The 60,581-nt window shown below is 44.0% G+C and overlaps 2 protein-coding genes across 3 annotated transcripts; both read right to left on the reverse strand.

Annotated features, from left to right (window-relative positions):
* Positions 1 to 9,692: 9,692 nt before the first annotated feature.
* Positions 9,693 to 14,623, reverse strand: c1qtnf5 (C1q and TNF related 5). 2 transcript variants are annotated; one of them, XM_070829213.1, is made up of 4 exons: positions 14,411 to 14,623; positions 11,884 to 11,954; positions 11,202 to 11,446; positions 9,693 to 11,109 (listed from the first exon to the last, which is right to left on the reverse strand). In XM_070829213.1, the coding sequence occupies exons 2-4, from the start codon at positions 11,928 to 11,930 to the stop codon at positions 10,589 to 10,591; spliced, it is 813 nt and encodes a 270-aa protein (XP_070685314.1). In that variant the 5' UTR covers positions 11,931 to 11,954; positions 14,411 to 14,623; the 3' UTR covers positions 9,693 to 10,588. The 2 variants fall into 2 exon arrangements, with proteins under 2 accessions (XP_070685314.1, XP_070685315.1); XM_070829214.1 differs by lacking the exon at positions 11,884 to 11,954.
* A 2,731-nt stretch (positions 14,624 to 17,354) lies between these two features.
* Positions 17,355 to 56,935, reverse strand: kmt2a (lysine (K)-specific methyltransferase 2A). Its single transcript, XM_070828596.1, has 34 exons — positions 56,690 to 56,935; positions 46,432 to 46,504; positions 42,912 to 46,285; positions 42,273 to 42,450; positions 41,092 to 41,320; positions 40,246 to 40,946; positions 40,076 to 40,149; positions 39,715 to 39,951; positions 39,427 to 39,573; positions 37,761 to 37,859; positions 37,343 to 37,463; positions 37,017 to 37,130; positions 36,575 to 36,759; positions 36,093 to 36,269; positions 35,487 to 35,597; positions 35,052 to 35,125; positions 33,076 to 33,287; positions 32,883 to 32,977; positions 32,663 to 32,800; positions 32,402 to 32,560; positions 32,087 to 32,198; positions 31,910 to 31,988; positions 31,582 to 31,742; positions 31,319 to 31,465; positions 28,501 to 31,162; positions 25,773 to 28,394; positions 25,251 to 25,316; positions 24,943 to 25,169; positions 24,469 to 24,543; positions 24,145 to 24,319; positions 23,598 to 23,705; positions 22,714 to 22,794; positions 22,302 to 22,431; positions 17,355 to 22,197 (listed from the first exon to the last, which is right to left on the reverse strand). Exons 1-34 carry the CDS (start codon positions 56,933 to 56,935, stop codon positions 21,922 to 21,924), a joined length of 13,665 nt encoding a protein of 4,554 aa, XP_070684697.1. The 3' UTR covers positions 17,355 to 21,921.
* Positions 56,936 to 60,581: the final 3,646 nt, after the last annotated feature.

The raw sequence follows: 60,581 nt of genomic DNA on the forward strand, positions 1-60,581 counted from the left end.
CCCATCAACAGTACAAAATACAAAGTGTACCATCATACATGAGGAAGAAAACATATATATATGTATATATATATGTATAGGCTATACATAGTGTGCTTGTGCTGAGTATATGCTGCCTGTTACGATTGCTCCTGCTAGTTTTCTTATTTTTTCTTACTTTTAACTATATTTTTAAAATATTTGTTTTACTTTTTGTTGGTAATATTTTTTTAAGACGTTCTCTCTCCAATACATGCTGGTTGGAGAGTGATCTTGTCATCTTTTTGCTGTAAAAGAACTACTTTAACTCTGCAGTAAACATATGGCCGTTGGTAGCCGTTGGTAGCCGTTTTGGCTACACGAGTGATCAGCTGATCGCTCTGAAACCTGCTGGCATCCTGACCACAAGATCTTCACAAATTCCAGAAGAATTGAGGAGGAAAACACACCGAGGTTGCAGAGGAAAGAAGAACCAGCGGAGGAGAGAAACCAGAAGGAGACGACGGAGGCGTATGGAGGAAAAGAAACACAAACCCTGTCTCCTCATCGTTACTATGGGCAACGTGAGATCGCTGGTAAACAAGATGGAGGAGCTAACAGCGTTAGCCAGGAGTCAGATGGAGCACCGGGAGTGTAGTCTAATGTGCTTTACGGAGACATGGCTGCATCAGGACATTCCCGACGACAATGTTTCCATTGACGGCTTCCAAACTGTTCGGGCCGACAGGGACTGCACCAGGAGCGTTAAGCGGGAAGGGGGGGGGGGCGTTCTGGTGAACAACAGGTGGTGCAGTCCTGCTCACATTACTATCAAGGAGCGCATCTGCAGCCCGGACATTGAACTGTTTGCTGTTGGTCTTCGTCCATATTATCTGCCACGGGAGTTTTCAAATGTTGCCATGGTGACTGTTTACATTCCTCCTTCTGCCAACCCGACTTCGGCGTGTGACATCATCCACTCCGCCATAGCTCGGTTACAGACTCTACACCAGAGTGCAGTCCCATTCATTGCTATCTCGGGTGACTTCAACCATGTCACCATGTCAAAAGCACTGCCCACCTTCACACAGTACGTGAACTGTTTCACCAGAGAAGAGAGGATCCTGGACTTAATGTATGCTAATGTGAAGGGTGCATACAGCTCCTCCCCCCTCTGGGCAGGTCTGACCACAATCTCATACACCTCAGTCCCACTTATTTGCCTCTGGTTAAAAGACAGCCTGTGACCATAAAGACAGTGAGGAGATGGTCGGAAGAGGTGTATGTGGAACTGCAGGGATGTTTTGAGGTCACAGACTGGCAGGCACTCTGTGAGCCAAAAGGAGAAGACATCGACGGGCTCACAGAGTGCATCACGGACTATATCAACTTCTGTGTAGACTCCATTGTTCCAGTAGAGACTGTTCACTGTTACCCAAACAACAAGCCGTGGGTAACAAAGGACATTAAGGCCCTCCTGAATGATAAGAAGAGGGCTTTCAGGGCTGGCAACAAGGAAGAGATGAGAAACACAGAGACACCTGAAGCACAAGATCAGAGAGGCTAAGGAGAAATATAGGAAGAAGTTGGAGCGGAAACTCCAGCAAAATAACAACAGAGAGGTCTGGAGAGGGATGAGAACAGGCTGGCAACAGTGGAGTTGAAGGCAGTGTGGAATGGGCCAATGAACTTAATCTGTTCTTCAACAGATTTGATGCCCAGGCCCCTGCACTCCCCACAGACACTACCATCAACACCTCGATTGTTCTGCCCCCAACAACACCTACTCCACTCTCTCCCCCTCACCCTCCTTGCAGCCTCTCATCTTCAAGGGAAGGCCACTCTCTCACCTCTATCCCCACCCCCTCACCCCCATCTTCAGTAACTATCACAGCTGAAGATGTTAGAAGACAGCTGGGGAAACTTCACTCTGGCAAGGCTGCAGGCCCTGATGGTGTCAGCCCCAGGGTGCTCAAAACCTGTGCCATCCAGCTCTGTGGAGTTCTTCAGCATGTCTTCAACATGAGCTTGAGTCTGCAGAGGGTCCCGGTGATGTGGAAGACGTCCTGCCTAGTTCCTGTGCCGAAGAAGCCGCACCCTGGTGACTCTGGGGACTACAGACCTGTGGCGCTGACCTCCCACATCATGAAGACCCTGGAGAGACTCATCTTGGAGCAGCTCCGGTCCATGGTCAAATCGTTTCTGGACCCCCTACAGTTCGCCTACCAGCCCCAACTTGGAGTTGAGGATGCCATCATCTACCTGCTTGACCGCATCTACACTCACCTGGACAAGACGGCGAGCACTGTGAGAGTCATGTGCTTTGACTTCTCCAGTGCTTTCAACAGCATCAGCCCAGGTCTACTGGGTGAGAAGATGTCAGCGATGCAGGTGGACCCCGCCATCGTGTCCTGGGTTGTGGACTATCTGACTGGCAGACCACAGTATGTGCGCCTGAAACACTGTGTGTCAGACAGAGTGGTCAGCAACACCGGGGCCCCACAGGGGACTGTCCTCTCTCCTTTCCTCTTCACCCTCTACACCACGGACTTCAATTACTGCACGGAGACCTGTCATCTCCAGAAGTTTTCTGATGACTCAGCGGTGGTTGGATGTATCAGCAAGGGAGATGAGGTCGAGTACAGGGCTGTTGTGGACAACTTTGTCACATGGTGTGAGCAGAACCATCTACAGCTCAATGTGACAAAGACAAAGGAACTGGTGGTGGATCTGAGGAGGACCAAGGTGCCGGTGTCCCCTGTTTTCATTCAGGGGGTCAGTGTGGACATTGTTGAGGATTGTAAGTACTTGGGAGTACACATTGATAACAAACTGGACTGGGGGAGGAACACTGATGCCCTTTATAGGAAGGGCCAGAGCCGCCTCTATTTTCTGAGGCGGTTGAGGTCCTTCAACATCTGCAGGACTATGCTGAGGATGTTCTATGAGTCTGTGGTAGCCAGTGTTATCTTCTATGCTGTGGTATGCTGGGGCAGTAGGCTGAGGGTAGAGGATGTCAATAGACTGAACAGACTGATCCGCAGGGCCAGTGACGTTGTAGGAGTGAAGCTCGACTCTCTGACGGTGGTGTCAGAGAGGAGAATGCTTCACAAAGTGGGAGCTATTTTGGACAATGTGTCCAACCCACTCCATGAAGTGCTGGTTAGATACAGGAGTTCTTTCAGTGCCAGACTAATTGTACCACGATGCACTACAGAGCGCCACAGGAAATCATTCCTGCCTGTGGCCATTAATCTATACAACTCCTCACTCTGAGTGTACATGTTGTTATATATTTTTATTAGTAGTATTATTATTAGTATTATTAGTAGTGGTATTATTGTTATTATTATTATTATTATAAGACTCTGGACTCACCTGGTGCAGTAATTTACCTCTGTGTCATAATTTGTAATAATAATTTTTAATATATCTTTTTTTATTCATACGTTTATATATTTATATTTTACTTTGTGTTTGAAGTTTATTCTTATTCTTATTCTTTTGGAGCTGTGTGTAACAAAAAGCAATTTCCCCCTGGGGATTATTAAAGTAATTCTGATTCTGATGTACTTCAAGCCCTGATAAAGAAAATGTACAATTTAGCTTTTAAATTAGACAAACAAGACAAATAACAGTACAGAATCACATCATCTTACAGTCCTGCCAACAACTCAAATATTTCAAGCTCTGGGTTCTGTGTCTTTTACTAAATTTGGTTTTAATGATTTTACCATCGGTTCGTGGCGTCCACACAGCCTGCAGTGTGCGTTTGAGGCCTTCATGTGTACGGAGAATACAGTGGAGAGTATTTCCACAGGGGGCCGAATACACAAGATTCACAGATTCCTTTTTTCGTGGCGGCACTTTATCTGAAGGCAGAGATACTGCAACAGTTGAGTGCAGAGATAGTTCATCTTTTATGTGCTGCATCTGTGAAGATGAAGGGAGTGTTTGTGGGCTGCAGAGGGGCTACAGGCTTCGAGGAGTGGGCCCCTAACGGTCATATGGGAATACTTCCGCCACCATTTAACAATTCACCAGAGCCTTGTGGTTTACATTTTCATCCCCATTCCCAGTGTTCTCTCTAAAAATATCTTCATCTCCTCAAGACATCTGCTAAGAAAAAAAAATGCACTCAGTGACATTTATGTGCAGTAATAGTGAAGTTTAAGTTCAATGCTATTGATGAATTTTGGCATCTTTGACTATAAATTGATCCTTTCTTTTAGTTACAGTCACCTGTGACTCAACATAGACATGAAGTCATTTTATCTTTATAACTGAGAGGTGTGTGCAGGTTTCTCCTGGATGACCACAAACTAAACACTCTGTTACAGATCAGAGGACAAATCCAGAGGTTGTTTATTGTCTCCTGACCTGCGAGCCCAGCCTCAGCGGTGTTTATGTGTTAGTTGTAAATGAGGATGGCGTTAACAGAGGAGAGGAAGTCTGATGTCAGGGGAGCAGCAGGGAGGAGTAAACCGAGGAGAGCTTTATACTCCGGGGATTCGACCTCTTCCTTTTGACCCCGGTGGTCCTGGCCTGGGAGCAGTGTGGGAAAATGTCAAGCTGTATATCGCGCTCTTCTCCGCCTCATTCAGGCCCTATTTTCATGTTTACGGTTACTGTCTGTGTCTCTTACTCCGCTGCTTCATTTCTCCTTCATCTATTAATTGCGTGTTTTAAATCTTGGTGTCTTAATGAGTGGGAAAACCTCTTCAAAACCAGAAGGGTTCAAGCCAGCTGAAAAACAGTACTGATCTGGAGTCGACCCTGACCTCTGGCCTCTGACTTCTGACCTCCCTATGGGGGCTTGAGAACAATGCAACAACGTCCCTGCATAAACGAGCTATAGGAGGTTGCTGTTTCTATTTCTGACATTTGCCCGCTTGACATGACACAGCCCTTAATGCAAAGACAAACACAACAGTTAAAAAGAGACCAGCATTTCACAGTTAAAGGCCAAATGTGGAAATGCACAAAAGGTAAGACAAGAGAGAGGGAAAACACTGAATCAAACTACAGTTTGACAGTAATGTGAGGAAATAACGAGGAGACAGGCAGCTCATTAGCCCTGGCCCTCACCCAACCCCGACTCAACTGTAATTAAGAGGTTTGTTGTAATGAATCCAGACAATACTGATAATCCTGATTAAACGCAGCGAGGAATGTGTAGGACCCGCAGAGATTAAAGGTGCTTCCTGAAGTAGGAAGCTGGATGATCTCCACAAAGTGATCTCAGTCAATTACAAATACAACACATCACAAAATATGTGTTTGCACAAGTACTCACCGCCTTTAATGTTACAAACTTAATGTCAACACTGGTGCAGCCAACTGGTTTTAGAAATCACGTCATTAGTTCAACAGGGATCACCTGTGTGTGCTGAAAGGGTTTAAGTTAACTGTGGTGTAAATACGTCCATATATGGAACTTTTGGTGAGTTGATAATGTGGAAAAACTTATACCATGAAATCAATACAGACAAGAAGAACAAAAAAGAAAGCTACAGAAATTACAAGCAGCTCTTCTGATAGCTGGTTTAAGTAAGTTTGAATTTGCTTAGTCACTATGTGCAGTAAAAAAAGAAAGGCAAAAATAGCATCCTGACCGTCACCATTTCATTATGGGAACACCCTGAATATCTGATTCAATAATACTGTCCAAAGACTGAATGGCACATCTTTTCTTTTTAGAAAGCTTCTCAGACACTACCATACAAGGGAAACAAGGCTTAAAGTAAACGTCAGAGGAATTTCCTCCTGATTGTGCCATAACAGCATAACTGGAGTTTACTCTTTGTTCAGTACAATATCTAATCAAATACAATCCCAAATATGACACACAAAAGTCCTCAGTCCTGGTAGAGGTTACATACATTACTTGATTCTTGTACTTTTTTTATTCAGTACATCCTGAGGAATGAGGGAAACTAGACTATAGAGGCCCATAAAGGGACAAAATGGGAATATGTTTAATTTTAAGTGCATATAAAATGGTCCTCGACTTGTAATCCAAAGTCGTAGTTGATATCAGTGGAGAATAAAAACCTCTCTCATTCCTCGGTGGCTATCTGAAGTTATTCATAAAACATGCTGCAGACAATTTAAAACTCCATTTATTATTCTAATGTTGCGTCTAAATGTTGCACCAGCTTTCATACATTAATAATGACCAGAGAAGGGCACAGGGTCTGTCTGTCTGCGGCACGTCTGAGGTGCTTCACTAAAGGTAAAAATCCCTACTTGTTAATAATCTCTTCAGTGTCCTTTCCTAGCTTTTGTATAATTGTACATTCTGTTAAGGGAAGGATGTGATCAATAAATATTGGTCATATTGTGACATAATGGGAAGTTGGAGCAGATGTTGGGCTGATAAAATCCTAACGTATCGCACATTGTTGCACACATCGTAAGGGCACCTCAGGACTCAGAGACTGTTGCTCCAGCTGGCTGAAATGATGATCAGGCCCACTCAGATAATGTGGAGCTCAAAGTGATGACACTTTCCTACATATGCAGATGTTCCCTCCCTGCAGACAGTGTTTTAGCTGCCGAACGGTGATACAACACTGCCCCCTGCTGGAAGAAGACGTACCCTCAACTACAGCTGAACCATCTCTGATGAAGGTGATGCCAAAAGACTGAAACTATTACAGCTGGTAAATTTCACATTTTCACTTGATTCTGGCCGTGTGAGAAGAAGTTCATCTTCTAGGATTTCACAATTGTTTTCATTCTGGATAACATCTTATATTTTTAGACTTTTTAGACTTATAAAAACATCATATATACATCATATATATATATATAAATATATGTATATGTATAAACACACACACACATTTATACCTTTTGCTGCTGTCATAACTCATCACCTCATATCCTGTTTTCTATACTTATTTGCTTATCTTATCATTTTACATATACATCATACAGAAGACTAATGACATTTAGTCATTCTAATTGGGAGGCATCTTTAAGACCATTTCCTCCCATAAGTCTAGCAAAAAACATGTAAAATCATGCATTCATTTTTCAAATGATCATTTCCAGGAAAGGTGGGGGGGTGATGTCCCAGAGTACTTCTTGCCTGGAGCTTAGATTAATTTATCCAATGAGAAAATGTTGAGTTTTACAGATATTTTTGGGGTCGAGTCAAACATAACTTACAGTTGTTAGGTTGAACTGGAGGAACTTAACCTCTAAAATCCTTCTCTTCTTTACAGTGTAGGCATATGTACACTTCTGCCTATCATATTGTCTCACTACCTTCACTACATCGTATCAGTATCAACTCTTTAGTCCATATGACAAACTCTTGCCCTCACTCTCCTTCGCCCAAACAGACATCCGTCCACCAATGAGAGCTCTGGATTTCAGGGTGATGTCACCGTCTGCTTGGCCATCGGCTTCGTTTACAGGCCGTGAACTAATGGAAATAACTGATTGGTGCCAGAGGAAGGTTGATTAATTCTCTGCTTCTCTCATTCTACCCTGGAGGGAGAAGTTATGAGGATATATTTAAAGCTTAATTATGTGTAGGAGTCTCAGGGAGTGAAGGGAAAATAGCATTTCCTCATGTGTGAGGCTGGTGTATTTGACAGGCACAGAAAGCCGTTCCTGGGTTCTGGTCTTGTCAGAGTTTCCTAAATAAACAACCCTGCCTCAAAAAATGTGAAGAGACAATGGGAGAGACTCAACCCAGCAAAGTGGGAAAAATAATACAAGTTGTTATTGTTTTAAACTCTCTTCAGTGAAGGTGAGAAGGTGATAACTTGCACCAACTGGTTCACAGTGATGAAATGTAGCTGGAGAGTCTGTCTGGGTACTTAAAACATTTGGTGAAATCATTAGGCAGACGTAAACAGAAAAAATCCAGTGGAAAATGAATATTTTCCAGCCTTTTTTCATGAAGGTGTTTACTTTGGTAGCGCTTTGCCTTTGAGGATGAAAACCAGAGACTTGGGTGTTGAATTTTATTGACAAAAATGCCAAGTTAATGGCAATTAATCATGCAGTGGTGGAGAGTAACCAGTTACATTTACTCAAGTACTGCACTTTGCGGCACTTATGCATTTCCATTTTATAATATGTTATATTGTTATGTTATAGTTCTACTCTACGACATAGAATTCAATCATTCATTCAACTCCAGGACGCCCACAATTTAAATAATTATACATTTTAAAATCTTACCATCCAGATATTCTGTTCTCGTCTAATGCAGCTGAGCTCTGCTGTCCCATTCACCAACCTACAACAACCACTACAAAGAAAAACTATAATGATATGAATGTACTTTGCAAACTGAACTTTTTTGCGTCCGTCTATTGTTTATATGAAGTCTTTCATCGTTTGCCACACAAACAAAAGCACATGTCTAATTATGCAGAATGACGCCATCTGACCTGTACCAAGGAGGAAGACGGGCTGTCAGACTTTGGGTCAGATATTTAATCTAAATATCCTTCCTCGCTGGTTGGAACAGTAGTTGGTTCATGTAGGAGTGGCATTAAGATGGCAGAGAGGGATTAACCCCTCAGGAAGAGAAAGCTACTTGTTTTCAAATCATACGTCCATAAGTGAGGCACTCTAGTCCTGAGACGTGCAGCAAAATTAGATAAGGTGTTTCTGGGTATTGTTGGTCCATCTACATTCACAATGTGCATTGTCGGTGTTGGTTTGTTATTTAAAATATCCAGTCATGATGATTATCACTAAATCCACAACCCCTCTTGCCAGTGTGTATGTGTGCTGATATTCCTAAAATGATCAGAAAAATAAGACCTAAGCTAGTAAGTTATTTTCTATATATGAGCACAAACGATGCTGTCCGTGGTGCTGAAAATGCGTGCGGTCATATGTCAAGATAGGTGGGTACGTGGCATCTTTCCCTGTCCCAAGCTAAATGAAAAAAATCCAGTGTGAATGCATTGCTGACCTGATCATTTCTTTTAAAATAGGTGGGACTACAATTTAAAGTCAGAGTTGATTTCCATTCTGTATGTACATTACGTCAGTGTGTGTGTGTGTGTGTGTGTGTGTGTGTGTGTGTGTTCTTGTATTACTTACTTGGTGGGGCCCATCCATTTTGCTGGACCCCACTAGGAGAACAACGTTTTCTAAACTATGTTGTTATCAACCTTTTGGATGAGTAGAAGAACTCAGAACATTAATTAATATTAGATGCTGTTGATCCTGTTGGCATGACTGAAGATTTAAATAATTGATCAAGTTACGCTGCCGTGCGTAGCATAAACACACCCTGCATCAAACCCATCAACCTTCCATAATTAATTAGAATGCTAACTTTTATGACCCAACCAGCCCGATTAGGTGCCCGCGGATATAACGACAATCTGCGTGTCAATAACGTTCACGTTCAGCTATGTCTCATGTTAACAGTTGTCAACACATTAGTCAACTATAACTGACCACAAACTCTAGACTTACTATAAAGTTTTAGTATAAAGAGAGTTTTATCATGTTGAGAATATTATGCAGCAGTCTGGCAAACATCTAGCCAAGTGGTATTAGGTTGTAATTAGCATGGCATTAAGTTATATAGGCATCTGAACACAAGAAGTTTCATTGACTTAATTAACTTGCTTGTTTTGTGCACTCAAAATATCAGCTCTGAGGAGAAGTTTTAGTGCTTGCAGAGGTCTTTATCAATGTTTCACCACATCAGCATAAACTTTTACATTTTCAACCGGTTCCAAAAGATAAAAGGATATTTTGCTGCCTTTCTCTTCTGTTCTTGCATGTTACTCAATGCAGGAATTGACGCCATGAATCAACACATCTTAAATGTCAATATTACAATTTTAACCAATCAGTTTGTTTTATTGACTCTCTTGTGTGACATACGCTTTGATAATGATTGGATCTTTTAAAAAGTACATGAATTTCAACCACATTATGCAAACTGCACATTTTCTATTCTGGGGAAAAAGAGGTGGACCATCTTTCTGGTGGCCACACTGACAGTGAGGTGAAATAAAAAGAAACCTTTCTGCCACATTAATCATCTCAGTCTCTGGTGACATACAGTATATCACTCAAAGAGGCAGTTTTTGTGCTGACCGAGTACTTGTTTTGCTGATAATTAGAAGTGAAGTTAAAAGTGTAGTACTGATCTCTTCACATTTGTTGAATAACTAAATAACTATTTATGGTCAAAAGTATGTCTGACATGTGTGTCTTACAAACTACAATGATTTATTGTGTGTGCGCTGTGTAGAAATTAGTGGGAAACAATAGTGCAATGATAGCATGAAAGCTGTCTAAGTTCGTGGCCTGGAGTTTCTTCGAGGCCATAGTCTCAACATCTGCAACAAGAATTGAGCGTCACAGCAGTTTGGAGGCTGCAAGTGAAGAACAGACACTGAATAAACATCACTGCTCGTGTGAATGTAACTCACACTTCACCAGTACGGTATGTGCCATTCAACTGATATTGTCTGGTGTGTTTTAACTTCTTACACAAATACAGATGTACCATGTCACAGCCTATTCACTTGTCTCTATCCTGAACTTCTCAATTGAAATAGGCCAAAAGTAGAACAGGTTGTGGTTCATTCCCCAGAGTGGAATATGACTTTGTTGTGTTCATGAGCACATGTCATGCAAACACTGCAGAGTTTTTCCAGTCTGAGTACACCAGGAAGCCGGTGAACGTGCTGTCTGTCTTGGTGCTGGAGTAAAATCCGTTATACTCTGACAGCGCCATCTGGACCCACACCTGGTCACCAGGGACGAGGTGGAGCAGGGAGCCACCTGACAGAGACGCCGGTTTGGGCCAGTTGCCATAAAATTGGAAATAAGAAGCCACCGTGTGTGCGTTTTTCATCAGGTCAAACTGGAGGCTGGCGCGGTAGACTGTGGCGTGGACGGCAAAGTAGTAAACTCCAGGGACTTTGCAGGTGAAGCGTCCCGTCTCTGCGTTGAAGTCGCCCTGCTCATTGAGCATGACCTTGTCGAAGCGGACTACGTCGCCGACCATGAGGGGTAAAGCATGGCCCTCCGATAGTTTGGCACTGAAGGCTGATTTGGGGGCCACTGCACACTCTCCTGCCTGCCCCCTCTCCCCCTTTTCTCCTCGGTCACCACTGTCCCCAGTCAGGCCTCGCAGGCCTGTCTCACCTGGAGAGGAAGAGGAGCACAGACATGAGCATCCACTGTTGGCATTCATCATATACTCACACATTAACAGATACATAAATAAAACAGAGCACCTGGGCTTCCCCTGTCCCCCTTCTCTCCCTTCTCCCCCGGAGCAGCATCTCTCCCGTCCCTCCCGTCTCTCCCCGGCTGACCAGGACTGCCATTAGCTCCAGGAGAGCCCGGGATACCAGGGTGACCCGTGCACAGACTTGGAGGGATCTTGTTGTCTTCTAACTGGTTGGAAAGATGGACTTGGAGGACGAGGAGGGAGTTTAACAAGGGTAAAAGCCTGAGCAAGGTCATTGCAGTGCCACGGCTGAGAGAGGAGAAATAAGAGAAAACATGAATTTTAAACATACAAAATACAAAATATGAAGGAAACATTATAGTTTACAAACATGCCTGTGTGGGAGTAACACCAGAGTTTGGACTGGACTGTATACAAAGGGATAACAGGGATCTGATTGAGCAAAGCAGCACCACAAATGCTGCTGTAAACATCGCTTCAAATCAAACATTATCAGATTACAGAAGTAGGGAGCAGAAAATGTAAACACACTGAAATAAATGTTTTACAACTTAATTTAAGGAATTACAGTATAATTTTCAGTTGACCGTCTCTTATCAAACATACCAGAGGGCAGGATTACAAAAGTTGCAGTTAAAGGGAACCTATCAAATGAATTTAAAGGTTATTGTGCTCTCAGGCAGACTTGTTACAACGTTAGGCCATAAATTAAAATAACATGACACCTGCAGGATGATGACCAGTTGGAACTGTTGCAACATTTCTGAGCCATGAGCCAAGCACGCCGACATTAAACCTGCCAGTAAAAATGGGCTGATTCACAATAAACACACAGTATTAAAAACATACCCAATCATGCACTTTAAGTCTTTTAACAGAGAAAATGTGAATTATATTATAAGAATTAGTCTTTTTTTTTTTCCAGCAAATTCCTCACTTGGTTTGAGTTGAAAGTAAAGCTAAAATAACAATATAACATTACCGAGTTGACATTATTCATTAGATGCCTGTGCTGCCAAAACTGTGAGGAAATAACCAGTAATTTAGAACAGATGTCATCTTCTCCGCTCACGTCTTTATAAACTCTAATAGTTTTAAAACATACTTAAAGGTGCTTAAGTGGAGATTTGACTGTAATAACACCCGGGTGTTTATTAACACAGGTGCAGTTTTTGATTCCAACCAATGATTCAGCTTCCTTAAATCATGGGTCGAGACTCATGGCGCTAAGAACAGCACGCTCCGTTTCATGGAGGGCACGTGGTGAGACGTGGTGGGGGGAAAAACAATGTCCAGAAATGAAAGACAATTCCATAATGTGAAGAACCTGAACAGGGGAAGAGTTTAGCTCATCGTCCATCATCCCGAACCCAACACCCTTTCTTTTAAATAACCTTCAGTTGTTTCACATTACTTAACTTACTTACTTTTTTTTATATGATGGAAGTTTCTGTGAGGGGAATGCAGACAAAATAATAACAGATTTCTGAGCTAATGATGAATCACATCTTCAGAACAAAACTTGGCACTCTTGGTTTCTAAACACACGTGTCTAATGATCGTTTTTTGAGATGCTGAATACCAGACGGCCTACTCAGAAACTATTCACAGTCACATCTAAAAGTTAGAAAGTTCATCCTTCATCCTTCTCTCTTCTTTCCGTCTGCCTCTGTTTCCTGTTTGTGTGTTAACGTCAATCCTCTGCTTGGAACATGGCAGAGATATCAAATTTACATTTCTGCTAACTGACCTGCGTAAAATCAAGTTCGTGTGTATTACAGCACCCCGGATCATGTTTTTTTTTCCTGCAGGGTTTTTGGCCAAGAGACACCAGCGCGTCTCCACTGCCGCCTTGTTTGGCCGTCTGTCTGAGAGCAGGACGGGCGTCACAGGACCATAAACTGAGCTGATGAGCTGAGCAGGAGGACTCACAGCTGTCTAACATCGAGTCCGGCTTCTTGTGGACTCCAGCTTGATGGTTTATTAATGAGAACTTGCTGTTTGTGGTGTGTAACAATGATGAGTTAAGAGAGTTTTTGTCATCTATCTGCAGGTCTCCTAATTGGAAGGGAGAGCTTACATCCACAGAAAAAGAGAGAGAGAGAGAGACGGAGGAGGAGAAAGAAAGAAATAGTGTGTCAGCATTCCTGGCAGAGGAGCAGAGCAGACGAGAGGACAAATATTGGAGAGTCTGAACAGCTGTCTGCCAGCACTCCTCAGTAGCCCTCAGATGATTAGAAACATGAGCGCTGTCAGCGACCGCGCAAAAGATCAATCAATCCACTGTTAGACCACTAAAATGTGAACTACAGTGTTTACTGTAAAACTACACACACTTCTGACTTTTGACATTTTAGTTCAGTCCTTCAGAACAGCTCACTGACTTGAATTTCCTTTTTGATTACTGTAATAAATCTCACGAGGCGGTGGCCATTGTTCACAGTTTCAAAGCAGAGAAAACTGAATCCAGTCACTGGACCGGAGGTTTGGATTCAGCTGGATGGTTGAGATGAACTTTCACAGGCAGTTCAAATATTTCTGATTTCTCTGTAAGATAGAAATCCTCCAGGAGCCACTTGGAAAAGTTTGGCATGTTGACCTAAAACCAGCTGGAGTGTGCTTATTATCCACATTCACTGTAACCCAACAGCAGGCTGTTAAAGGTGAAGCTGCCTCCTTATTTTAACTCAGTATTGCTGAGTAATGTCCTCACCTGGAGGTGGACGGTACTGTAGCGTAGTACATTACTCAAGTGATTTTAAGGTACATGCACTTTATTTACATATTCCTATGTACTTTATACTTTGACAACTCTGCATTTCAGAGATGGTTATTGTACTTTTTTTTTACTCCTCTCCAGCTTTAGTTACTACTTACTTCACAGATTAAGACTTTCTATGTAGAATATAAGAAGGGCTTCTGAATATACAGCTAGTTATAGTTCAAATCAGCTTCACTTTGACCAGCTACCACAAAACTATATACATAATGGATTCATCTAATATATAAAAAATGTAACATTGACACCAGTCATCCTGTTGCATAATTGTTACTTCTGATACTTTAAGTATATTTTGCTGATAGTATTTCTATGCTTAAATAAGATTTTGAATTCAGGACCTTTAGTTTTGTGGCATACCTCAGCCCTGTACCCTGAAATGTGCATATTTGTCACCTGTGTGCCTTCAAATTCAAACAATGAAGAGCAACTTTCCTTCAATTTAGGAAAAAAAAAATGAAAACCTAACTTACCAGATGATGTAGTGAAGTCTTTGAGAGTTGCTGCTGCTTCTGTTGATGTTCGTGAGTGTGGATGAGTCCAGTGAAAGCTGTCCCTCCCAACCACAGAGCCTGGCTGGGAAAAACTGAGAGGAAATGGTAATGAAATCCAATTAGAAACTGGGGTGGGTGGGAGAGGAGGAACTTTGGGTGGAGGAGAGAGAACAGGGAGGATACAGAGGAAAATATTTGATGTTAATCCAGCACAAACAAGACCAAAATGCCCAGAAACTATTAAACCAAACTCTGACAAAATCAAAATGAAAATGGGGATTTGGTGGGGATGAGAAACGGAGGAATGTTTGGGAGATTGCATAACAGTGTTTGGGAAACTCTCCAAGACACAACCACAGAGAGTTCAGAGGGCTGTGGTCAGAAAAAAGAAAAAAGCAAATGTCAGCACAATGAATTGCAGCTGAAGATGCATGCTTTATTACACGAAATCGCCTCTGCTTAAAAAGACAGATAAAGATTAAGAGAGACAGATAAGACATCAGCACACACATTCTTCTCTCTTCTCTGTGAGTTTCACTATCTGCCTCAAAGATGAGGCAATTTGCTCTATCCAGATAGCGGCGTCCTTCTAATATAATATCAATCTTCCACTTAAACAAGGCTCAGACAGAAATACTCTTTTCCCTGTAATCCCTCAGAGGCGGTGTTAAGTTGATAAAGAAAAAGGTCTTAATATCCTTCTGGCTAGGAAACTAAACTTAAGCTGGTTAAATTTCGCAGCTCCCTTGAATTCAGGCCAGTGAAAACATGCTTTCACTGTTATCAGGCAGCAGCAACCCCAAATGAGCCAGAGCCGTGCCAAAAGTGGAGATGGTGGAGGAGTGTGAGCTCACAGCCCACTGAGTCCAATCTGTGGGAAAAAAGAAAACAGAAAATAAGCAGGACGAAGCCTTGTAGCAGGACTGTGTTTAGTATCATGGGAGTCAGCTGTACCGCACAAACATGGGCCAGGTTGGTCAGTCTGTCGCCCCCCACTTTGGTCCAGACTGAAATATCTATATTGTGGAGATTCATGGTTCCCAGAGGATGAACCCTTCTGACTTTGGTGATCACCTGATTTTTCCACTAGCGCCATCATGGAGGTGACTCATGGTTTTGCCTGAAATATCTGAACAACTATTGGATGGATTTGGACATTCTTGTTCCCCTGAGGATGAATTATAGTGCTGATTGTGGTCCTCTAATTTATGTCTTTTAATTAGTGCTTTGTAGGAAACGTTAGCATGCTAACATACCACATTAGGATGGTGAGCATGGCAAACATTATCTCTATTAACACTAGCATCTTAGCAATGGCATTGTGAGCATGTTAACATGATGATGTTAGCATTTAGCTCAAAGCCTCTCAGAGATACAGTGAGCTCCTGTGTCCAGTAGGAAGCTGATCAAGTTGATTCTGTCTGTACTCATTTGGCCAAAAAATGACTTATATTATGCAAATATACAAGATCAGAGTTGTAACTGATCATTTAACCACTCATGAACAGTGGCCTGATTCACTTCTGGCTGAATAAAAGCGCTGCTGTTGTTGTCTCAAAAAGATGTCATCAGCATATACTATCAGTCAGACTGCCACCTATTTGTGCTTGTGGCTTGTGAGGCACAAATCTGTCAGAGTAAGTGGGCCAAAGCAATGAGATTACAACTGGGTTTTAATTTAAGGTATACACGTTCTGTTTTATTCTGTTTTCTTTACTAATCTGGTATGTTTTTTGTACATCGAATAGCTTGTTTCAGACCAGTAACACTACAGCACCATAGCCATGGTTCACGTCTCTCTATTCAACTCTTAGAGCGAAGAGTTAGACTGCTCTGACTGGACACATGGACCTGCTTAGTGTTTTAACACTAAAACACTGGTTTTATGGGGATATGATGACTGGGAGGGGAGGGGAGGGTGTCAGCAGCAGCTCTTTGAAACAAGAGCAGACTTTCCTTTGAATCCAAGTCATCAGGCTGTTATGAGGAGGGGCTTCAGCAGGCTCCCATGGAGGCAGTGAGCTATAACTGAAATGAGACGCAGCAAAGTTAAGACATGTTTTTAATTAGCAGCATTAGGATCAGCACATTCTGAGTCTGCAGCACCAATTTCCTGTAAGAATCCAGAGACTGCTGCTTAGAGGATTTACTGGTAATTTGGACCACTTGGCACACTAACAATTTGAATTCATTTCTAGTGGGAGGTGGAGGTGAAGTTGGAGCTTGAATATGATTGGATTAGTTGAACTTAGACTGTTTTTCACAGTGAAAAACTGGCTTGAACTCACAATGCTGTGCACACAGATGTTTTGCCTCCTAAAAAAAGACTGAAGGGCTATGATGCACTTATTTCCAAAAACATCTGTTCTTGGAGGGAAAAAAAGCTCAGCTTTAAACTCAGTATTGCACCAAGAGAAAACTGACAGAAATACATTTCTATGTACGTTCACTAAAAGTCTATACATAATATAAGATGCGACCAAAGGTGCATACAGTATATGACTAGATGTAAGTCTGTCATTATGAAGTTCCTCTCGTCTGCTGCTAAAACCATTCATCCACAAACTCACAGTGATAAACTGAAAACAGTCAAATAGACTAAACATAAGAGGGTTTATTCTTGACCTTAGAAAGAAAACTATGCCTCCACAAGGTCCATTAAGTGGCTGCTTTCAATCACATCTCATTATCTTCCTCAGTAGATACAGATGCATTTTTTTCTAAATAATCTTCTCGTCCATTTTAGCTTGAAAGGCTCCGCTGATGAAGATCATGTGATGCGAGTGAAACCTCCAGAGGAGCTATTCAATACATCTTGTAGTGAGATTGTTTAATTAACCATCGTGTTCCTTTAACTGACAATACGTTTACATGAATTCAGCAGCTGAACAACCAACAACAGTGAACGAGTCAAGAGACAGAAAAGAGTAAAGGAGACATGTTTATTATTTAAACTATCACTTAAATAAAAAAGTGCATAGAAAATAAACATGATTAGAAACTTTTCTTTTTACACTTATGTACAACTTTGTTTCCTAATTATACATTCAACCAAGTAGTTTGTGGTTCATTTTCACTGTGGTGGTTTTCCTTCATATCGTTGATGTGTATTGAAAGAACACTGTTACAAAGGGAGAAAATATGACTGTTGAACTCATGAATACCGTTATTACAGAGAGCAGGAGGAATATTGATAAGACAAAGGTATATTCAAGGCATAAGAAACAAGCCTGTTCATGATCCATGACCCCCCTTTTTGCACGTCCTACCGTCCGCTCCCTCTATAACACCACATCTCGTCCTAGGCTGATAACTTCTATACACAAGAAACAATTAGAAAATTACAAATACATGTTACGTACTCGTCCGACCTCTCCCAAACCTTGACTTGTAAAAGAACAATTCAGGGTGGATGTTGCACAAAATAAATAAATTAAATGTTTTCAACATCAGCATTATGACTTTCTATAAAAACAGTACATGATAAGTACAACCAAAGCTTCAGAGGAGAGAGAGGTGGTCATGGAGACAAAAGAGGTTTCCAAAATGAAAAAAAAAACAAACAAAAAAAAAAAAAAACGCCATTTTGGTGGGATCTTTGAAACTCCTGGTCAGTCTCCACAAACCAAACTCTTAATTTATACCACATCAAGTAAGCCGTCTAAAAAGTCCCTGTTAAAACGTACAAAGAAAAAACAGAAAGACATTCACTACAACAACCAGGGAAAAATAAAACAAAATGGCTGACCTCAAGAAGTTCACAACCACATTAATACAGTTACATTTCTCATCACATAAAAACCGTTCCTTTCCAGAAAGAAAATAAAAAGAAAAACTGCAATGCTCCTTGCTGATGAAGGAACACTCACAGGCACAGCAAAATTGGTACTGGATATCAATATACAAAAGAATGATGCACGTTAGTTTCATCTGATAGTACTGTAACACAAAACCATTATAGAGTACATTGAAACATTGCTATTAACCATTATAAATCTGCTGTTTTGCTACTGTAACTAAGTTTGTCTGTCCATTCCATATATTGTATAGATACTAAAGTACAAGAAATTACTATGCATGTTTCCGTATAATATTGTTATGTATTTATACTATAATTACAGATAATGACGGAGAAGGGCCACTGGTGTGGCGTGGTAAAATGAAGTCCAAAGAAACAACAGAGACCATTTCCTTATTGTATATATGCTGTTAAACAGTATTGTTCACTGAAAATTTCGATCTCGAGAAGTGAGAGTCGTAGACAGAGCCCTTGGCATCGGTAAACGTGTTATCACCAATGCTAGCGTGAAGTGTTGAGCTAACCCAGTAAGAACCTGTTGTCGCACAGACAGAAATGCCACTGCTGTTCACACTTCAGTATTATTCCCAGTGCTGAAACAAAACTGCTGCTGCTGCTGCCGCCCAGTTTGAGGTCACATCTACATGTCTTCCATATCTACCAGGGTGGTTGACACAAGAACTGAAAACAAATGTAGCTGACAAAGTATCAACATCACCACAAAGTCGGATGATGTGGAGGAGGAATATACATTCATTGTTGACCTTAGCAGCAGAACCCAGCGAGCCCAACGTAGGCACAGCTGTGCAGCCACGGGGCTGGCCTGTCAGTCTGGGGTTAACAAAGGGGGGTCCTCAAGATCCGATCTTGGGCCCCATATGGAAAAGCACAGCCAAGGTTTGCACACGCTGCACCTTCAGGAAGGAAAGGGCTGCTGGTGTGGTCCCTGCCTTCGCTTTGTTGCAGAAAAAGAGTCAAGTGCACTTTGCTAGAGCCTCAAACACACCTCTCAGGGGTCATCAACACCAATCCAAGATGACCAAACTCAAGTTTTTAAATCAGGGCCTGAAGCAAAAACTCACAGAATTGTTCTCAGTGACTGTGTGTGCTTGTGGTTTCAGCATTGGAGTTGCATTGTCTGTCTGGAGAAAGAGCTGAGTTTTCCTATGTCTATTCAGTGCCTGCGTCACAGCTAAAGTGCAAACCATATTTTTTGTTTCAGTTCACAACAACAAAGAGCAGCGTGGGAGTAACTGCTAACGGCCTTTAGGTGATAACGAGTCAGCATGAATGGGGAGGGGAGGGGGCAACAATAAATTAACTAAAAGGGACATTGACTTCAGCACATCGCGGAACCAGTCGGTCTCTCAACAGTCGAATGAAAATACTCGGTCCAGGATATGAAGGCTTGTAAGAGAGAAGAGGCATGCTCATTTACAACCAAGACAAACCACAAGGAGACTGAATGAAAGAATAACAAAGTGATTTCCAAATGCTGGTGAGCACTCATGGGTGATCACCAGGATGAAGTGGTTTGGCTCAACGGGGGTTTGATGTATGCTGCGGGTAGCATCAAAATAAAGGCACCTCTTTATTATAGACCAAGTCTGCAGAGGGACAAAACTGTTAAAACTGACAGGACCTCTTGTATTTAACACAAGTGCCAATTGGCTGTACGCCTGTCGACTCATGAGAGATTAGTGACGCGACTGCCTGGTAGCAGCCTGTAAGCGGACTTGATTCCCGGTGTGATGTGGTGTGGAGACGATAAGGCTGGAGAGAGGAGATATCTGCTATGGATCAACAATCTAAACTCTCTCAAGTGCATAATAATAGTTCAGATGACTGCCACACTGCCAGCTAACACTGGAACAACGAAAAAACCTGTCAGCTCTGACCAGATGGCCCGGGATGAATAAAAGAGCTACTGGTGGACTGAACTAAAAGGGGACCAAGCCACAGACCAGTGTCAGTCTTTGGAATCAACGAAAACATTCAGGCTACAAATTAAAAAAGGAAAAAAAACAAAATTACAACAAAAAACAACTTTGAAAAGGCAGCGGAATACAAAACATAGAGACCAAGCATTAGTGTTTGTAAACCTCTATTTCCTACAAAAATGGCAATAAAATAAATACGATTTTTTAAAAATATAAATACCATCATTAAGTGCTATTCACTAGTGAGTGCTTTTTTAAGTCTTTTTTGTAGAAAAATATACATTATTTACATTTGTTTTTTTAAAAGCAAGCATGATATTTCCCTGTCCATAATAAAAAACAGATAACACACAAGACTTTAAAAGACTCGATACAAATAAAAAAAAAACATTTTCCATATTAATGGTTATCACAACAGGCCAAGAAGAAAACAAGCTGTGTGAAAATTCAATTCAAGGGCGTGATGTTTGGTTCTCTTTGCTGCTGTAATTTGGAACGTGGCTCAGAAGTCCGAGCTTATATAATTACCAAAAACAAGTCTGATAATAACAACAGCATGCACAAACTTGCAACACATCTGTCTGTGTGTTTCTGTAGGATCCATGGCTGTTTCTGGATCACAGCTCCAAAAATCAATTATAAATATGTCTACTAAAGCACATCAGTAGGGTTCTCCAGTCCCTTGGCTGTCAGTCCACCAGAATCTCTAGCTGCCTCGCTTCTCAGGCCAGAGGCGTAATCCCATCAATAACATGTCTACGTAGCTACCAAGCTGTCAGACTACAAGTCAATTTAAGTACAACGGATGGTATCGGCCTCAGATATCACCCTTTACATGAACGGCCAAAAATAACCTTTTGTTGTTGTTTTTTTTTTTAACAAATCTACATTTCTACCCCCCTTGTCTCTTTCTCTCTCTTCCTCTCTGTGGCCACTGCTCCCCCTAGTGTTTCCACCTGCACAGCTCTTATCAGGCTGCTGTAGATGAGCAGCTCATATTTTCAGGCCTTTAAAAAAAAAAAAGGCCCTGTTAGGGGAAGGTTCCACTAAATCACAATGGCTCTGAAGGCATCAGGGCACATTCAGACAGGGAGATGTGCATCAATAACAGCTGACACTGAGATTAAACAAAAAAAAAAAAAGAAGAAATTCTGACAAGGTTCTAATTTTCCTTTCTAGTAAAATTACTCTTCCAAGTCCCTTCAACAAATTGCACTTTGGTGTAAAATGGAACCAAGTTCTTTGATTTTTTTTTTTTCGATGTTCACAACTCAGCATTAGTGGACCATAACATATTTCTAGAAAATTAAGGAGGATGGGCCAATGTAAAAAATTATGAAGGGGTAACTTTAACATCGAAATGTAAATTAAAGTTAATATTGCAATGTTGTGAAGGCTCGAACCGTTTCATAACTCACCTCTGAAGGTGAAACATCCCATGCCAAATGTAAATGACACAAAAGGAGGCACAATATGTTGGATTTTTTACAAAAGGCCCCTCCTCCAAAATGGCCCTACCTGTACGTATATACAGTACGACCCATGACCGTCTCTGCTGTGCTCTGCCAACACCAGCAGCAGACACACTGACAGAACTCAAGTCCTGTTGGCAGCTGTGGTCCTACGTGGACCGGACCCAGAATATGGGCATAAAGCCAGCGCCGCGACAAACCCCTGGGCAGGGGTGTCCTCAGAAAATCATGGCACTGCTGCCCAATTGTCCTTTTTTTAAAATGGTTGGACACGGGGTTTCAGTTGAGGAACTTGCGACACTTCTTTGCACCGCAGTTGCAGGGCAGCTTGTTGCTGGCATCCTCAATAGGGAACTTGTAGTCGTAGGTGAGCTCCTCTCCACAGTAGATGCGCCGAGAGGCAAAGATGACGATGTGCTTCTGGCCGTCCACAGTGATGACCCGAGAGTAGCAGTTGGGCTCACAGGAGTGGTTAATGAAGCGGGCAGCGTTGCCATGCACCGTCGCATCTACCACCTCATAGTCATCGATGCGAAACATGTAACAGCCAATCCCCTTTGAGGGCAGAAAACACAGTGAAAACATATGTTTGATGCTTCCTCTACTTTTTGAGTCTAGCAAACAATGAATACATTTTAAACCCTTTCCCAAGACCTCACCTTTCCATCATAATATTTCTCCCGTTTGTCAGTGAGCACAGACCGAATGACATTTCCAGAGTATTCGATGACCATCTCTCCGGCCTCAATTGTTTTCTTGCAGAACAGGCCGCGGCCATGAATGGGAGACCTACAGAGGGACACAGTTGTTGGAAGTGATTCACAGTAATGTTATTTAAGTTATGTGTATGTAGATGTCGTTTTAAACCCTTTTGTTACGGCCAACTGCCTTTTTTAAACTTAAAGTTTAACCACAAGAGTTGACAGATCAACATTACAAAAATGACCAAAGTAATTAGGACTCGTCTCGGTGAGCAGAGAAATCCAATGGCTAATGTTACGTTATATAGATCTTGTGTAACGTTTCTTCGGCCTCGGTGATTATTTGCAGTTAAAGCAGAAATGATCTAACCTGTAGACTCCAACAGTTTCCTTAGAGGTGGCCTTGAGCTGTTTGAATCTCACAACCAGTGGTAGCTCCATGGAGGTGCGTCTGCAAAAACAGCATGAAAAAGAAATGTTATGGTTCTCTGCAAACCCACAAGACTGTCTTGATAACATTATATAAGAACTCTAAACCTGAGATTTTAATGAAGAGTACCCAAACATATGCCGGTTAACTGGTGACTAAGTTTTCCGTAGGTGTGAATGTGTGTGTAAAGAGTTATCTATCTCTGTGTGTCGGCCCTGTAATTGACTGGCAGCCAGTTCAGGGTGTACCCAGTTAACTCCAGCCCCCACATGATCCTTTAAGGATAACCAGTACAGGCACTAGATGGACGGATGGAAGGTAAGATCATCCTTTATTGATTTATCCATCCATCCATTTTCTTCTATTTATCCAGAGTCAGGTCACGGCGACATCAGGCTAAGCAGGGCACTCCAGACGTCCTTCTCCCAAGCAACACTTTCCAGAAACCAAAGTTTTCCCACGCCAGATGAGACATAAAATCCCTCGAGTGAGTTCTGCGTCTGCCCTGGTAACTCTTCCCAGTTGGACATGCCCAAACACATCCAAGGGAAGGTGCCTGTGAGGCATCGTAACCAGATACTCCAACCACCTCAAATGACTCTTTTTGATGCAAAGGAGCTCCTACATGATGTCTGAGCCCCTCACCCTTATCTGTAATGCTGAGCCTAGCTGCCCTCCAGCAGAAAATCAATCTCGTTCTACCAGTCTGCCCAAAGCACATGATCAACGGTCAAGGGGGGATATTTGGGTGTTGCAGCAGCTCAAAGATAGATCATGTTTGCTGTGAAACATTAACAGGTATTTTTGAGCGAGCTGTAACTAACCTGGCAGTCCTGAGCTGCCCTTCATCATCATCATCTTCTTGCGATCTGTACTCAGGAGGCTGGCGATGTTTTGAGGCCAAGAAATTAAACATGTCAAATACAGACCTCCTGGAATGCAAACAGATGGAACAGACAGCAGTCAGAAACACAAACACACGAGACCCACGGCAGGTTACAAGTTCAACTAAATCCAATTTACCTGCAAGTAAAATTAGGGCGAGATAGAAGGTCCTTGGCTATCCTTTTGTTCAAAGAATCATTTTTCAAACGCATTATACCATATACAATATAAAGAATAAACAGGCGTTAGTGCAGTGGGGCAATAATAGTAATAGTAATGGTTGTGTGCATTCATTCTATTATTAAGCGACCTATCTTCACCTGTGATCACCGAGTGTATAATACCGTCATGTGGCAAAAAAGTGTTACTGTTTGAGATACAGACATTTATTAATGGTGAGCTCTACCTGCATCCAGACCCTGCCACGGTACGCACTCCACAACATAACCTCCTATGGAAGTGTGTATATGTGCATGTGATTCTAACCTGTGGTTGATCTCTGCACGAGCCGATCCGTGGGGGTTGATGGGAGGCTCGTCTGTTTCTTCTGGTTTGTGGAAGCGGAAACGGTAGCTCCGACAGTGTCTGGAGCCGTACAGCTGCTCGAGCAGGAAGACCACTGCCTCATGGACGACTCCCAGCATCTTAAGTCCATTCACACCTAGCAAACAAACGATGAATCATTTGCATTTTCCATTCAAAAGTCAAACTTAATATTAGTCAACAGTGGACACTATAAAAGGCATTTTAAAAATGCAGCAGCATATCCATTCTTCTTTCTTAACGTAGTCTGTGAATAACCAGGCTCACCTTCAAAAGAGAGCTCTTTGAGCCGTGCGTTGGAGCGAGCTTCTTGCACCTTATCAGTCAGGGATTTCCAAGCCTCTGTAAAGGGACAGGCAGTGACATCGGGACAGTTCAGTATTTCATACACACTGTATGTTCGATGTTTCAAACACATCAACAGCATTTATTCTTTTGTAATCACCTTTACATGACTGCATGTATAGTACATGTGTGTAAAGTAGTGCAAGTAACCGTTTGTGTGCACAAGTCGTAATTATACTGATTTATTTGTTCTGTCAAAGAACATAAAATGCTGTCAAGCTATCTGGTGCATTTTGATTTGTGCTACAGCGTCGTGTAAACACTCAGCAATTAAGAGGACATTGTGTCTTTCTGACAGTTAAAAGCCCCGTGCCAATATGAGCTTTTGCAAAAGACATTTTGGCACAAAAACATAAATATAACAAATGCAGTAACAGTGATGTCATTTTCTCTCACCTTCGATACTCTCACTGCGGATGTGGAAGCCGTCCTCACTGCAGATTTCAAAGATGATGCCCTTCTTGGGTTTGCTATCCAAGCCCGTATCCCGGCTGTTGCCGTCCTGGTCGGGTGGTGAAGCGACAGGAAGAGACCCTGTCCCCCCAGCTGCAGATGGTTTGTCTTTCCCCACCATTTTACCTGGTAAAACTGGACCATCAGATGTCTTCTTTTTCCCAAGCACACTGGAAAAGATTTGAGGAAGAATTAGAAGTCTTTTATATGGTCGGTATGAAAATGGCTACCTAGCATGGATGACTTCATACCTCTTGCTGGTTGCCTTGTCTGCCGGCTTGCCTGTGTCCATGGGTTCAGGGGGCTCTTTGGAACTGCTTGCAAAGAAGATAAAAGAGGTTCAAAATGGGAATATATATTTTATGCAAAGTACTTTAGTGAACAATTGGTGGTTATAAATTCACATAATGAGGTATTTCAATTCTCTGTACCTGAACCAAACTATAATATGATGCACAGCAAATGAAAACATAATTGTGTACAAATACCCCGTCTGTTATAGAGAAGCATCTAAAGAAAAAAAAAAAGCATAATCCTTCTATACTTAAAATGATAGTAGAGGATCACAGCAAGGACATTTTATCTCTTCTTTCAATTGAATGTTAAGACATTAAAAAAAAGAATCTTTACTTTTATCTTTAGTATCTTTACTATGCGGAGCACATTTAAGAGAATTTTTGCTAATTTTTCCATGCATTCACATAACTATGAATAATAAACTGAAAACATCACATTGTTAACATGTCAAGCAGCCAAAATAACAATTATCTCACTTTGGGTTTGAGTGAAGTCGTCCTGCAGGGTTACTGTGATGCTCCTCTGCCTGAGAGGTCTTGAGCTTCTTCCCGCTGATTATGTCTAGACTCTGCCTGCTCCTCTTTGTCTTCTGTTTGCCTTTTTCTGGTCTTGAAACTGCAACTGCTGTATTGGAGTTTGGCTGCCTTTGCTCTGATGATCTAGAGATGGGAGTTGTTCGACTGCTCTGGGAGAGTGCGGAGGTTGGGGTGAACACGCCGACAACACGTCCCTTAGCAGGGCTGGGGGCTAAAGTGACAGTAGCAGTTGGACTGGAGTCCACAGGCTGGGCTCTGTGAATAGACTGGTGCTGTAAGTGGACATTACTGCCTTCTGTCTCTCCTTGCTGGTTGACAGCCATGCTAATCTGAGTCTGTTGGGAGGGCAGGACGCAGATGCTGCTGGCTATAGATGTCTGCACAGAGGAGCTGAGCTGTGACATCAGAGGAGCTCCTCCTGCTGACTGGAGGACCATTGGCTGATCTGTCAGGCCCAAGCCATGTGGACCTGCTTTAAACAGGAGGTTGCTAATTGGTCCAGTGATCTCAGTAGTGCTGAGGACAGGGGTGGAGAGGGAGACTGATCCTGGTGCAAGAAGCCCAGTAGCACCACTAGGGGGCATAGACACAACATTCAACACTGACTGACTGGGGTTGAGACTAGAGACTGTGCAAGGTAGAAGGTGAGTGGAATCGTGACCCAGGATACCAGGCTGGGCGGAACCAGGAATCCTCTGATGAAGAAGAGTAGTGGGATCCAAGTACATCACGCCACCTGATTTTGGTCTCTTGATAATATTTGGGACCTTGCGCTGAGAAGTGGAGAGGGTGCTCAACTCAACCAGGCCACCAGGTTGGCCAGGGATGCTGGCTGTAATCTGAGGGGTCGACAGGTTGATGAGGGTCATGTTGGGAGGGCCCACTTCAGATGGGGCCAGAGTAGGCTGGCTACGGGAGCGGGCCAACTTTTTGCCCTTTCTAGGCTGAAGACGAGAGATAGGCCTCTTCTTGCCATGAGCAGAGGCGAGTACAGTAGGGGAAGAAGTGAGAGACGAGGGACTGGACACTATGGCAACACTGGGACCCAACTCGTGCGGTCGACCAGCTTCTGAGACCAGAATCTGGGGCTGGTCGTGGGACTGGGAGGGTAACCCAATAAGAAGTCCTGATGTGGTGCTGGGGATTCCCGTCTGGAAGCCTGCCTGTGTTGCTCCTGCAAAGGTGTGAATCTGGGAGGGATGCGGCATGGTGCCCAGGACTTTACCACCAGCAGGAAATATTTGCTGGGCCGTGGATAAACCAGTATTCAGCCCTGTGGTAAGAGTCATAGAGCTCAACACTGTTGAAGAGGTTGTGTCCATCACTCCCGTGGCACTAATTTTTTGGGTGACACCATTAGGGACGGTCTGAAGAACATAGAGAGGCTGGAACTGCTGATTGACCACAATGAGCTTGTCAGGGCCAGGTTTGATGACTGCTGGGCTGGACACCTGAGCCTGGGATGGTCCTGGGCCAGGAATTGGACTGGGACTACCTGTAGCTGCAGCTGATGCTGGGAGGTACTTCTGACCCTGAAGAGGCAGGGAGGGAGAACTTGGCAAACCAGGGGTGCCAGAACTCCTGGGAACATCCTGGTTACCTGGAGGTTCAACCACCTGACCAATGGCAGGACTGGGAATAAATTGCTCAGGAGTCATGTGACCTTCAGTGACCTGCGTGTCTCTGTTCCCCAAAGTTGTAGCATCGTGCTGATTCTCTGACGGTGACACGACTGGCCCTGTCCTTTTCTTGTTCCCACTCTTTTCTCCACTGATCGTCTCTGGGTCAGAGGTCAAACCCAGCATGGTGCGGTCAGAGGTGTCTGAGATAAGACTCCCAGCAGTGTGGTTCTGACTGGTGCTGACAGTGGGGCTGCGTGTAGTCAGGACAGAGAGGTCAGAAGGCAGCTCCAAAGGAAGATATGGCTCCTCTACAGATATGGAGCTATTAACGCTACTCTCCACTACACCTCCACTCTCAGCACTGGGCAGCGGCTGGGAAAAGTCATCGAACAGAATGTCTTTGCGGCGGTTGACATCCACTCCAACATAGCCCTCATCCAGAAGCAGTTCGGAGGAAGACGACTCAGGCTGCTGACCCAGAGCCTGCATTGACATGGAAGGTGTGTTGAGGACAAACTCCATGATGTCAGATGGCAAAATGTTACCGCAGTCGTCACTGTTGTTGTTGTCAGAGTCTGATTTAAGCAGGTCTGTGCTGAGGGACAGCTGGGCCTCCAGAGGATCCTGACCCTGACCCTGGCTCTGCGGCTGGGACTTAACCCCGCCTCCAAGAGGAAGACAGTTTTCTTTCTGGTTCTTCCTGCTTTCTCGCGTGTTGCCGCTTACTGCTCCACCACTGCTGTCAGCCTCCTTGCTTGAGTCATGGGAGTCAGGTTTCTCAATGTGCCTCTCTCTTCCCCTTCGCTTAGGAGTGTTCTTATGTGGGGTGGAAGAGGAGGTGGCTGTTGTGGTAGTGGTGCTGGTGGTGCAGATGCTGGTATCACTCTCTGAGCCATCATCAACGCCATCGAGCTGGCCAATATGCTGCTTGCCTATGGTCCTGTTAAACACAGCAAAGACAAAAAGTTGGATTATTAGAGAGAGCAGGAAATAACCACAATTACATTTTAGTCGTGTTTTTAATCAAAATAATTGTGTGCACTTACAAAGCACTGAGCATGTCCTCATCGGCTTTTCCTTGAGCCCTTTGTTGTTGCTGCTCCTCGTCTTTTAGAAAGCGCTGAAGCTGGGATCCCCTTCCCAGACACTGGTCTATTCCCTCTATAGATGGTAGGCCCTCACCAGGGTTAATTATTGTCCGGGTGAAGTTGTAGTAGTAAGGGTCTTTGCCCCTCTGTTTCAGCGCGCTGTCTTCATCCTCTCCACTATCCCCTGACGAAGAGGTGGTGCTCATATCATCTGCTCCATCCACCTGCCCCTCAGCTGACTTCTTGCGCCCGCCACTCCTTCTCTTAACCACGGCCCCGGCTCCATCTCCGCTGCCGTAGAAGGGGAGGTCCTCCTCACCATACGAGCGAACCCCATAGAAAGGTGTGAGGCCAAAAAACATGTTGGAGCGGGCACGGGCGCTGCGTCGTGGGTAACGGCGCTTGGCTGACCCCGATCCGTCACTGTCATCCTCGTGATGTTTATCATCCATCCCTCTGTCGTGGTCATCCTCTGGGCCGTCGCCCTCGTCCTCAGTGCCTTGAGTGAGGAGGCTGCGGTGGTCTCGGAACTCACTGCGTGAGTGCTCCTTCCGCAAATCCTCTTCCTCAGTCTGAGTCTGGGTGTCAGATTCAGAGCTGTCACTGCTGCTGGCAGACGGCGAGGAGAACAGAGCAGAGCGGGCAGAGCGACGGGGCCCGTGGCCGGCGGGAGACACAGTGGAGGTAGTAGTTGTGGGGCAGGAAGAAGAAATACCACCAACAGTGCTGGTCCCATTAGGGTCAGTTTTGATATCTGCCTTTATTGGCGCAACAGTAGGGGGCTTAACTGATCTCTTTTTGTCTCTAGAGGACAATGGCAGCTGGTTAGTTGTTGGTTTGGTGTGAGACTGGGAGGAGGTCTTCACTCCTTTCTCTTGACCGACAACACCCTGCTGCAGCTGCTGTAAGTTGTCCAGACTGGAGCTGTTTTTCCTCTCAGGACAGGAGTAATTTTCTCTGCTCTTTGAGGATGACCTGTCCCCTACCTGGTTCTCAAGCTTCTCCCCCTGAGCCTTCCCATGGGCTTTGGTGCTGTTTCCAAGCACTGGAGCTTTACTATTGCTGCTGTTGTGAGAGCTGGGGTTTGTACCATGTGTGTTGGAGCTGCCAGCAGCTTTCGGGTTATTGTTGAGAAGGGTAATTTTGTTGCTGCTGTTGCTGTTTTGGAGACTCTTCTCTCTTTCTCGGTCTTTGGAGACCTCTCTGCTGCCAGCTGTTTTAACTTTGGGGTGTTTGTCTTTGGCAGCTGAGGCTGCAGCTGGGGAGGCCAGGTGCATGGAGCTTCGCTTGACAATGTCATCTTCTGCTGGTGTTCTTGATGACCACACAGGTTTCATGGCGGCTGCTGTGACTGGACCTGATGAGTAATCATTTGATTTCCGTGCATTGGACTTCTGATATGAAGACTGTGGGGAGCCAGATTTCCCTACAACAGAGTCCTTATGGAGTGAAGCTGGCATTACATTTCCAGTGCCACTACTACTGTCCTTCCCTGAGCTGGGCTTGTCCTTAGACTGGGTGATGTTTGAGGTGGGGGTGGACCGGTGACGAGGTAACAAACTGAGGCTTGCAGAAAGATCCTGGTCTTTGCCTACGTGTTTCCCTTGCTTGTCTGTCTGCTTGGTGCTGCCACCTCTCTGCTGGCCTGTGAGAACAGCAGTGCCCACAGGAGGGGAGGACTGGCCTGAGCCTGCAGGTGCCAGTCTGGGGCTCTTACTCTCACCTCCAGCCTGTTTGGACTGACCACCAGGGTTACTATCTTTCCCTGAGCCAGAGTCTTTGTTTTTCTCTGTGCTTCTATAACTCGAATCTCTAGATGGAGGTCTACCCTTGTCAGAGTCTCTGCTGGACAGTCTGTCTTTAACTTGGCCTGAGTCTTTTCCTGTTTCCCTGCTATGTTGTCTGTGCTTCTCAGAGTCCCTCAGCCCTGCATCTCTACGAGCCTTTTCCATATCCTTATAGCTGGGATCTCTAGAGGATGATTTGCTCTTATCTGTTTCTCTACTACTTGATTCTCTGCTCGTCTGTCTCCCTTTCTCAGAGTCTCTGTTTGCTTGTCTCCCCTTTTCTGAATCTCGTAAGGGATCCCTACTGAGAGGTCGTCCCCTCTCAGATTCTTTCAGACCTGAGTCTTTACTTAAAATTCTCCTCTTTTCCGACTCTTTGGATGATATTTCGCCCTTGTCACAGTCCTTTTGCACAAGTTCTCTGGATGATCTATTCTTGTCAGAATCCTTAGAGGCTTGGTCTTGACATGACACTCTCCCCTTGTCTGCATCTCTCAACCCTTCTCTGGATGGTTGTTGTCTGTTTCTTTCTGTGGAGAACAGTCTACCTCTTTCATCTTCCCTCTGAACTGGACTCCTTGCTGTGTCTTTGCTGAGGTGTTTAGACTTTTCCGGGTCTCTGGCGGGAGAGGGGATGAGGGGAGGGGGTGAGGTAAGGGGTCGTGACAAAATCTGAGGTGGGGTGGCAACCCCTCTCTGTCTGTTCAGCTGGTGGGGCGGAGGAGAGAGAGAAGGGGAGCTGTGGCGACGCGAGTCAATATTCCGCATGCCAGGATTCACCAGGGAGTCTCCCACTGTCACAATCTCATGGCTTTGGGGATGAGAGGTACCTCCTAAAAAAGATATAAGAGAAAAGGAAAATGAAATGGAAAACAAGGCTAGCAACAGTTGATTTGTACAAAGGAATATATGAAAAAAAGATCTGCAATTCAATGACCAAATTCTTTCAAAAATTGTTTTAAATCAAAAAAAGGAATGCATATTTGTACCTGGAGAGGGCATGGGCCTGGGGCCTAGTGAGCGCTGACAGGGGGGGTAGCTGGGGTGTCGGTTCCTGGTGTAAACCCTGAGCTTGGGGGTGTTGGCGGGGGAAAGGGTATCAGACCGTCTCGGGGATTCAAATGGATCAGGAAAGTCTAAACATGAAAAAAGCGAAATTAACACAAAACACAGTTATTTATATGGTACAAATAGTAACACACGGAAATCTTATAATAATAACAGAATTAAATCAATCTAGTCAGTAGGTTACCTGCTATCGGAGGTGGGCTGTGTACTATTGTGCGATTCTCCTCAGGAGCAAACATGTTTTTTAGGTCAGACTCCACCACAGGAGGGTGACAGACTAGGATCCTACAGGTATACACACAGCGCTTTCGAGCATCTAAAGTACTCCAGTACACCCTTGAACACCTGGAGAGATGAAAGATTTATTTATTCACATGTTGACTCAGTGATCTTGGCAATATTTATTTCCCCTTGTAGTTAGATATACTTTAATTCAGGGGAAAATAGTAACGTGGCACTTGAGAGCAAGAGAAGACTTTCAGGTAAATGAGAAGATACAAAAAAAAGCTTACTGGTATCCTACAGGGAAGAGTTTTCGTTTTGAGTCTGAGAGCTCAGTCAGTATCCCCAAACAATCAATGGTCATGGAGCCTGCAATGATGGCATTTAAATCAGCATTCAAGAGAGATTAGGAGTTAAGTCAAGGCAATGAACATTTATCTTCCGCCATTTACAAGCAATCGACCTACCTATCATCATGTGGACATTTTCAGGCTCCAGTCCTGCCAGCCACTTCCTCCTAAGACTAAGGCCCTCCAGGTCCACCAGGATCCTGCGCGTCACCTCAAACCCAGACACCACCTTGGAAAAAAAGAAATACATACGGCATGTGAAGAGAAAATTAAGAACATCCTGTCACAGTTGCTTGCCGGTCATGGTTCATCTGTACAAGAGACATACACAAGAGTTACTGAATAACTAAGTTTCAGAAACTACTTTTTAGTTGGCTGTCATCTGAATTCATCAATGAGCTTTTGATTATAGTGAATAATAAGATTTCTTACCTCCCCTTTGATGAGGTCCCTGTGCTTTGGACAATAGACCTTCTTGTCCTCTAGGAAGATGCAGTGGCACTGGCGGGCGCACATAAAGTGGTAGTTGCTGGTACAAGAGGTGAGGCAGCAGCTTACTGTGGCCCCTGGCTTTTGACACTTCTCGCAGCGCTGAATAAAAAGTACAACAGGTCGTAAATTACTGTCTCAAAAAATAAATAAATAAAAATAAAAAAAATAGAATGAGAACTTGTGATGGACAACGTATCTTACCAGCTGTTTTCCCCTGAGAACAGCCATGTGAACATTCTTCAGAGAGCCGTCGTCATCCTCAAACACTTCAGCAGACCACAGGGCACAGTTCACATGGGTCCACTCATTCTGACCGATGTACAACAGCCTTCCACCCTCCTGAAACAAGCCGGCATGTTACAAATGGCACAAAGGCACTGTTATGCGTTTTAAAGAGGCTCCAACCAGATTTTTGACTCACGTTGGTGTTCTCGTCTCCATACTTCAGACACAGAACACACTGCCTATTATCACTAACGCCTGGCGGAGGAGGGAGCTCAGGACTATCTTCTCGATCTGAAGAAAAGACATCACAACGTCAAAGAAAGATTGAATTTATAAGAAGCCTGTCAAGTGACAAAAACTGTCCGCATGTAAGTACTTGTTTGCCTTACCAGGTAGGAGTGGGGGTGGTGGAGGTAGAGATGGAGGGAGAGGAGGAGGGGAGGCTGGAGAATCTGGTTCACCGGGGGTCTTGGGTCGGGGAGCTGGAATGATCTTTTTCATGAGGTGGGGGTGCTCAGCGCGGGAAAGCTCCTGTCTCTCCTGCCACTGGGCGTAGTTGTGGTCCAGGGATGGAGGCAGCACAGCATTTGGGAGGAGCCCACTGCTGGGGAACAACAGCATACGGAGACCAGCACTGTTAATTGACATCCTTTTTTGACAACGATGAACAAAAGAATTAGGTCTTTTCATGTAAATCAAGGCTGGGAAACGGGTGTGATGTCAAGCCTCATACTTAAGACAACACAGGCATCTAAACAGACATCCAACCAGCGATGGCCACAAGATCCGCTGAATGGATCATTGGATTCCTGGACTGGAGCACTGATACATAATGCAGTAGAGCAAACTGACAAGTAAACCACAATTAGACCACAAATATGTATCAAAGGGCCTTCAAATGAAATGTGACACTGTTAGGGTTTGCCTCCCACAATGCCTGGTGGAAAGGCAGAATAAATTGTCTGGGAAAGCTGATAGCTAAATATAAGTGTGTGTGTGTGTGTGTGTGTGTGTGTGTGTGTGTGTGTGTGTAGGAAAGAAATCCAACATGCAGAGCACCACTCATTTACAAAGTGAAAGATTCAGAGAGGCGTCCATGATGTATTCCTTCTAATAATGTCAAACGATAAGCCTGTCATCTCCATAAACAGCATTCATTACTCAATGATCATTTCATTATCAATCATTGATGCAAAGACATGTGCACTAATCAATATCTGCTGTCCTCCATGATTAAGTTTCAGGTAACTCCTCACACTTACACAAACTGAACTGACTGCAGCTAAGCAGAGCAGATTTCATTGATCCCGTTTTCTCTGATTGTTAAGGATAAAGTTATCATATCTTTATTAAACAGAGTACGCGCCTCCAATCATCTATTACCCACTTACACTCACCACTAAGCTGTCCAGGGAGCTCATTAAATCAGAGAAACTGTGCAATCAATTTCACTACTGCGGCTTTAAATCGTGACTGGGACCTTTAATCAAAATCATTGTCACGAGATAAAGCATGTTGAAAGAAAACCACTTTATTGATCTACTCCGCTCATTACTAATTTCTTAAGCTGTTAAAAGAGTCTCTTTCCATTTTGGATGTCAGGGTCGATAAAGTGTTTTAGTTGTGATTTCCAAAACTGAACATCAAATGACTCAACCACTCAAAAAGATAAAAAGTAACTATCACATGAAATCCTGATCTTGTCCCTTGGCTGTTATTTCCACTAATTTTACTCAGAGGTTGTTGGTACAGTCAGCCCACGCATTTTATAAATATTAGTTCACTGCTTTCTGGTTTCCTCAGATGATAGTGCAGCTTCTCCCAGAAAAACCACATCTTGCTCCTCATTTCAATAATTACAGACCTAAAGTTTTTGAAAACTTCAGTTCTTGTCCAAGGTCTTTGGACGGGTTCATATTACAGGAGTATTAAATTCAAATTTTCTTCTCTGTAATTACAAACATAACTCGCACTGCAAGTTTAGAAAATAACAGCACATCACACACACTTCACAGTACTGCTAAGACCTCTGTCTGCTGGAGGGCTTTGCTTAAATAATGACTTTCAGACTTGACATATTAGTTTGTTCATTTTAACCTCTTGTCCAGTACTTTTAGCCTGATTTTATGCCTTTACTTTCAAACCTTTTAAATTACAACAAAACTGCTACACTAAGTACATAAATCTACTTAATTTTCAAATAATTACATCATAACACTGTAAAAGTAGTCAAGAACCAACTGGTAATGATAAAAGATGGCTTACATAACATTAATGAGTTACTCAGAGCAGCTGGATACAGTGCATTGAACACTGTGTAATTTGCAAAACTTCTTGTATTGACAACGGTGCAATGGACACTCACTTGGCAGAGACGTTTTGTCTTTCCCAGAACCGTGACTCCTTCACTTTGAACCACGGAAAGATTCGGTCCATTTGCTGAAACAGAAAGCATTCAATGAAGTTTGCTGATCAGTCCACTAAAGCATTTGTGCAGACCTGCATTTGATAGCATAGCTCGACAGAGGAGCTCAAACTTGATAGCTACACCTTGGATATCTCACCTATACCAGCTACGGAGGCACTCTAATCGGACGATGAAGACAATATTCTTTTCCAATTTTCAAAAGCTTCAAATATGTGTTTGTGAGCATGTGTGTAAATATGTGTGTGAAATGAATATGACATCATATAATTTGATAAACAACAGATGAACTGTCTAATATGACCTAAAAAAAAAGGATGGGGATGAAGGGGATGAAGGAAGTGATATAATCCAGAGTGGATTTGTGGTTCTTACCCGAATGAAGAAAGACTTGACCATGCTGTTGGCTTTCCTGCTCTCAGGCTGGCCACCGTCACTGTTGATGGCCGTCTGGATGATTCGCACAATGTCATCACTAAACTCCAGCTGGGAGAGAAATCACAAACAGATGCACACATGCAGAGAGTAATTGTTAAAACAGTGAATCGCTGATGAACATTGGTGGAAAGGCCGTTACAGTTGCTGTCTGTTTTAATTTACCGGTATACATCACAGGCCTGACCATGACTTGAAGAGATGAGGACACAAACAATACTACAAATCTACTTTAAAAGATGCTTTAAAGCGATCATTCTTTCAAATACAGACCACTGTGCAAGCTTGTGATGGCATCTGATTCAAACCAGACTATCCTGAACCTGCGCCATTGCACAGAGACTTTCTCATGTTTGGAAAATGTTTTCCCATGGTTAGCTCACACAGGTCCGTCCCATTCTCTAGTAAATGTGCAGTAAATATACACACACATCAACTGCTTCTGACTAAACTTTAGCTAACGACACATTTCTCATATGGTGTCTTGAAACTGCACAAGGTCCAGCAGAGACAGCAGGGACACTTCTCTGAGGATATCATCCTTACCACTGAATTGTAGCGGCCTTTATCCATCTTTTTCTCAACAGACTCCAGGTCTGGGGGGGAGTCACTGGGAGGTGTGGGAGTGACTTCTGTCAGGACTGGAGGATCCGGGCCCTCCGGGGAACGACGGGATGGAAGACTCTCCTCGGTCTCTGGGTTCAGCTCTGGAGGCTTCACCGCCTGCCCCACAAAAGCCAGAGTCAGACACTGAGTTTAGCTGTGGTTGCTGCTTCAGCGGTATGTAAATGACTATGTCTTTGTATTTATAAGTGTTTACTCTGTAGTAATAAGAGCAGCACCACGATGAGGTAAGGTATACCACTACTAAAAGGATGAATGGAAATCAAATGATACAAGAATTTCAAATTTCAAAAATACTAATGTTTCAATTCAGTGTTTGCAATGTAGTAACACTGGCAAAGAATTACAGCAACTTATGCTGAAACCGCAGAGGAAGCAGCAGTAGTATACAGTATGTATCTAACCTGTCTGTAACGCAGCAGGTGTGAGGATGTGCGTGAGTTGAGCAGTGCAGTGAGGACATGGCGAACGCAGCCCTGAAGCTCCCTCTCCAGTGCTGTCCTCCACTCGGCCGGATGCCGTTCGGTACATTTGGTGCACGTGTAGACAACGCTCTCTGGCAGCTTTGATAGCAGCTCGTACATTTCATCTAGGAGACGAGCGAAAGATGACGGGTCATTACTGCTCCCGTTATTAGGTTTACCGTCCTTCAGCCTGTCATCAACATGACAGCGCTCACAGGACAGCCTGTCAGTCAACTGCACAGACGCTGACAAGAGTGACAAGTGACAAGACAAATGCAACAAGTGGTGCTGAATACTACGGCGCTCGTTTCATGAATAACATATAGTAATCTAGTATCTTAATGATTCTACTTCTACTCTTCTTCTTTGGGGACCTACTGACCTGTCAGATTCTCACACTTGGCATGAACCCAGTGGTTGCAGCGGCCACACTCCATCATCTTGCTGTCGTAGTCGTCATCATCATAGCATTTATCACACAGTGGGCAGAAGTTTCCTGAGAGAGAAGAGATGGGGCAGATACAGGAAGTTTAGACCACTCAGTAGTATACTGCGTGGATTCAACTTTGGCCCTTGTCCAAGTTACTGGTGGCTTCAAAAGTTCTAAAAATACAGGTCAGATTCTTAAGAAATCCTTCTCTCTAGTTGTGTACATACAGCGACTCTGACAGTAAACAGTATTTCGAGCGCTACATCCTTGTGACTTACCTTTAGCAAAGAGTTTGGCACAGTCATGACACATGGAGAAGTCATGTGACCACTGGGCATCCCAGGACTTCCCAGGTTTAGTGGCTCCACAACTCTTACAGCGCACACACTTTGTGCAAACCTGAAAAGAAAGAACACATAATCAAGGTGATGACGACATGACAGAAACCTACAAGCGGTTGTGTAAAGAGTAGCAATGCTGTTAAAGTGACAAAAACACTTTCATAGACAGTGTCCGTGAGAGGGTCCCATTAATGTAAGTAGCACAACTGTGAGCGGCAGGACAAAGGTGTGAACAAAAGGAGAGGTAAGAGAAAAATGTGTGAGCGTAATGGTAAGGTTTAGTCATGCTCTGGTGAAACTGTTACAGTTATATAAAGGTGAGAGGGTGGAGAGGAAGAGTGGTGTCTATCCATACCCAGACTCTCTTCTTCTTGGTGGGTCTGGTAGGGTGGTTGGGACCCAGGCACTCCGGGTGATAGCTGTTACGGCACTTATCGCACTCTAGCAGCTGCTGCTGCAGTGACAGAGGCCGAAAGTGAGATTAATTTAGATTAATTAACTAAACAAACAACACAGTTCTGCTTACATCAAATTAGATACAAATATGTCACCTGGCTTGGATCTGTAATGGCAGCATTCACCTCAGCCAAGCAGTGATGTTTTGATATGAATGAATGAGCAAGTTAAACGCAACATTACATTGTTTCAAAAGATGATCCGTGTATCTAAGATGTTATGCAGAGATTTATCTTCAGTGCTCCCCCTGGTTTACAGAGGGGCACATTCATAGTGGGCGTCATGGGTGGATGAACATCATAATCAAAAGCAGTGTAATGCAACAATAGTGTGAGCTGTATAGAGCCGTTCTTGGCAGGGTTTGTAGACAGCCACTTAAGTGGAAACTGCAGTCATGTTTTTCCTGTGGCTTTGGGTCAACACAATTTTTCACAAATTTTACAACACATACAGCTATCCTGCAGAAGTGTGTTTCCATTTGCAAAACAAGAGCCACACAGGAATACTAAAAATAAAACGCCTTGGATGAGTTAACTGTTTCATTAGACCTCCACTCACTATTTGTCTGGCAATTAAACAGTCCTTAATGTTTCAGGTGCATTAAAGGTGCCCCATTTTTAATTTTTTTTTTTAAAAACATGGATCCCCATGTTGTTTTGTGCATGAATATAATGCCATATACATTCCTGCCAATGCTTTCACACTTTTCAACTGATCTACAGGAAGTGGTAACGCAGTGTACGCCATGTAATGCAGCAATGTGCCAGCAAAGGCAGAGAAGGAGAAGCCTGCTAGCAAGTATACATGGATGTAAACAATGCAGACTTCAAACTTCTGAGTCAGTTCTGAGTCAAAATTCAGCTTTGCAAATGTTTTTTTGCACTCAGCACATTCGTTAGACCTCAAGGATAGAGAAAATGTGTGAAAATGTTTGGTGAGTAATACTGACTGTAAATAAACTTTGTTGGTTTACAACTCCACAGGGCACCTCTCAGAGAGATTTCAGATTGTGTGAGATATACAACATCTCTGATATCTGCAGTAGCCTCACCAGGAGCTGAGATTTCAAATTCTCAAGGCCATGCTCCGCTGTCAACAGAGCCAGAGACCTGCTGCTGCAGAGGCAGTTCTTTAGTTACAGATAAAAGCAAATCAAAAGAAATAAATTACTTAATCCCCCTTTATGTGGGTATTTGTCTCTCTTGTAGCATTCAGATCACCTTCTGCCTCTTTTTTTAATGACCAACAACCAACAAATCTGTACAATTTATACCAACAGGACAAAACAATCCAACAGGCTGTTTGACTGAGTTGCATAGGCCAAATATGTTAGTAATCCTACAGTGACAACCATACAAGGCTCACACCATGCACATTTTACACAGGACTGGAGTGAAATAATAAAACCATGGCAGGAATCCAAGATGCTGATTAAGTGCTGTCTGCTGGCAAGGCTAGCAAGCTTCTTTCTAGGGAAGATTCCCAGCCTTTACACACTGTCACTCCAAACTGAGCTTCTTTTGTGTGCAGCTTTAAAATGAGCAAAACTGTACTGAATGGCTCACTTTAGTTTTCTGGTGCTGGCGTCCACAGGCCTGGCAGAATCTGCATCTTCGACAGCACCAGTTCTCAAACTGCTCCTGGAGAGGGCGCTCTGATTCCCCCAGGCAAAAGAGATGGAACGGTTCACAGCATACTTGGCAGAAGACAAACTGTAGATAGAGGGAAAGATAGAGAAAACACATAAAGGTGGGGGGAGAAAAGGGAAACTATTAGAATATAAGTTTAACCATTGCTCTGAGAACAAGAAATCTAAAAGCAAAGGCTTTCAAGTCAATGACCATTTGTTTTACCTCAACATTTCCGCTGCTTGCGCATAAGAAGCAGAGCACCCTGGGAGTGACAGGCACAGAGGTGAGCAGGCTGAGGCCGCCAGCCTCCCACACCTTCTCAACATCATGGTCCCTCTTGAAATCCACTCTGATACGATGCACTCCGTCGCAGGGCGCTCTGGACTTCGTCTGGCCTCTAGTCGAGGGAGTGCTCAACCAGTTTAAAGTACTGCTGCTGGGGGGTTTAGTGGTCAGCGGCTTCTCGGACAACAGGAGAGTGACAGAGGAGTGTGAGCATCATATATTATACGTGGTATATACAGCGAGCATCCAAAGTTTTGATTAGAATTAAAGAGAAAGCAAATGAATAACTAGTTCTTACCTTGTCCTTTGGTCTCTGTTTAGGAGATGCAGGAACAGAGCGAGAAGTTGGTTTCTTCAACTGTTTTGACTCAACTGTAAAAAAGACACATAAGATAAAGTAAGTTTATTCCAAGTAAAAATTGAGCATAAACTATACATTTATTATGACTGCAATATAAGATTTTTTACCTGTATCTGAAATCGTTGTAGTTGAACTCTGCTGTTGCGATGAGTGCTGCTGGAGCTTCTTCTTGGGTTCGCTCAGAGGAATCTTGGGTGAAGCATCTTTTTTTGAAGGTGCCTGACTAGTAATAGGCCGCTGCTGCTGATGATGTTGTGGTGGTGGATGAGATTGCGTAGACTGGGAGGGGGAATTCTGGGCTGACGACGACGGGGAGGAAGATGATGAGGATGAAGACGAAGATGAAGTGGATGAGGAGGATGACGAGGAGGAGGAGGATGTTGGTACAGACTGCTGTGGTTTGTGTCCTTTCTTACTGGTGACATTGCTCATGACTGAGAGCTGCTTGGTGTCTGGTGTCAGGGCTGGAGGCTGAGTTTGTGCTGTGACTGTGCTGGGGGCCTGAGAGGGTTCGACTGGGGCGGGAGACGATGCGAGTGCAGGAGATGATTGCTTCGACGACGGCTGCTGCCTTGACTTCTCCTCTCCCAGCTTGAGCGGAGGGGTTTCACTCTTTTTTCGGGGAGGCTCCTCCTTTGGTGGTGCAGGGGTGGGTTTAGGGCCAGACTCTGAGATCGGTCCCTTCACCGGATTGAGACCCTCCTTCTTCTCGGACAACTTGTTCTTTTTCTTGTCTTTCTTGCCTTTGCCTTGCTTCTGAAGAAACATCTTTGAAGGCATCCACTGCAAGTTCTGGCACTTCCTCATCCTGCAAACATTGGCACATACAAAATTCAACATTTAGTTTCTTAAAAATTCCTCTGAAAAAATTAAATGTTAATCTTCCTCTTTCAAGACTTCCTCAACTATTAAAATAATATATTGTGGCAAACAGCTCATCAACAAAGACTCACTTGCAACATTGCTTTTTAATGTTCCTCCCTCCAAATTTAGGCTTGTCGAGACAGTTGGTACAGACACCACAATCTTCCGGGACTTGGCAGCCTGAGCACTGGCCACAGCGTCGCGACCTACGACCCTTCTTGGGAGGAGCTTCTTGAACGGCCTTTTGCCGGGTCTCCCGTGGCTTTATGGGAGGGGACTGAGGCTCTGCCTCCTCGGAGCCTGCTACCGATGACTTGTCTGCAAGAAGAGATGCAACATAGACAGATATTATCATTACTGACACACAGCATTTACTCAACTCACCAGGGTTTAAGACACTGAAAGGCATTTGCACATTGTTGCAAAGCACTCTTAAGCATTACAAATTTACAATATTGCTTTAAAAAATGATTCAACCAATTATGTAACAAATGTAAAACTTTGATCTAAGACACTTTCTGTTGCACAATGGAAAGCCAAAAACTTGGCTCAATCTAAATTAAGCGAGTCAAAAAGAATCTATGGTTTTTCTCAGTTGTGTGAACAGTGATCTATAGATAGAGTTTCAATGAGAAAAATAACATATAGGGTATAGGTTAAAATTACCAGGAAAATGTGAGGATTATACAACTATTGATATATCACTGACATGAGGTCCTCTTGCCTCAATAAAGTTCACATGTTCCAACATGGCATGAAGGCAGTCAAAATAACAGGAACAGGGCAGCCAAACTCTGCTCCTTCCATCACCACTTCACTGTGTACTTGTGCTCTCATTGATGAGTGGATTTCGCTGCTCTTGCGATTAGTCTGTCATCACTGCATGCTGCAGAACTTTTTCAGAACTCACACAGATGTGTCATAAATAATAAATGCTCAACTCAAGACTGTTCTGCAAGTCAATCAAAGTGTTTTACACTGAATCTGTAACCACATCACCCTACTAGAATATACGTCAAGCAGAGTATTGTTGTGTGATAATGTATAGTTACTTTTTTCATCTTTAGTTTTATCCAGTGTTTCTTCCTGTACTATCCTTAAAATTGTTAAATTAAAAGCCAAGTTTAATTGTGACCTATTGAACTATAACAACTGGAAATTCAGTGTGTGTATGTGTATTCAAGTCCAGTATCATGCCTCATCTACACGTCGGTGAGTAAAACAACCAGGTTGTAATCCACATGCATGTGAAATGAGAGGTGTGCCTCACCATCATTCCCCATGGAAGATAGGATCTTCTCTCTCTCCTCCCAGGGCAAGGCACTAAGTGTGGGCATGTCGTCAGGGAACACTGCCCGATTACGGCCAAGAGCCACAGCTGCACGACGACATACATGCTTGATGCGTGGACCACGGACGGAGGTCTCAGACGAGTCGCTCTCTTGACCCTGCTCACAAGCCCACAAAATGTGAAACAGACATTTGAAGAGGACGCTTCACAAAAACAAACACACAGCAGGAGGGATATCTACGGCTAATTCTAAAGCTTGGGCAGAGGCTATGATAAAGTAGGACAGGGATTTTTGTGTATAATAACCTTTAGATTAACAACAGAAGAACAGAGGAGTACACTCTGCTCAAAGAACAATACTTTCAAAAGCACAGACAGTGCTGCTTTCTGCGTAATGTATGAGGCTCACAGAATTCCCCTTGAGCAACACCATCTGTGGGACTTTCCTATTATCAAGTTTCACATTGAGTACAAACACAGATTTCCATTTATAGCAAATATTCATAGCACCATGTCAAAGTCACTTGTGGCTTTATGATGAGAATGACAGAGACAGATAAGTTTCTTGTTGAGGAGACACAATGACTGTAAAGGTAAGACATGAAAGGAAAAACTGACCTGGACCTTGGTCTGGTCTGCAGGCTTCAGCTTATTCTTCTTGATCTCAAACAGTTGGGCTTTGGCCTTCTTCAGTAGTCCAACAACCTGCTTGTCGGTCACAGGCTGTTTCTCTGCATGTGCCAACATGGATCCAAGAGAGGAGACAGGGAGCTGTTGTCTGCCTGGCTGCCCTGGAAGGCTTGCCGTCTGCTGGCTAGGAGCACTTTGTTTCTCTTTCTCCTTTTCCCCATCCTCTATCTCTACTCCTTTCTCAGCAGGTCTGCCTTTCTTAGATAGACGCCCTTTAGCAATGGACATGGGAACAGTGGAATGGAGCCCACGCACCTCTGAGGAAGCAGTCTCAGAAACTATGTCAACTGATGATTTTTTTCTCCCTGGAGCCTTCTTTGGAGCAAGAGATAAAATAGCATCTTCTGAGTCCCTCCCATCCACAGTAAACAAGCTGGAAGGTGCATTGGGGGAGCCATCTGGTGTAGAAACCTTACTTCTTTTCTCCAAATCCTTCCTCCCTTCTCTCTTGTCCTTCTCTTTCTCTCTGTTTTTCTCTGAATCTCTTTCTTTTTCCTTTGGAGCAGGTTCCTGGGGAGCTGACAAGCTTTTTTCCTTACTTCCTTTCCCAGCACCTCGCCCTGTGTCCTGGGCACTGGAAGGAAAGAGAGGGAAAAGTGGGGAAGAAACGGATGATGTGGTTGACAAAGGAGGTGGGTTTCCAGCAGACCCTCTCCTGCTATCAGGTGTCCCTTGTGAGGCCAGACCCAGGGATATGGTGGGGAAGGTGCTGAAAGTAGCAGGAGTTAAGGCACTAGTGGCTAGTGGACTTGCAGAAACCCCTGGTAAAGAGCTGGGGTTACAACTGGACACAGAGCCCGTCAGCACAGATATCTCAGAAGAGCATTTCCCTACAGGCATTGGACCTCCTATTTGGCTGCTGCGCCTGGTCATTGAGTGGGAAGGAGACCGTGGATGGCCACGTGGTGTTCCCGAGACAAGTCGCCTCCTGCGACGCGAGCTTCTGCTGGAGCTAGAAGACGTCTGGTGCGGGGAGAGAGAGCCGGGGCTGCTTCCAGAGGATGACTGCAGGGTAACAGACTCAAATATCCGAGAGTGGGCCTCGCTGGGTGTAAAGCGTGGAGCACGAAGTAACGGGCTGCGCTTCTGGAGTGGTGCATCAAAGCGAGATGAAGAGGGATGTTGGTGGTGGCCGTGTGAGTGAAGAGGGGCAAATAGACGAGTCCCTGTTCCTGCTCCGCTGCCTGGTGCAGGGAACGCAACTGGAGCAGCTCCCCCTGCTCCACTAACACCTTGGGGCAATAGCCCCACGTCTTCAGCTGTGAGCGGGGGAGGACGGAAGTTGTCAAATATGGGCTTGCGGATGAGGCCCTCCTTGGCATATTTAGCTGAGGAAAAGTACTGCTGTTCGGGGTGAGACAGGGACGTCCAGCGGAAGGTGGGCTCTCTCAGAATTGAGCGGCTCCGTTTGTCTGGCAAGCTCGACAGCACTGATGGTCCAGACAGGTATTGAGGGAGGGGGTGAGACATCCAGGGTGACTGTGAGTGGTGTTCACTGATAGCAGCTGTATTGGAGGAAGCTGACTGGGGAGGCTGTGGAGGGGTGAGTAGAGGGGGAGGTGGAGGTGAAGAAGAGGAGGAGGCTGTGGATGAAGCTTGCTGGGAATTTACAAGTGTAGAGGAGGACATCAGCACTCCCGTTGGTGGGCTGATGATAGGCTTTTTAGCCCCAGTGGTTAGAGCTTCTCTCATTCTCTGGCTCTGACTTCCCCGGCCGACCCCCTGTCCTCTCCGGCCTCGTCGATTCCTCTCTGCCAACAAATGCTCTGGCTCTGGCTCAGAGGGAGGAGAGGGAGGCCGTGAGCTGTGTAAAAGGTTGGCCTCCCTCTCTCCCTGCGAGGACGGAGAGTGATCCTCTGGCTCCGACATAGCCTGTGTGGCCTCAGAAGCCTGGGAGTCGCACGATGAGTCATCCAAACTGGGGCTACTGGACCTGGACGACTCTGCAGAGGAGAGCTGGGAGGAATGCTGCGACACAGCACTTGAGCCGCAAGACGCCGCACTACTACTAAATCGTCCGTTGGCAGCGTTGTTGGTGTTGCTGTTGAGAAGACTGGCAGCTGTTGAAGGAGCACTGGGGATAGGGGCAGGAGGTGGAGGAGGGGGGAGGGAGTCAACCGGAGCTGTGGTGCCAGAGCTGGAAACAGCAGGTGTAGAGGACACTAGTACAGGAGAGGGGGAAGAGGAGGTCGTGGAGGTGGGTTGGGCAGATGTGGAGACAGTTGAGGGAGTTGTTTCTAACCGGGCCATCTTTATATGGGGTGGTGGGGTTCCAAAGCTGCCCTCATCTTCAATGAAGCGCTTGGGGGTTTTGATGATGCGAAGAGAGACAGTGCTGACCACAGGCATGATGAACTGCCTGATGTTCTTCAGTTGGGTCTTCCTGATACCAGCTTCAATGGCTCCTGCCCCACTACCCCCGGTGGCTACAGCTTCTTTCTCCAGACGCTTCTGCGCTCCTTTCTTAGCACGCTGCAGCAGCTGTTTAGCGATGGTTGCATCAGTGCGTTTAGAGGAGGGCACAATTCTGACAGGCTTTCTATGGCGAGGACTTTTTCTGAGGCCCACTGTCCTGCCCGGCTTGGAGGGAGACGGGGAGGCAGGTGGATTGGAAGAGTCCTGATCCTCATCACCATCCACACTCCTCAGCATGGGCTGCTGAGGAGTGTGTGGTTCTGGGCCTCTGTCGCCCCCTCTGACCCTGAAGGCCTTATGTTTCCCTTCCCCACATTCAATGGAGGTAGACAGCTGTGCAGCAGCAGCAGCAGCTGCCGCCTCAGCTTTGAGACGCTCAGCTGAGGGTGGTCGCCCACGTCTGCGTCGGGGTACACCTGGCAAAGTCTTGAGTCGTGACTTGAGAGGGGCGAGTTTAGTCACTCTCAACCTCTTCAGGTTGGTAACTTTGGATTCACCCCGTCCACCTTTGGGATGCTTTGCCTCAGCGTCATGTGGCTGAGCAGAGCCCAGTGCCGTCCTCTTGGCTCCTTTTCTGTCCTTTTCCTCCTCTGTGTCCATGCCCAGCTCAGACCCAGTCTGCCTACTGTCCTCCCCTGTTGCATGGCTGCCTGTACTCCAAGCTTTCTTGCTACTTGAAGATGGGGGTCGACCTCTTCTCTTTTCCCCGGAGCCAGGCGGCCTCCCAGGCAGCCTTTTCACCTTCTCAGTTGGCCTTTCAGGGCCCTCCGGTTTTGCCTGTGTGGGAGAATGAACAGGGGAGGCCGAAGGCAGACTTGCAGCAGTTTTTTGGGCAGTCAGGGCCCGTGGGGGACGGCCTCTGGGTTTCTTCTCCTGTATGGGTGGGCCTGCAGATATAGTCAAAGCACAAAAAAAGAGACAGTCACTTAGCATGGAAGCTTTAGATATGGAGAACCTCTACATTCATGGGCATCCCAAGACAACAGCAAGTTCCCTGATACACCTGTAGGGAGATACTTTTAAGTAACTTTACCTGGAGAGGTTGTTGAAGGGCTCTGTATTCTTTTCTGCTCAGTAACCGTTCCAAATCCTCCAAATGCCTCTTCCTGCGAAAAACAAAAGGAAAATAATCAACCTTTGTGACCATACAAATGTACATTACAAATGTCACTGTAAATCACAGGTAAAAACATACATGATAGGTTAACTGGTCAAAGTCGCAGCATCCATCATGCTACATAATTGTCAGTTGGCCTAGATGTGCAACACTTGAGTCATTTTATAAGTCAGACTCAGATGAAGACCAACGCTTCAAGACTAAAATGATGCCCTCAATCTCGCTTTCGCCTGCTGACTTATCCTGGTGTTCTCATGTTTCTCTGGCTTTTAGTGTACCATGCTTGCAGTTGGAGTGGGTTCAAACCCCAACAGACAGTTTAAATTGCAAACAACCACATCCTACTGGGTGACTAACACATCACACAGCCTTCCTTGTTCCCTGAAGGAACAGTAAAATGCTAAGGTGGTTCGTCATACATACACAGCTAGAAAGACAGCCAAGGCAAAGACATGCAAAGGAAAAAGAGGCCTATATTCTACAACAATGTGAGCAGCCCTGTTAAGCTTCAATGCTCATTACACACCAGCTTACGTCCCTTCCACTTGTGAGGCAAAAAATGCTGCATGACGGTGGCATCAGAAGAAGGCCAAGTTGCTAGCTCAATGTATGGGGTTTATCCTATGTACAGTGACCATTTCAGAGCATCTCAGATCCAGGGAAGCTGAGGCTGACAGGACATTTTACATTAGCTTTTTTGAACTGATGGAAATGCTTGCCCTGTTAGTTTACGCAAAATTAAAGGGCATATCCTCATCCAATTCTTTCAATCTTACTCCAATTTTGACAAATGACACTCAGAATTTGACAGTCTGACTTTTTGATCCTAAAAAGTTTGTTTTAAACTTTTTTCACCTGTCACTCCACGACATAAGAAACACGACAGCGTCACAGTTCCCATTCTTCCACTGAAACACATTGACTCCCTCCGATTCGGGATGTTCATAATTTAATGATTAACTGTTATTTGACAATGAGAACTTTGGCCGATTAAAGCTGATAAAACAATACAATACTTATACTGTGCTTGTACAAAGTGTACACACAGTATAAAGCAGAGGTGCCCAATACGTCGATCCTCGTCGCCTGACGGTAAAAAATATAAGTTAAAAAAAGTCGCGTTTGCGACTTGATTGACGTACAGGGAGGCCTACGTGTCCCGGGAAGGGACATGCGCGGTCAAACGCGCTAGCTACTAGCTAGCCCTCCAATTTATATCTACTAAAGAAGGGATACTCTGGGATGGGGAACAGGATAGGAAGGGATATTCTACTCCATTCAGTGCAAGTCATCAGAGTAAGGTAGGTATTGAATGTTCCAGTTACTCTTGTCACTTGTGTGCAATATTGATGGTTACATCACTGTTTGTCACCTATGTGCATTACTGCTGTCAATTTTTAAGTGTAATACCAAGGATTACATTAGCTGCAGTTATGCAGTGTATGCCAACATGTATTGTAAATATAAAGTATACTCAGTATATATAGAAGTTAATATATGTTCAGCATTTTTAATGTAGGTAGATCATTTTGACCTGGTCATTTTAAAAGTAGCTCGCGAGCCGAAAAAGTGTGGGCACCCCTGGTATAAAGTATAAAAAAAAGTATAAAAATTACAAAATTAAAGTGTTACATGATTTACACATGATTTAGAAGGACTGACTTGGGATCTGCGTCTCCACACACCAACAATGAAAAGCGGACCATTTCACTGCAGTCATAAATGCAGCTTGCTCCCTGAATAGTGTGCAGCCTTGGTGGCACTGATGGCTGCAGCCAGCAGGGACATGCACCAGGACTTGAGGCAGATAGTAGGCTTGACATTGTGAAACACGTGGAGGAGAAACCATGGTAACATCACCGGTGAGGAGCTCCTGCTTTAAATACACCAACAACACATGTATCGCACATTTTATGGAAAAAGAAATCGTATGTTTGAATCTTGTCTGCTAACGGTTGATAATCAGTCAGAATAAAAAATCTGAATCGGCATCACTAAGCCTGAACATGTCTCTGTGTAAAGGAGAATTTAGGTGTAATAACCTCAGAATAAGTGAGATTGAACATACTAAAGAAGCACCACTAAAGAATCAATGCAGGGCTGCAATCAATGAACAAAAACATACTGTATTCCACACACAAATGTAAGCAAATATATAACAAGTTGCACTTGATATCTCACTTACGGAATTACAAACATGCGTTAGCCGTCAGTGACTTATCTTTGATGGTGGTGGTTCAAGAAATGTTGCATGCAACTGTAAATGTAATATGTACAGACTGCAGATTAATCCTACAGGATGATTAACATCCTCAGTATCCTCTGCGTGCCACTACTTCTTGCAATCAGTGTGTGTGTTTAAGAGTGGAGGTGAGTATGTCATTTCATCATGTTTATTTATAGCAGCGTGTGGGGATGCAGTTGAGGTCTAGTTGGCCCAGTTTATAGAGCAGCTGCTATCCAAGTGTAGTCCATACAAATCTGTGTACATGACTACATGCAAACTGATTTACACCAGCTCAGAGATACACACATCAAAAAAATTTGTGTGTGTATGACTGATGCTTAAATGTGCATGCAACACACACGCACGCGCACACACACACACTGTGGTGTCTAATTAAAAAATATAAAAAACACTAATATGTGCGACAAAACGGTCTCTTTCATCTGTTCTCCATATAAACAAACAACAATAACAGACAGTCAATACTGCTGTTTATCCTGGCAGGCATTACCAATCTGAGCATCCTCCACTCTTCGTCTCCTTACAATTCTTACGCTTCTCTCTCATCTCTCAGTCTCCCTCCTCTTCCCCTCTCCTAGCTGTAATAGCAGCATCCTCTCCTCTCTGAGCAAGCTGCTGCTCTTGGTTGGTGTTGTTGCAGAGCTAAGGGGGGCGGAGTACCAACGGACGGCACTGACTCGCTGTGATAGTGCGAGTAGCAGTCAATGACATCACAGCACGCGTCTCTAGAGGCAAGTGCACAGAGCGGACTGCACAGGTTCGTGTACAGTCACACTCATGCATGCGCACATGTATCTCCTGATTCCGTCAGCCACGCGTACGCACGTTTAGAGGACTAAAAAGAAACCACACACACACACACACACACACACACACACACACACACACACACACACACACACACACACACACACACACAGCAAGATGTAAACAAGCAGAACATAGGAGCGAATATGCGGGGGAGGGGAGCACAAGCGAGGCAAGCAAGCAGACAAGAGTGAGGAGAGGAGGAGGGCTGTGTTAGGAGGGCGAAGAGGAGAGGAAAAAAGAGATAAGGAGGCAGCATCTTGACCACATGCACCATCAACAGAGGGAGCGCAGTCGTCCCCTGGGAGCACTGAGGATGAAAGAGGTTTGGGGTTTTAACATGCTCATGCAGAAGCTTGCCAAATCCCAATCTAAACAGGCCTCCCACACACGACAAGCCTTTCCTCCCCCTTATTCCTGTTCTCTGCCATGCTCCCGAACACATATTCAGTCACTCACTCATTGCTCGCTCGCTTCCCGCCCACTGGCTGCTGAGCACAGAGCAGCAGCGTGTGAAACACAAGGCTCACCATGAGCTCAATAGTAGGGCAGGCACAGGGAGGTAACTTCAAGAAGTAAACAAACACTGTAGTAGACTAGCAAGCTCAGGTTCACGTACTGTAACACCTCGCCTTGCAGCATGCAGGGGGTAATAAGGTTACTGGAAGGACTCGTGTTTCTCTTTTCTCCTTTTCATCTCTTCAGTTGAGGAGTGTACGAGAATGTTTTTGAGCGCAACTCCTGAAGTTCTTCTTCACCTTCGCTGGCTTTTGCCGTCACTCTCACTTTGAAAACCATAGCAGTTTTACTTCCTGCTGGTCTGTCGCATCTTATCCAACTGATCAACGCATCAACCACTTGATATAAAACACAAAAAGACAGAGAAAGAGAAACTGGTCCGATTCATCGTGGAAGCCATATTATCATTTTCACAGTGTGAAAGGGACTGTCCCTGGAAGTTATGAGACAGATGTGAAATTTGGTTTGCGGTATCTGTATCATTTTGACTGCACTTTTGCATGCGGAGAAAGCTTTTCCTGACATTAAAGGCAGCATTTAAGAGAAATCAAGGTGGTTAAAGATGATGAGCTGTAGATTTGAAACCAGTTGTCCAGTTTTTATTCTTTGCTAAAACACACACAAGTGGCTTTCTGAAACACATGCTCCTTTTGAATTAGCTACACAATTATAGAGTCCCAGACTAAGATTAATTGAGATTATTTCTAACCAGCTATGTTAGTCCTCATTAGTGAGCGTGTAAGCGCACAGCTCCAGCATGCAGGTGCTCATAAAAGCAGCAATGCATAACTTGCAATCAGGAGTAAAGATAGACACAAACACAGAATAAAAACTCTTGCGGTGATCAGTCGACCATGTCACCTACAAATGATCTTGATCAACAACTAATTTGCATTAACTATTTGCATTTACATCAGTGGTTCACATAGCACAGCAAAATTTAATGGTGTGTAGGTTGGGATGTGGATGGGCATAAAAAGGCTGCACGGTAAAGAAAACAGAAGCTTGTGAGATTAACTAACCACAATGTTTCCCTATGCTTAACCATGTGCTAACTGTGATTAAGACTTAGGTATTCAGGCTCTGATCCATGTTATTATGGATTTTTGAATAAGTCCAAGTTTTCATCACCAAAAGGCCTTGGTGCTTCTACACTTATTGAGAACCAGTTGCTAAATTGTTGTGCTATTTAAGATGGGTAATAAAATCTGTATCATTAATGTAAGGTTTTCAACTGGAGAAAACCCAACACAAAAATCAATCATTATTTAATGTTTTGGTAACAACTGCTTATCTTGCTGGCACTGTCCACACTTCTAGAGGTGGTTTCACATTAACCCTTTATCGGGCAAGGGACCATATTTGGTAACTTAAGTGGGAGTTCAAAATGACGCCCCTTACCTCACCATGAGGCAGTAGAACTACGAGACTTCTCCAAGCCAATCAGCGACAATCAGGCTACATGACAGACCATATATGGTAACTTCACTGACCTTGATTTTCACCATAAGATTGAATTTTTTTTTGAAATATTTCTAAGTATTTCAATGAGTGCCCTATAAAGGGTTAAACGTCTATGAATATCTGCACTTAAAGATGCGCAATGACCCTTTAACTTAATAAAACAAGTGTGCCTGAGCTGTGCTAAAAGGGTTACAACACAAAAACATTGTATGTTCCTTTGGTGCAGTTTGATGATACACAGCACTAATAAAACAGTTTCCATATTTTGCAGCAAGCAAATCTAACTGTTACGATCATGATCAAAGGCAGTGCTGACAAATAAAGCACCATCTATACTGTAATTTTTACCCAGAATTGTTAAAATTTTATACCATCCTAGGGCAGATACAACAGACACGGGCTAATGTCACAAATGTTTTGAGCTGGATTGAACTGCCCAACACCCCAATACAGTATATTGCACCTTTATTTACTGAATGTGGGCAATATTTAAACATGCTTAAATTCATATATCAACATCCAAAGCACCCCGTGATAACAAATGAAGTATTAAATCCACTGTGACCGGTCAATAAGTGCCAATATGTGATCACATTTGACATCAATGTACTAAAAAAGGAATAAGCTGAGTTTTATGTCAGGCGTTACCCATTTTAAGAAAGATAAACATTAGAATAAGTCATGAGGAGCAATGGGAGGACAGGAATGTGACTCATACTGAGGAGAGGGATGTCAAATATATGTGTTAGTTTTCAGAATAGGACCCCCATCAGCCAGTTTGATGCCAGAAAAACACCTCTCCAGAAGCCAGTCCTCCCCTCTAGTCTGAAAACAACATTTTCTTGACACATTCCAGGAAGCTTTCCCCTTAGATTTACCGCATAGACATGATGTCTCATCTCTTCCTGGAATGTAAATTGGCCATGAGCTCATTCTCCTATATGTCCTGTCTCTGATGACACATCTATTCAAAAAGGCCACTGAGGAATCCCAAGAATTGCTCCAATAATTACTATTAAGTATACAAAGCCGTCTATATGAGTCATATCGAGGGACATTTAAGTTTAAGAGCCGGTCTTAGTCACCAATTACAACATCTTGTTTCCTCCACCAGAGTGAATTACACAGTGGTACTCCTTTGTGACCCCTGTCAGCCCCGAGCAAAAGGTTGACATTTGTTTTTTCAAGTGTCCCAACACCAGGTGCAACTGTTTCACATTTGCTCAACAGCACACAGACCAAAACAAACAATTTCCAAGGTAAGATGTCTCCTCTTCCTGCACCTCGCACATAAGGAGACGAAGACAGTCAATGGACAAAGACAAACAGACTGATTGGCACGTGCGCGTGGTGTGTCTCTCTCACACACACACACACACACACACACTAACACAGACACAGGCTGGCAGGAACCCACAGACTCACACTCCCTCACCCCCATCCACACGAGCAGGCAGCGTGAATTGAAGTTCTAATCAAAATAAAGACAAAGAAGACACGCCTACTCCAGAGTGCAATAAGGGACATAAAGTCTGTGGGACACCCCTGCCTCCACCACCATGCGCTCACACACGCACGCACGCGCGCACACACACACACACACACACAAGAGTAAGAAAGACAACACAATTGCCGCCTTTCTCCCAGTCAAGCAACTCCGAAAGCATTCTGCTGTAGCAGAATAAAGCCATGGAAGGGAGGGTCTGTGACTAATTCTCCTCCCAGCGCTGTCCCGTTGGGAGGAGGGGGGTCGCCCCGCACCCTTTGATATCCCTGCCTGTGCTCTTTCAGCCGCCCGCACTTTGTGAGAGCTAGAATAAAAGCAGACACAAAGCTTCCTGCTCCAATCCACACGCTGTCTCAGGGATGGGTAAGCGGGTGGGGGCAAAGGATGGGGGGGGGGGGGGGGTGTCTTCCATTTAAATAGGCCAAACACCTGCTGGACTGAAGCCCCTTCCGCTCAAACACACTGTTTCTCTCAAATCAGTGAGGCAAAGAGACATTTGGGTTGATACATCTATCCAGCTGCACTTTTGTACGAATGATTAAACATTGGTGAGTTGAATTGATGCAGCAGAAGGCAAGATATAAAGGACCAAGAACAAAAGGTGAAAATGATGCAAAGTCTGATTAGGTGGACAGTAAGGTTGGAGCTGAGGTTGTAGGAGGGGGGTGCGGGTGATAAGGTCGCACATTTGGGGAAAAAAGTCAACATGGACTGCACCCGGCACCAAAACAAGCAACGGCAATTTGGCCGGATCAAGAAAATGAATTCCCTACACACACAAAAGCTAACAAATGCCTTCATTTGTACAGCAACAGCCAACAAGCACCCTTTTGAGCCACCCCAATAGGCTTAGTAATCCATTCCAAAGTGGCAGCTGTCAGAAGAAAAGTTGCTCTGCCTCTCAGACGGGGTTGTATGGGTCTGAAGTGGATTTGGGTCTTTCTGCCTGGATGGAGGAAGGAGGGGTGGCCAAATGTCCGGCTGGCGCTCTGTTCATGGTCGCCCTGTGAGCTCAGCAGGCTGCAGTGAGCCTGAACAATCCTGCCCTGGTCTGGCCAGACAGGCACTACGCTGCTTCTCAATGAAATCACCATGCTGTGTCCACAGCTTCCATAGACCTCAGGTTCCATGGGGATTTAATGGTCCAGGCTGTCTCCACACATCCCAAACACTGCTATAATCTCATTCACTGAAGCAGGAGATGGTGCGACGCCTAATTACTTGAAAAGACATTTGCCTAAAAGGATGATATTTCACGTGAATTTAACATTTTATAAGACATTTATAAAACATTATAAAATTTTGATGTAAAGTGCAAAAATACATAAAAGACTGCTCTGTCCAGAATGTTCATCTGATTCAAATTGCACTGGGATTTTATTGTCTTGTCCGCCTATACACATCCCAAACACTGGTATACTCTCACCCATTGTCAGTCTTTCAAAGCAGAGGTGGGAGGGACTCAAAAGGCTTTAAAAGCCATTTGAACATAAGACTGGTATTTCAAGAAAAATGTGTGCTTCTCCAGAGCACAATAATGCATTGGATGAAAGTACCACTGTACTTGAAAATTAATAAATTCACCATGCTGCATCTGCGACTTCCACATAATTCAAGTTCAGGACTGTCTCCACACATTGAAAACACTACTATACTCTCATTTATTGTCTTTAGGAGGAAAAGGGTTGGATGGACAAATATGATATTTCAAATAAAATGCATGTCTCCAGGAGATCATGAAAACTGGGTGGCAAAAAACACACCAGGATATAAATATCTGACTTCTCAACTATAATAAAGGCTATTTTAATCACCAAAACATGATCCAAGTTCATTATCTTTTTTTTTATTTTTTTTTTTTGAACGTGGCTAATTACCTAACTAGTATGCATGCAAATTCTGCTGTGCTTCAACCAAACAAGCTTTCGGTCTGTGCTCAGACTAGGAGCAGTGGAGCTGGTGGTAAACATCCCCACACAGTGTACTCCCACTGCAATGAACGCATGCTGCTCATCATGAAGAAGGAAGATGGTAGTTCGCTAAGGCGAACACACCCCCACATCACACGGCCCGTCAAGAAGGGGCTCGTTGTTATTGTAGCCAGCCCTGCATGCGCACTGTCACTAGCAAGTCTCATTTCTCTGTTGAAACGAAGCAAATTCAGGCACCAAACCCCACCGAGACGCTCCTATTAACCCCCCAGCGCTGACGGGAGTGATTTTGAGCATGTGGCTGTGTTATCAGGCGTCATCTGCAAGCATTAATACCCCGTTATTATTTTGGTACTAGCTTCGTACTGGCTGTGTAGAGAAGGGGAAAACATGTCCACCTCCCATTTTCCTATGCATCAGCAATAGCCCCGATGGCTAGCGTGGCGTAGTGCGTAGCATGGTAGCTGTCCTAGCTTAACACTCCTCAGCAATGGAAATGACTGAGTTTTGTCTATGAGCTCCGCCAACTTCAGCTGCGGTGTTTTAACCCGCACCGTAGCAATGATGCTGGGCGGGGGTAAACACAGTAACCCCCGGGGCAAACCTGCAACTTTAGCATCGCTCACGGCAGGAGAATAGTGGTGTTAGTTTTAGCTGCGAGGTGTAGACAGCTAGCCTGCGAGCTAACCAATCAGCTAACGTTATGCTAGCCAAGCCTCGCAGGAAGGCTGACACCTCACTGCAAACAGCCAGTCCTTGAGCTCACGTTGTAAATACGAAGCTAATTAGCTGGCAAAGATTATCTAACAGAAATCTAGAAGCAGGTAAAGTGCATAATGAAGAGCCTTTTCTCGGAGGCGTTGCAGACAGACGCTAAGTTGACGTTAGCTAGTTACAAACCACAATTGGGGGTACTCTCGCCTCCTTCAAGTTGACATGTCTTGTTTTCAAACATATTACCCGCTACCTTGAAGGTCCCCAGCTATTACACCACGAAGAAACGTCGCTGTGACAAACGCAAATGCTTAAATGATGTTTTACTGCAGGACATTAACATTAAACGCTAATACGGGACGATAACTTTTACTGTGTTGGTGTGCATGAATCTGGAGGCATCATGTCTAGCCTTGAAGGCTTCACATCAAGCTAATGTCAAGTAGCTAACTAGTAAACCAGTTGTAGCGGCGTACTCACACTGAGTGGAAGCCATTAAATGTGCCAGTGGATGTGCGGTGTGTTAACTGTACTGTGGGTTTTAATTAACGAGATAACACCGGGATTTCTCCAGTGTTTTGATCGGGCTAGCAGACTAACGTTAGCACCAGTTCACCATAACTGTGTGGATGTAGCCTGTCCTCTACTCCACCGAGGTGAGGAAAACTTTCTCCCCGGCAGGACTGCCGAGACCATAAATCTGATGACCATTTGGTGATCGGGATGTTTCTAACTTTATCTATCGTCATCTTTAACACGTTGCTGCGGAGTTTAAGGCCACGCAACCAACTCAAAGTTAACTGAGCATCCCAGAAATGACAAGTTTGTGTCCACATCCACACTCCGCGTTGGGAAGAGGGAAAGACGGCCAACGTCTGGGCAGAGAGTAACCGTTAGCCGGGGACCTAGCGGCTCTCCGGCTGAGCAGTGCCCCGCAGCCCCCCGCTAACCACCGGGCTGCTCCGCTCCTGTCCCTGCGCTTACCTCCCCGCTGCTCGAGTCACTCGATTCCCCCAAAACATCCCGAAATTTCTGCAGGTTGCTCCCGATAACCGAAGAGACCTGTAGTGCAGCATCAAACCCGGGTCCGAGCGCAGCTGCGTTGGGGTGGGCTCCAGAGACACTCCGCAGAGAGGCAGTAACCCTGATTCGGCCCGCTCTCCTCCCGGTACCGGAGTTGCTGCTCCCTCCGGGCCGAGCGGGGAACCGCCACCGACAGCTGTGCGCCATTTTACTCTCTCTGCCTGTCTGCCCTGCGATCCGAGATACCTCGGTGGGCGGAACCCTAACCCAGCACTCCACATAAACAACCTCCACCACAGCGCTCCGCTCTCACTGGCCGACACGTCGTTATTCATGTTGCGGGGCGGAACCAAAGAAACCCCGACAATGCATTTTCTCATCGGCCCTATTCAGGCTCTGCATGGCTGAATCCAAATCAGGTTCAGGGGCTTTGCCCGGGAAAGCGGCCCCGCACTTGAATCACAAGGAAGGACAAGATCAGTGCATTTGCAGTGTGGTTTCTCCAAACCTTTTATAAACTGCGGCCAAACTCCAAGATAAAGCAAGATTCACTATGTCTGGAAAGGAAAAGCAGCATATCGTAGTAGTTAGTTGTGCACATTTGTAAAGTTTGAGGATGAAACAATGAAATCTGCACCAAGGGAAGAATATCATCTCTATGCTGCCTCACACACACCACCACCAACTAACTGAGCTCTTTTTACAATAAAATTGTGCTTTTTAAACTGCTGCCAAAATGAGTTAAAAATAAAAAGTTGAATAGGATCTGTACTCTGAGGTCTGACCACTCAGACCTGCTTCCAGGTGACATCCTTCATAAAGAGTTTTTTTTAAAAATCACTTTTATTCTGGCTTCTCACCTAAAATACTGATACCAATACCTCAGCATCTTGTTTTGAAAATCTGTAGGGTAAATGAATAAAAAAGCCAATTTACTAGATTGTACCAATTTTAATATCAACTCAAAGGGTGGAGAAACTGCCTTTACCTGCATGCACACACCCATCTACATGATTACAGATGATGTCTGCAGAAAGAGGAGCATCATCTGTTTAATTATTTCACATGCATGTCTTTAAATAATTAAGTGGGAATCATAAAAATAAATACTAAAAGTTAATATTAATCATCTAGTCGTTTAGCTGTAATGAAAATGTATTTAGAAACACAATGAAATGAAGTCTATGAAAAGGAAAATTTGAGGAAAAAGTTCAAGAAAGTGACACCAAACTTAGGTCAAAACTACATTTTTCTGTTTGTTTTTCTAGGCAATCTAAAACAATTTTTCCATTTTAAGATGCTGATACTGTACATGATGGACAGAGAGGACAACTTCAGGTCTCTAACCCTCCCTTTCAAAAGCCCGTCCACTATATTTATTAGAAACAGGCTGTTTGTTAAATTACATTTTACATTATATTATATTATAGTGGATTCTTGCAAATGACATTAGGAGCACTAAGAAGAGCCGAAGGAGCCTGATTCTTTTTCACAGATTACATTTTACAAATTTTAAGCAAATATGACAAAAGCTATTTTTTTTATTAGAGTTACCACTTTAGAATAAAGTTTAAAATTTAAAGTCATAATCAGGACAACTTAGATAATTAGTGTTATTGATATATGGATATGGACCATGCAAAAGCAAAACAAAAATGTCCTTATTCATAGAAACAACTACACGTTAAGTAAATGTTCACGATGTTAACAAGATGTGCTCGGCACAACCAGGAGCAGCTCTGTGCGCAAAGACGGGAGCCTATGTGACCCAAAAACTAATTTTACAGTACAATTTCACATATAGTTGCTGAGAATGCCTGATGTATAGACGTTTGGAAGGACATGGAGTCATATTATTGCAAGTTAAGACTGGAGTGTGCTACACAGACACATCTGAGATTAAAATATTCATGTTACCATTAACATTTATATTATATAACATTCATATTTAAATATGTCTTTTGTGGTCCTCTTTTTCTGTTTGTAATCCATTTCACGACTGATATTCTTTACTGTTCTGTTTACAAAACACACTTCTGAAAGAGACCATAGCAACGTCTTATATAACGCAAATTAGTTTTATTTCTTAATCATACTGTACATCCAAAATAAACATTTTATAATCACAAATAAAATATTGCAATATAATTTAACCCATGTAATCATCCAGGTGGTAGATATTCAACATACAGTATGAGGGCATGCCAACAAATACTCTCTACTTTCTCACACATTTTGCCAGTTTTGTACGACCACACATGATTTTGAATTGAAACCATTCAAAAAGCTACTCAAAAACAGGTCACCTTTTCCCTCATCTTCTTTCTTTTATATTCTACACACAGCTCCCTATATGCCGCAAAGAAACAAACTCATAATTATGTCTCTTAACATTATGAAACAAGTCAGATCCTCATTCGCTGACATTTACTGCAAGGCTCTTGGTTTTAGGCACCGGTTCTATTGATCAACTATTTGCCCTCATGTTAATACGCTATGTTTGCACACAACAACAACAAAAACTAACTTGTTAAAAATGCCAGAGCAGGATACATCAGTTAATCTGGTGAGTGTTAATTCAAAGGATGACAATGACTAATATATACACTGCCGCTTAAAAATGATTTAACAGCAACCTATATTTTGGCACTTTTTTGGTTCTGTCTCAAGGACTATTTCTACAGATCTTCACATTAAACCGTCTAAGTAATTTGACACAATACGGCTCAGTCAAAGATGTTCTGGGCAAATCAGCAAATGTTTAGAAAGAAGACTTGCCATCTCTCTACATTATTATTTAAAGCTAAGCCTTGTAGATATATTATAAGGTATGATTCTGCAGCTGCATGGTTTATTTTTCTCCTCACCTATTGAGATAGTTTAGCCATTAGTAAAATGCAGTGATGTAGGTTAGAGCTCTGATGTCCTCTGCTTCCTCAACCACAAACAGTGACGCACAGGAGGTGCATATGGAAAGCCATTTTGGCAAATAACATCTAAGAAATGTTGCGTTAACGTGACCAAAAAAACATGTTAACACATCGAGTTTGGCCGACATGTTCTGCTTTAACAAGTTAACAAGAAAAAGTGAAACATTAACACATCAGGCAGAGCTTTGTCGCATTAATGCATTATGTTTTTACATGTTAACACAACAAAAATTGACACGTCAGTGTGCATTTTGTGGTTGTGACCAACGAGGGGCTTTGAAGGCATTCATACTTTCATACATGTGATTTCCTCTGCAGAGTGCATAAGTGCCTGCAGGGTGTTTGTAATGAGTGTATTGATGCACACATCAGCTTCATCAGTTTAAGCACATCAGTAATTTATGCCGAACATGCTCCCTTTTATTATTGTACGATTTCATTGATGCAACCCTCCAAGTGGATGTGCATGAGTGCCTTGATTCGACATCCTTCATTGGCCACAACCAGAAAATGCACGTTAATGCATCAGTTTTTGCTGATGAAACTGAACGTGTTAATGCACTTTTTTCGGTCTTGTTAACGCAATATTTCTACAACTTGAATGGTCTTCCATAGGTGGAACCATTACAAACACCACATCAATTCATGGGCGAGCAGTCACCTGACTGTTCACACCAAAAGTGTGTTGCTCTCCATCTGTCTGCTTGCGTGTGTGTATCCACTTCTCTCTTGCTCACACACACACGCACAAGCAGACAGACAGACAGACAAGTGTAGAGAAATGCACATCTGTTGTGAGCCAGGCAACTGTTCACCTGAAACTCTCAGCACTTCCACTTCCAGTATGTCCCCTGCAGATGGCTAACAAATGATAGCAATTAAGTTAAAAAAAGAAGTAATGAGAGGGATGAATGAAGAGCAAC

This window comes from Pempheris klunzingeri, chromosome 4, assembly GCF_042242105.1.
Source record: "Pempheris klunzingeri isolate RE-2024b chromosome 4, fPemKlu1.hap1, whole genome shotgun sequence".
Lineage (NCBI taxonomy): Eukaryota > Metazoa > Chordata > Actinopteri > Acropomatiformes > Pempheridae > Pempheris > Pempheris klunzingeri.

Coding starts and splice junctions, on each gene's coding strand:
- kmt2a (XM_070828596.1), bottom strand. CDS start 56,935: ATGGCGCACAGCTGTCGGTGGCGGTTCCCCGCTCGGCCCGGAGGGAGC. Junction 37,860..39,426: donor GCCAGCACCAGAAAACTAAA/GTGAGCCATTCA, acceptor CTGTCACTGCAG/CAGCAGCTGCTAGAGTGCGA. Junction 23,706..24,144: donor CGTGCAGAGATCAACCACAG/GTTAGAATCACA, acceptor TTTGCATTCCAG/GAGGTCTGTATTTGACATGT.
- c1qtnf5 (XM_070829213.1), bottom strand. CDS start 11,930: ATGGCTCAGAAATGTTGCAACAGTTCCAACTGGTCATCATCCTGCAG. Junction 11,447..11,883: donor AACTGGTCATCATCCTGCAG/GTGTCATGTTAT, acceptor CTCCTCTCTCAG/CCGTGGCACTGCAATGACCT. Junction 11,110..11,201: donor GGGGGACAGGGGAAGCCCAG/GTGCTCTGTTTT, acceptor CTTCCTCTCCAG/GTGAGACAGGCCTGCGAGGC.